General features: G+C 42.1%; 2 protein-coding genes across 2 annotated transcripts in view; both read right to left on the bottom strand.

Annotated features, from left to right (window-relative positions):
* LOC111953948 (inactive dipeptidyl peptidase 10) overlaps positions 1-19,841 on the bottom strand; it is a 49,780-nt gene extending 29,939 nt beyond the window's left edge. The window contains exons 1-7 of the mRNA XM_023973434.2: positions 19,452-19,841; positions 13,340-13,454; positions 12,958-13,053; positions 8,020-8,114; positions 3,333-3,407; positions 2,301-2,353; positions 2,039-2,120 (exon numbers count right to left, since the gene is read on the bottom strand). Coding sequence (XP_023829202.1) covers positions 2,039-2,120; positions 2,301-2,353; positions 3,333-3,407; positions 8,020-8,114; positions 12,958-13,053; positions 13,340-13,454; positions 19,452-19,478 — 543 coding nt within the window. The 5' untranslated portion in view covers positions 19,479-19,841. The remainder of the gene's footprint in view (positions 1-2,038; positions 2,121-2,300; positions 2,354-3,332; positions 3,408-8,019; positions 8,115-12,957; positions 13,054-13,339; positions 13,455-19,451) is intronic.
* Positions 19,842-52,987: 33,146 nt separating this feature from the next.
* LOC111953817 (actin-related protein 3) lies at positions 52,988-66,984 on the bottom strand. Its single transcript, XM_023973326.2, has 12 exons — positions 66,789-66,984; positions 66,148-66,203; positions 59,236-59,360; positions 58,684-58,794; positions 58,503-58,598; positions 58,038-58,145; positions 57,603-57,746; positions 57,197-57,370; positions 54,269-54,361; positions 53,890-54,015; positions 53,634-53,717; positions 52,988-53,438 (listed from the first exon to the last, which is right to left on the bottom strand). The coding sequence occupies exons 1-12, from the start codon at positions 66,830-66,832 to the stop codon at positions 53,343-53,345; spliced, it is 1,257 nt and encodes a 418-aa protein (XP_023829094.1). The 5' UTR covers positions 66,833-66,984; the 3' UTR covers positions 52,988-53,342.
* Between the last annotated feature and the right edge of the window lie 5,105 nt (positions 66,985-72,089).

The raw sequence follows: 72,089 nt of genomic DNA, 5'->3' as shown, positions 1-72,089 counted from the left end.
CTCTCTATAAGCGATCACATGACTATTCTGTCCTGAAGATCTGAGTTCCAATGGATCGTCTTACTCTGTCTTCTCAATAGGAATCTACTTTGGTGCATTTCGTCGTTCTTCGTATAGTCCCCTGGACGATTCTGTCTTATAGTCCCTCGGGATCATCTGCTCGTCTCTATAGCCCTGGAATCTGTCTCTATCACGGTCTGGCTACCCATCTCTTGTCTCTATAGTCCTGGACATCTTCTTGCTCGTCTCATAAGCCTGGAACATTCTGTCTCTATAGTCTGGACGCAGTCTCATACGTCTCTATAGTCCGTCGAGACTCATTCTGTCTCTATAGTCGGACGCATTCTGTCTCTATCTCGCTCTGCTGGTAGCATTTCATGTGTCTGAGCTAATGGGTGAGTATTGACTATTTATGCTCTTATATACGCAATCGCCTGGCAACTCAATCTTCTTAAGTCTTATAGCGCCTGGAACGCTTCTGTCTCTCATAGGTCCCTGGACATTTCTAGTCGTCGCTCAGCTACATTGATCTTCGTCACTCGCGGACCAGCGCGTCCTCTATAGTCCTGGACATTTCTGTCTTATAGTGGCCCTTCTGTCTCTATCACCGCCCTTGTAAGTACATATATTTCGGTTCTCTATTATTGTCTTTTACGATCTTGGTCGTGCTTCTCTATGTTACTGCCTGACTATTTACTGCCTTTCTTATTAATCGTGTTACTTGTGATCTATTGCATAGAATAACTCGTACGGCACCGTGTCTTATTGTTAGGTTGGCTCGCTTATGTCAAGCATTGTCACTGTAAGGTCCGTACAGCACACAATGTTTCGTGATCTTAGGGGCACCTTGGGGTGGACTATCATTACATTATGTGTACTATATTTCCACCTAGTTAGATTTACTTGTGTACTTCATCTATTATTTTAGTTCCGGCTGTCTGAGAACTATTCACTGGTTCATTTATTAGTCTTTGTTGGAGATAGCACTCTTCGTTACACTTATAGTCCTGGGACCATTCTTGTCTCTTTATAGTTCCATGGACCATTTCTGTCTCTATAGTCCCTGGACCATTTCTGTCTTTCTATTAGTACACGTGTTCAGCCATTTTGTCTCTATATATTTGTACGTTCTCTGGATCTAATACATCATTTGCTAAGCTTAGTAGCTTACTTTGTTAGGCAATCTGTTCTCTATTAGTCCCTTGGATTTGTCTGCTATTAGTCCCTTGGACCATTTCTGTCTCTATAGTCCTGGACAATTCTGTTCTATTGGCGCTGGACCATTCTGTTCTCTGTAGTCGCTGGACATTCTGTCTCTATAGTTCCTGGACCATTCTGTTCTTATAGCCTGGACCACTTCTGTCTCTATAGTCCTGGACATTCTGTCTCTATAGTGGACATTCTGTCTCTAAATAGTCTGGTCCATTCTGTCTCTATAGTGCCTGACCATTTTGTCTATATAGTCCTGGCCATTCTGTCCTCTATAGTCCCTGGTCCATTTTGTTTATTCTTGGAGATGGGACAAGGCCGCGTTGCGGCTGCCGCAGATGTTCGGCCAGAAAAATCACATGCTGGGTTTTGTTTGTTGACCAAACAAACTCTGAACAGAGTACAGAAGCTCAAGTATGTCTGGTCGGATAAGTGTAGTCTGCATCCCCATCTGTAACAGGACCCCCTGCTGTCAAAATGTCCGCCTGATATACAACAAATGGTGCTTTCTACATCTTCACATGAGAAACTGTACCACAACTGGCCATCATATAAATACGGCAAATTTGATACCAATCCCTAGTGTTGACGACTGGGTTTGAAACCGGGTCTCCTGGCATGCCAGAAAAGCAACATTCAACACATCTAATGGAACCCTGTACAAAAAGCCGTCGATAATGCTCACACCTATCAATTTCTTTCATATTTGTGACGAGGCATCTATGACAGTCTAAGAGCTGTGCCCATAGGTTGATTTCCGATTGGGTGAGAGAGAGAGAGTGAAAAGAGGAAGTCTATGGCATCATAGAAGAGGAGAGGAGAGACTCACCAGCTGCTGTCCCTTCACACCCCACGCTGCATGCTGGAGCACTGCATTCTGGACCTCCGGAGGATTCAATTCCCACACCTCCCTGAAACGCAAGCACACACACTAAAGTACACAAAGACAGGCAGACAGGCATGAACAAACCCCATCTGTTGTTGAACTAGAGGTGTCAAAGATTGGGTGTATCATACATAATACAGTATGTTCTTCAGTATGCATGTCAATACAAGACATAAAGCATCAACCAGTCCATTCAGTCTCTTACCTTGTGTGGATGTTGTAAACAATGTACGATGCCGTATAGGAATGTCTGTACACCTGAGATTAAAAGTACGGACAATTAATGTTATAATAAATAATAGACAACACTAAAGCATATATGATGCGAATGAATCATGTTAGAAATCACATGTTGGGATTCCACAATGTAATTGTTTCCAAAAGGAATTCAAGACTGTGTTAGCCCGCACAGCTCAGGGAGCCAACGCAAGTCTTCAGTTGCCAGGCAAGGTTAATCATCACGCAAACTTGGTTGCACACCACCTTTGATACTGCATAATAATAATGCATAACACAACTAAACAACATTTGCATCAGTCCATGGAATCCCATTCTGGTGCAATGTTTCCAAACCTTGGTTGCCAGCGATCCAGCCATTAAACAAAGAGGAAATCAATGAGAGATCCTTGGTTAGGGCCTAAATATTACAACGGAAAACCACATGAAGGATGAATAAAGAATAAAGAAAGAGAAAGAAGATAAAACTCAATGAGGTTAGTACACCTGCCATTAACCCCGGTGGTGCAATCTGATTTCTGATCAGAGCCTATTTGCTGTTTGGTCTCCTTCCCGGTCAGACTATGGGTGAATCTCAATTGTAATTTCCTTCAATCCTTGAGTCCTCTCTCCTCAACTCCTTCTCAAAACGCATTGAAACAGAAGATCGGAGATTTCTTTCGGACCATCTCCTCCTATGCATTCTGAGAAGGAGGCGAGGGGAGAGGAGGCGAGGAATCAAGGAATTACAATTGAAACTATGCTTAGGGTCATGGGAAACACTGATTCATTCTGTAGCTGTTTGGTTATTTATATAATCATTTGTTTGGCTGAAAGGTGATCCAAATTTCATACTGCTCTGGTGGAAGACAATTGTACTCAGTTGACATTTGGTGTACTAACAACGCCCTGTGACGTTGTACTGTATGTGTGTACATGTTTATCTCTCGTAACTGTTATTTAAAAGTGTAAGGGTAATCAACAAACAACAGTCATTTATTAACGACTATTCATATCCTACCTGTTTCACTTCGTAAGCAAATAGCACGTATTTCATGTCTGGAGAGAGAGAATATTTGGCTACTTTGAAAGACACCTAGGACAAGGGAAAGACAGAAGTCACAAATAAAACATCTAAAAGGTTAATACATCTTGTACATAGATCTAGGAAGTATCTTGTGCACACAGTACATTCGGAAAGTATTCAGACCCCTTGACTTTTCCCATGTTTTGTTACGTTACACCCTTATTCTTAATCTACACACAATACCCCATAAGCAAAAACAGTGTGTGTCAAGCTTGTTTTCTTAAGGTCGTTGTACAAGCTTGACACAGCTGTATTTGGGGGGTTTCTTCCATTTTTCTCTGCAGATCCTCTCAAGCTCTGTAAGGTTGGATCGGGAGCGTTGCTGTAAAGCTATTTTCAGGTCTCAGACACGTTCGATCGGGTTCAAGTCCGGGCTCTGGCTGGGCCACTCAAAGACATTCAGAGACTTGTCCCGAAGCCACTCCTGTGTTGCCTTGGCTGTGTGCTTAAGGTCGTTGTCCTCTTGGAAGGGGAACCTTTGCCCCAGTCGGAGGTTCTGAGTGCTATGGAGCAGGTTTTCATCAAGGAACTCTCTGCACTTTGCTTCGTTCATCTTTCCCTCGATCCTGACTAGTCTCCCCGTCCCTGCCACTGAAAAATATCCCCACAGCATGATGCTGCCACCACCATGATTCACCGCAGGGATGGTGCCAGTTTTCCTCCAGGCTTGGCATTCAGGCCAAATAGTTCAATCTTGGTTTCATCAGATCAGAGAATCTTGTTTCTCATGGTCTGAGAGTATTTAGGTGCCTTTTGGCAAACTCTAAGCGGGCTGTCATGTTACTTTTACTGAGGAGTGTTTTCCGTCTGGCCACTCTACCATAAAGACCTAATTGGTGGAGTGCAGAAGAGATGGTTTTCCTTCGGGATGGTTCTCCCTTCTCCATAGAGGAACTCTGGAGCTCTGTCTGAGTGACCATCGGGTTATTGGTCACCTCCCTGACCAAGGCCATTCTCCCCCGATTGCTCAGTTTGACCGGGTGGCCAGCTCTAGGAAGAGTCTTGCTGGTTCCAAACTTCTTCCATTTAAGAATGATGAAGGCCACTGTGTTATTGGGGACCTGCAATGCTGCAGACATTTTTTGGTACCCTTCCCCAGATCTGTGCCTCGACACTTTCCTGTCTCGGAGCTCTACGGACAATTTCTTCGACCTCATGGCTTGTTTTTTTTCTCTGACATGCACTGTCAACTGTGGGTCCTTATATAGACAGGTGTTTGCCTTTCCAAATCATGTCCAATCAATTAAATTGACCACAGGTGGACTCCAATCAAGTTGTAGAAACATCTTAAGGATGTTCAATGGAAACAGGATGCACCTGAGCTCAATTTCGAGTCACAAAGAAAAGGGTCTTAATACTTAAATAAAATTATGTAAATAAGGTATTTCTGTTTTTATTTTTGGTTAATAATCCATTTTAGAATAAGGCTGTAACGTAACAAAATCTGGAAAAAGGGAAGGGGTCTGAATACTTTCCAAATGCACTGTAGATCGAAGAATTAATTCAGATGATGGTAAACCAATACACAGCCTGTATACTGTACTTTGCCCCTTAGGGCCACCGTACTATTACAATCACAGGCATATGACCATTCCACCCAAAATTGTAGCTAGCATATCTAAACTTTAAACAGGGATTAATGGTGCCCTGCCTTCCGCCCAGTTAGATTATTAAATGTCAAAAAGCAAGCCTGCCAATGACAGTCCAAAGCCACTTAGCCTTATGCAACACATAAAACATGACCTGTCAGATGTTGTTTTTACGATTATTATATATATTTTTTTGACTATTTTGTATGTATGGTTAACTAATATTAACCATACATAAACAAAATACAATAAACAGACAGACACAAATTTCAAAAAACATCAATGACATCACACCTGCTCAGACGCACGTTCCCACCGCAATGTCTCACAACCACACACCCCCTCATCCTTCATCCCGTAGCCCACACCTTTTCAATATTTAAATTGATTTATCACAATGCTACAGGAGGCAAATAATGACAATGTGCTCAGCTTTGATATTTGTATGCAATATGGTACTGTGTTATGAATGCTGATGGGCCAATATGGTACTGGGTAATTAATGCTGATGGGTCAATATGGTACTGTGTTATGAAGGATAATGGGTCAATATGGTACTGGGTAATTAATGCTGATGGGTCAATATGGTACTGGGTAATTAATGCTGATGGGTCAATATAGTATTGTGTTATGAATGCTGATCATTAAATATGGTACTGTGTTATGAATGCTGATGGGTCAATATGCTACTGGGTAATTAATGCTGATGGGTCAATATGGTACTGTGTTATGAATGGTGATGGGTCAACAAGGTACTGTGTTGTAAATACTGATGGATCAATATGGTATTGTGTTATGAATGCTGATGGGTCAGTATGGTACTTTGTTATGAATGCTGATGGGTCAATATGGTACTGTGTTATGAATGCTGATGGTTCAGTTGGTATTGTTATTAATGCTGATGGGTCAATATGGTATTGTGTTATGAAGGCTGATGGGTCAGTATAGTACTTTGTTTATTAATGCTGATGGGTTCAATATGGTACTGTGTATTATGAATGACTTGATGTGGGTTCAATATGGTACTGTGTTATGAATGCTTGATGGGTCAGTATGTACTATTGTTATTGATGCTGATGGGTCAATATGGTACGTGTTTAAGTGATGTCTGTGTATGTGGATCAGTATGGTACTTTGTTATGAATGCTGATGGGTCAGATATAGGTTACTGTGTTATGAATGCTGATGGGTTCCATATGGTATTGTGTTATGAATGCTGCATGGGTCAGTATTGCGACTTTGTTATAATGCTGATGGTCATAGGTACTGTGTGATGATGCTGATGGTTCAGTTAGGGTACTTTATGAATGCTGATGGGTCAATATGTAGTCTGTGTTATGAATGCTGATCATTAGCATATGGTACTGTGTTATGAATGATGATCATTAAATATGGGTATGTGTTGTGAAATGAATGAGTGCATTGTAAATATGGTATTGTGTTATGAATGCTGATGATCAATATGGTACTGTTGTTATGAATGCTGATCATTAATATGGTACTGTGTTATGAATGATGATCATAAATATGTATTGTTTATGAATGCTGATCATTAAATATGGTACTGTGTTATGAATGCTGATGGTTCAATACATGGTACTGTGTTATAGATGTGATCATTAATATGTACTGTGTATGAATGCTGATGGTTCAATATGGTATGTGTTATGATGTGATCATTAAATGGTAGTGTTATGAATGATGATCATAAATATGGTATTGTGTTATGAATGATGATCATTAAATATGGTTTGTGTTATAAATTGCTGATCATTAAATATGGTATTGTTTATGAATGCTGATCATAATATGGTACTTGTATGAATGCTGATGGGTCATAGTACTGTGTTATGAATGCTGATGGGTCAATATGGTACTGTGTTATGGATGCTGACGTGTCAGTATGGTACTTTGTTTGAATGCTGATCGGTCAATATTGGTTCTGTGTTATGAATGCTGAATGGTAAATATGGTACTTTGTTATGAATGCTGATGGTCAATAGGTACTGTGTAGATATGCTGAAGCAAGGGTCAAATATGGTATTGTGTTATGAATGCTGATTGGTAGTATGGTACTTTGTTATGAATGCTGATGGGTCAATATGGTACTGTGTTATGAATGATGATCATAAATATGGTATTTGTGTTATGGATGATAACATTAAATCATGGTATGTGTTATTGAATGCTGATGGATCAATATTACTGTTTTATTGATGATGATCATTAAATATGGTTTGTTTATGAATGCTGATCATTAAATATTACTGTGTTATGAATGCTGATGGTTCAATATGGTACTGTGTTATGAATGCTGATCATTAAATATTGTACTGTGTTATGAATGATGATCTTAAATATGTGAGTTTATGAATGATGATCATTAAATATGGTATTGTTTATGAATGCTGATCATTAAATATGGTATTGTGTTATGAATGCTGATCATTAAATATGGTACTTTGTTATGAATGCTGAGGGTCAATATGGTACTGTGGTTATGAATGCTGATCATTAAATATGTACTGTTTATGAATGCTGATGGTTCAATATGGTACTGTGTTATGAATGCTGGTCATTAAATATGTGTACTGGTGTTATGAATGAGTTATCATAAATATGGTATTGTGTTTTTGAATGATATGATCATTAAATATGGTATTGTGTTATGAATGATGATGATGAATTAATGGACTTGTGTATGAATGCTGATGGTTCGAGTATGGTACTGATGTTATGAATGACTGATCATTAAATAGTAGGTACTGTGTTATGAATGATGATCATTAAATATGGTACTGTGTTATGAATGATGCTCATTAAATATGATATTGTGTTTATGAATGCTGATCATTAAATATGGTATTGTGTTATGATGTCTGAGCATTAAATATGGTACTTTGTTATGAATGCTGATGGGTCAATATGGTACTGTGTTATGAATGCTGATCATTAAATATGGTACTGTGTTATGAATGCTGATCGGTCAATTGAGGTTAGAGAGGGGGACCCATAGGTGGCAAGCTACTTACAAATGTGCTATTTCTCAGGATCATTTCTGTTTCATTTAAAGCAAAGTTGAACTTGATGACGTGGCCGTCTCGGTTCCTGTACAAAACCTCTGAATCTGTAAAATGATACAAGAAAAATGTTGTCAAATGCTCATTGATAACCATATTTTAGATAAGAAGAAAATAGGCCTACACATTCTGACACTGTATATCCACTTATCAATATCCATGTCAGACCCCAAAGAGAGAGAGGGAGAAGGAGATGGAGAGAGGGGGGAGAGGGTTCTCTTAGTCCCCCATCGCTAGACTGACTGGCACTTCATTTTCCAGCAGTTCATTTCAAGAGTGCCTCTCCTCATTTCTACTGAGCAAAACCTTTTTGACCTGCAGTCAGCCAGCCAGCCAGCCACATTACTGCAATGGCTTCCTTTTATTTGGCATTACAAATCTCACTATCTATCTTTAGGAATATGGCTCCCAATTCACTGTTGTTGGCTCGGTCAGTTGCTCTGAGTAAAAATGTGGTCTTAAATGCAGCTACGTAACTGGTATGATAAATCATGCAGAACGAGTGTAAAACACTTGGTCAGCATTATATTATATATTATAGAACTGAATTCCTCAAATCAATACAAAATAACAATAGAACATTTAATAAAAATCGACAAAGCCACCTAGCAATGCTCAAATGTGTTAAATGGCAAGGACATTGCGGGGTCTGGAACGTTAGCTTACTGCTTGTAAATACACCTTTGTGTTTTCACTCAAAACATCTTACAAAAACATGCCAAAGCATGAATTATTTTGGAGGGGCGGATCCTCAGATGGTTCCTAAAACGTGGAGGATGTCTAACTGATCCATTGGGAGGTTAACGGAGAGGAGTAGGAAGCTACATGCTTCACTGGTCCAACACAATTGTAATATTTCAATGACACCTCAACTTGTACTTTTGACATGACAATACAGGTAAACTATGATGATATTCCAGCAACTATGGTGGATGTGTAACCAGGCCAGTGCAGTACAGCTAAGCTCAGACTGTGAAAAGGGTAGCCTACTACAGCGTTTCTCAAACTCGGTCCTGGGGCCCTCCGTGAGTGCACGTTTTGGTTTTTGCCCTAGCACCACACAGCTGATTCAAATAATCAAAGTTTGATGATAAGTTGGCTATTTGAATAAGCTGTGTTGAAAAAAACAAAACGTGCGCCCAGGGAGGGCCCCAGGACCGAGTTTGAGAAACCCTGATCTACTATAGACCATTTAGCAATACTTTCATATCAGGAAAACTAGGAATAAGACAACCAACAAGCCAGGTTTCGAAGCCTGTAGCCTATGTGGTGAGTCACACTATCTAGCTGGAGCTCATGTGGCACTATAATCTTTAAACAGCCCGTTCCCTTAGCCACTGCCGTCTCTGCCTCGGTGACGTCGCTAGAAATATATTTTTATTCAGTTAATGAAAATTCCTCCTATGTCCACAAGGCTAGGCAATTATAATATTTAAATAGCCTTCCTCACATGACATTCAACCACTATCTATGTAGACCATAATCAGGTAAAAGGTGTGTGTTCCTGTGAGGCTCAAATGATGGAGTATGGCACTAGCAAGGTCAGAATTACGAGTTAGATTCCTGCTGGGGCCACCCATGCGAAAATGTATGCACTTTGGATAAAAGCTTCTGCTAAAAATATGTCTTCCAGTTTGAGATACTACTACGGTATTAATGATTAACAGAAATATTGTTTCAGTCACTAAAACATGGACATGAAAATATATATGAATACAGAGGTGAACATGAATAATGAATTATTACCGAGACATGTCAGAGGTTATGGAATCACATATGTTGGTAGTAATGATCATGCTGGGCACGTGTATGGACAAGCTAATAGGGTAAGAGTGTGGTGATGAAGTTGATGCTATATTGAATCACTCATCATATCCCCCTGGGTATACCTACCACCGCTTCCAATCTAATGTCTCAAATTATAGTATAATTTACACTTCATATTCTATATTTATGGACAACCACTTCATATTCTATATGTTTGGACAACCACATTTTACCGGGGCAAACAGAGTGTGTATGGTGTTCACATTTCCGAGGCTATAATTGGCATGAACATTGTGTCCTCTTCGCTGATTAAAATACATGAAGACGTGTTCTGACTACTATGCTGTGTGAACATTTTGGGTTAGTTCTCATTTACATAAGTCACATATACAGTACATCCCACTGGCCAGAACAAACAGTTCTTTATCCTTCCCCAGACTGTTGAGAATAATATACACCATGTACAATATATCCAGGAAATCGATAAATAGGGTATATAGTTTGCGTTGTTACACAAATTACTTCTATGAGATTTAAATAAATTGTTGGGATGCAGGCTGTTTGGAATTTCATGTAGTGTACACACGAGAAAATAACAAAGGCCATACTAAATATCATAATCAGCAAGAGTACGTTTACTATTACAACACTACTTACAACATGTGAAATGAACACTACATGTGATACACAGTCAGTGCTGATAATTTCAAACAAGGTGTTAAAAAAATCTAATTCAGTTCAAATGTATGCGATTGTGAACACTAGTTTTATAATGGTAATAGCCTAAACCTGAGCAGCTTTTCTAAGGGGTTCTGTCTACTTAGAAACAGTCTGATCGTGCTGTAGCATAGCACGCTAGCAGCAGGCAGATAGGGAGCACTCACCAAGATAATCCCCCCAAATGTAATGAGGTCCTAGCAGGAACAGTCTCTGCAGCTGTGCCATGGCAGACCACCGCCTTTCACCCTGACATCACTGTCTGTCTGTCTGTCTTTCTGTCTTTATGTCTGTCTTCATACCACCTGTTAGCTTGGCTCTAATCTCACCAATATTTACCACTATAACGTAATGTCAGCTAACATGAGAGAGGTGGTGATGAAATCACCAGTCATTATATTTCTCACAGTGTTTTATGGGGGGGTAGCAAAGTTTTATCGATGTGTCCTACAGAAGGAGAAACGTCAGCATGAGTGGACGAGGGGGCGGACGATATGGCTTGATCCATCATGGAAGGCGTTGTGAAAAACGACAGGAAGCCCATAAGAGTTAATGCAGTCCATCAGGTCAACACAGTGTGCGAGAAGGCATCACACTCCAATCCCCATAATGAGAATCAACAGGCGACTGAAAAAGTCATTTGTATTTGCTACCCTTGGATGGAAAAGCTCTCCGCAGGCTTCCAGGCCTCCATTTCATACACAGGCTGGAAGACAGCCCGCTCGCTGTGGCCAAGAAGATCGAAAAGGAACCACACTAGCTCAGGCAACAGAACAGACACCAGCGCTGCCACCCCAAATTATTCTCTCACACTATTATGAAACCTGCTAGGTTTTGGAGAAAGGGGTGTTGTTCTGGATATGGGGCAGGGAGATTTGACCTGAGAGTATATCCCAGAGGGGCTCCCAGTGATGGCTTGAGATAGAGTCCACCCTGTTTTGGCAAACCGGCCAGAGTTGAGGCATGACTGGGAGGCCATCTGTTTTACTGAGACAGGTCAGGAGGTGTTGCTCCCATGCCATGCTAAACTCTCAGCTGTCATTATAGCTCAAGATGAGATGAGAGCTTGCAGGAATACTCCCATGCTTGACTTGAGAGGTTCAGAATGCTCTGCTTCCGAGTGAAACAACGTTTAAAATGTAAAACAACAACAAACTAAAATCTATGATTTAATCGTTTCTTTATGATTCTAGGATCATGTCAAGAGAATAGAATCTCTGTCACCCTCATCCAACTATCAGATAGACTGTAGCCTAATATCTTCCAAAAACTAGCCAACCTGGCCACACCCTTTCTCTCATAATAGTAGCCTCCTGGACAGACCCTTTCTCTTATAATAGTAGCCTCCTGGGAAGACCCTTTCTCTTATAATAGTTTAGCCTCACTGGACAGACCCTTTCTCTTATAATAGTAGCCTCCTGGAAGACCCCTTCTTCTCTATAATAGTAGCCTCCGGACAGACCCTTTCTATATAATATTAGCCTCCTGGCGAGACCCTTTCTCTTATAATAGTAGCCTCTTGGACAGATTCCTTTCTCTTATAATAGTAGCCTCCTGGACAGACCCTTTTCTCTTATAATAGTAGCCTCTTGGACAGACCCTTTCTCTCATAATAAGTAGCTCCTGGACAGACCCTTTCTCTTATAATAGTAGCCTCCTGGAAGACCCTTCTCTTATAATAGTAGCCTCCTGGACAGACCCTTTCTCTTATAATAGTACCTCCTGGACAGACCCTTTCCTCATAATAGTAGCCTCCTGGACAGACCCTTTCTCTTATATAGTAGCCTCCTGGAAGACCTTTCTCTTATAATAGTAGCCTCTTGGACAGACCCTTTCTCTTATAATAGTAGCCTCCTGGGCAGGCCCCTTTCTCTTATAATAGTAGCCTCCTGGACAGACCCTTTCTCTTATAATAGTAGCCTCCTGGGAAGACCCTTTCTCTTATAATAGTAGCCTCTGGACAGACCTTTCTCTTATAATAGTAGCCTCCTGGACAGACCCTTTCTCTTATAATAGTAAGCGCTCTCCCTGGACAGACCATTTCTCTTAATAGATAGTAGCCTCCTGGGCAGGCCCTTTCTCTTATAATAGTAGTCTCCTGGCAGGCCCTTTCTCTTATAATTAGTAGCCTCCTGACAGAGGCTTTCTCTTATAATAGTAGCCTCCTGGACAGACCCTTTCTCTTATAATAGTAGCCTCCTGGACAGACCCTTTCTCTTATAATAGTAGCCTCCTGGACAGACCCTTTGTGGCACTGCTGAGGGCTTATAAACTGTTGCTTTTGGGGGTGCATTTGAATGAAATCCAACCTTTTCACGTGAGACTCAATCAGATTGAGAGGATAGGGATCAGTCTAAAGGCTTCGTTACAACAGGAATGTTAGACGGTTATCCTGAAAGTACTTACCACTTATCCACCTGGCCTCAGGATCGTGCACCGAGAACTCTGGTTTAAACAGGTCCAGCACAGTAAGTCTGGAGTTAGCCGCACCAGGAAGTTCCACTGAAAATAGGATAACAGTGTCAGGGCAGTTATCAAAATACAGATATTACAGCCTGATGAGGATAAAAATCACACAGGAAAATAATTGATATTCATACACACATAACAACAGTCAATATTACACTGATCATGAAACTGTTTAGAAAAACTCAGGGCTCTGACTACATAACCTGACCAGGAAAAATTCTGATTCTTATATTCTGTTAGTTAGAATACAGGCCTACAGTAACTATGACCCTAAAAATAAACCCCATGAGGTCTCTTGGTCCCCTGGTGGGTACAGTACCTGGCGTGAGAACAAAGACAGACATGGTGATGAGGGAGCAAACTGCCACTATGACCAGCAGGGAGATGGCTATTCCTTTGTAGTTCCTCGATTCAGGGCTCACTTGCACAAAGTCCTGGAAAAAACACACGAAGCAAACTGAGAACACTCTTCAACTAAAAAATGTAATGATTACTATCAGACATAAACATGTTTGGTATTAGAGGTTCCTATGAAACATAGAGGCTCTTATGGAACGGGGAAATACTGTGTTCCTTATGCACTTGTGGATTGTTAATAAAACAATGTTGTAAGATTCTAATTCTAAATTGGGATCCAACCCCACCACTTCCTACAATATAATCCCTATTATAATTACAGTACCAGTCAGTCACTGCAAGCTTATGGTTAAATTAAATGCGATCAACGGACATGACTTGGTCTCAAAGCAGTAGGTGTCCACCTTTTCATGATGAACATTCTGAATATGTCAAAGGGAATAGGTGTGTGTCTCGCAAATGTTTTGACTGACCAGAGCTGAAATGATTAGAGCTGAGAGGTGTATAGATGGGTGTTACAGTACACCACCTAGCCTTCCTTTCGCAGTACATAAGGGACGTAGGGAGGGCAGTGAGTGGTGGAAACACAAACTATTGATTGCTCTCAAGAAGCTCTCTCCAGAGAGAACACTCCCTGAGACCTTCAAATGTCCCTTTCTTTTCTCCTCTAAACACACTGAGTCATAGCCACTGAGTCATAGAGGGAGACAGTTTTAACCTGGCTTGTTGCATCGATTTTTGGGTATGTCTATATTCTATACATAAATAAATGATGTCCATTTAATCTAATGTTGGTAAGCATATAGAATTACAGCTGCACATGGTTGGTTGAATTGATTTGGGTAAGAATGCAGAATTACTGCAAAAGCATACCGGATTTATGTGATTGGTTCACAGCCTGTAACCTATGACCAGTTAACGTAATATGTATCACAACTATAAAACCAAACAGATTCTAGGTGTTTTTTCATCCTTTGCTAGTTTGTCATGAGGTGGTTATAACAATTCAATAAAGAAAACATTTGGGGCGGCACCATCCGGACAATCGTGTTTCCTGCTTGTTACATTTAGGAAACAGAACCATCCATCAGAACAATGCAAATAGACAAGCAAGGATGCAAAACAGACAGGCAGTCCAGCGCAAGGTAATCAACATCGTAAGAATCACCTGTAATGTGAGACACTGCTGGGCAGACAAACAAACTAACGAGGTCATGTTGCAGGCAATTGTGGCGTTCCATTAATCTATTGATTAGCACCTGAGAAGCATGAGTCATGGCTCTCTGAGTCGGAGCCTGTTCGTCTAGCCTACTATGGAGAACCTACTGTGCTTTCCCAAGAAACCAGTTAAGGAGAACATTGTGTTCCCCGGAAGCAGAACCTTACTAGCCTGGATTTAAAGTGAATTCACAAAATGTAAATAGAACAATTCAGTTTGGATCCAGGCTAGAACGTACAGCTGTAGATATACAGTCCTATATAATTCTGTGCTTGACGTGAGAAATCTAGTGTACAAAAAAAAAACTAGTTTGTACACATCATCCAGTAGAATAGTGATTTTTTTGACAGACCATCTTCTCAAGGCACTGGGATTTAGGAGAGCAGCGAGGATTCCCCATGCAGTCACTGAGTCTCATTAACTTCCTGACTATGTGCCAGCCACTACAAACAAGTGCAATTAGGGCGAGTGGGGCCTTGCCAAGTCCTTACAGAACACATCTCCCCTCCACTTTGCTGTCAGACTCTTCTTGTTTGTGACCACAGGGCCACCTGTCACTGTCTGGCCCCTAAGGACCCCTTTTATGAGTCCCAATTCATAACAGATATTCATGTAAAGCTAGCTCTGGTCCAGGGTGTTAGTGGGACTTGCTAATGCTGAGCCTGTGAAGGAAAACACACTCACACCCAGGACTAGAGCTAATATGAATCTAATATTTACAGATACGTGCCAAGAAAATAGATGGATTTGATCTCCCAAGGCCCCCAACTCAGCCTTAACTCAGTCTAACCTGTCATGAATGTATTGAATCAAACCGGTATGTGGAGTTACCCCTGGGCCGTATACAGAACATACCCATAAACTCCCTACTGGGCATCTTTCAGTGAATTTTTAATTATTTAGAGGTGAGCTGTACTGTTGTAGTGGTTTCATTATGAGATCTGTTGGCAGTACATTCAGCTAGCCAGCCTCGTCATACATCAGAGCGGAGCTGTAGACAGGTATAGACTAGTAATGTCTCACTCTCTCCCTGTAGTTCACTGTATTCAACCCATTGAAAAGAGAACCATGATGTGAGTGCAAAATAGGCAGCCTATAGGGAAGTCAGAGACCTGGCAGTGTGGTGCAAGGACAACAACCTCTCCCTCAATGTCAGCAAGACAAAGGAGCTGATCGTGAACTACAAGAAACGGAGGGGCGAGCATGCCCCTATTTGCATCGATGGGGCTGTAATGGAGCAGGTCGGCAGCTTCAAGTTCCTCAGTGTCCACATCACTAAGGAATTAACATGGTCCACACACACCAATACAGTTGGGAAGAGGGCACGTCAGCGCCTCTTTCCCCTCAGGATGCTGAAAAGATTTGCCATGGGTCCTCAGATCTTTCAAATGTTCTACAGCTTCACCATTGAGAGCATCTTGACTGGCTGCCTCGCCGATTGGTACGGCAACGGCAAGGCACCCGACCGCAAGGCGCTACAGAGGGTAGTGAGTACAGCCCAGTACATCACTAGGACCGAGCTCCCTGTCATCCAAGACACATTTCAAAAGACTCCAGCCATCAAGCCGTAGACTGTTCTCTCTGTTACCGCATAGCAAGCGGTACCAGTGCACCAAATCTGTAACCAACAGGAGCCTGAACAGCTTCTACTTCCCAAGCCATAAGACTGATAAAACAAATGGCTACCCAGACTACCTGCATTGACCCTTTTTTTGCTCTCTTGCACTGACTCTATGCACACACCCTGGACTTTACCCACACACTCACACATACTTACACTGACATCCCAACACACACATACACACACATAGCACACGCACGCACGCATAGAGACACCACACACCCACAATCACACACACATTCACACTCACCATACGTTGCTGCTACTGTCTATTATCCTGTTGCCTAGTCACTTTACCCCTACCTAACTGTACATAGAAACTAGTGTGTTTTTTAAAACAAAATCTAAGTCTTATTTTACATACGGTGAGCAATATGTTTGGAACATCGAATCACAATAAAATCACAGTATCGATTTGTAATATATAGAAACGTATCATATATCATACATATCACATATCATATCGGCACCTAAGTATCGTGATAATATCGTATGGTGAGGTCCCTGGCAATTCCCAGCCCTAATAGCTACCTAAAGTACCTCGTACCCCTGCACATCGACCCGGTACTGGTACTCCCACGTTACTTGTACCTGTTACCGTTATTCATTATTCACAGTGTATTTATTCCTCATGTCACTATGTACATTTTTCATTACATTTTGTATCATTATCTTAACTATACATTGTTGGAAAAGGACCCGTAAGCGAGCATTTCACTGTTAGACTACACCTGTAGAAACATGTGACAAATAACACGTTTATTTGATTTGAAAATAGGTTACTACACTATGACCTCCAGTCATTAGGGGCATTCTCCTTTGTTTATGTCGGGACAACCTTCAGAGTTCAAATATGCATATAGGCCACACACGTATGAGGACGGTTCTATCAATGTCAGAGTATTCACACAAACAAGGTTGGTGTAGTGTAAGGGAAAGGCTGAGCATGTCACACACACACACACACACGCATACACACACACACGTCACACACACAGACACACAGAGGGCCAGATTTGTATTCTACTCCTAATCCAGAGAAGATTTATAATAAATCATGTTCTTTCCTACTGAGACTACATGTCTGTCAATAGGATTTCCGCTGTACTCACCAGCTGCCTGAGCAGTCACTGCAGAGCACTGGGCTTTAAAAGTCCCAGAGTATTTGTTAAACACGTATCGGAGCTATCCTTCTACTTAACAAAGCCAGATAAAGCCCAAGCAGAGATCTGGCCAGATTCTCCTGAAACCGCCTAAAACTGTGTTTGAAAACTGGAATCATTCCTGAAAACCAGAGAATAAGGCCGGTAAGAACTGCAGTCCAGTGGTTTTACATAACATTAAACAATCTAAATGAAAACAGCAAGGGTTGGCTGAGGAACTGTACTCGTCGCAATGTGTTCGGCTAATGAAAGGATTTGTACAACAAACATACAATGATTGTCAGTTGTGTAAGAGATCTCAGAGATTCCCTGACATCGAATGACCATTTGGGGAGCGTTTTTCAGCTTGCTGCTAAGCATTTTAAACAGCATGCCTACATTTGTATACAAACTTGACTATAGTTACTTCCAAAATGTGCAATGGGTCAAATCATTTCCTTTGTCCCTGTATATGAAGTTTACCATCTTCATGGATCCCAGAGAGCTGGAGTTACCACATGGCAGGGTTGGTCAGACACACACGCACGCACGCACGCACGCACGCACGCACACACACACAACACACACACACACAACACACACACACACACACACACACACACACACACACACACACACACACACACACACACACACACACACACACACACACACACACACACACACACACACACACACACACACACACACACACACAACAACAACACCAGATTAAGAAATCTCCCTCTACTCAATAGCACTTCCTACTCAGACAACTGCAATAGCGGTTAGCGCTTTGGGCCTAGAGCTGGGCGATATGGACAAAAATCCGTATTGCAATAAATAATTATTATTCATTTGTGTGATAATGATAAATAGGTTACATTTATAACATTATTTCGCAGCATCCTTTAAACTAATACTACTAGTTTGATGGTTGTAGCCATTCATTGTCCCATTAACATCACACATATTAGCAAACGCATTTCACTTCAAACTTCATATTCCTCTGGTATAGGCCACTAATCATAATGAATGATATCAGTATGGTCCGTGTCGATCATTTTCGGGTTGATCATCCCAGCTCTAGTTCAGCCAGTAACCAAAAGGTCGCTGGGTTCAAATCCCAGAGAAGACAAGGTGAAAGATATGCCGATGTGCCCTTGAACAAGGCACTTAACCCTAATTGCTCCAGGGTCATCGTTGATAACGGTAGACCCTGGCCGCGACCCAGCTCTCCAATGATGTCTCAGAGGAAGTTAGCCAGGGCGGGAATGCAAAAAAAATTGATTTTCTATTCACACATGCGTATAATGCACACTTGTACATGTGTGAAATAGGACAAATATAAGCACCCACCAAATTATTACTATTATTATTGTTATTAATAGGAATCACTTTCAAGTAATAAGATCTCACCTTGAAATAAGTGAATTGCCTAGGAGAATGATCAGTGTGTCTTGGTCTTGAATCCATGAGATGTAGATATTTAATGTGAATATCAACTACACTTATGTTCGATTGAAGCTATACATAACTGAATAGGGGTTTACTAACTGAGGTTGATACATCTGTAACGAGACTAAGTATATGTGGCTCCTATGCATGCATGCTATACTTCTCTGGGAGTTGGCTTAACAGCGTTCATATTGGTTTGAGCATGTGCTGAACTCGAATGTTCAGGACATATTGTTATTGCTGTAAGTTGTGATAACGTAAGGCAACTTCAGAAACCTACGAAACAGTTCATCTTAGGAGTTATGGTGTAGTAGCCAGGGTCGTGACGGAAAGATGTCAATACAATACGCATCATTGGGAGTCAATGAATGAAACTAACATGAATGGTAGGCTATATCTTAATTTAAAAAAAGAGTGGATTAAAAAGAGAGTGCCTATCCGAAGAGATCAATACATCTCACGTCTTTTCCGACTAAACGGATCCCTTGCATTATGACATCCGTTCAGTTTCGCATGATAACGGATCTGTTGCATCCATCACGCAGTTGACACAGACTCAACTGAAAATAAGCACTCCATCTCTACACAAATGCAATGCCTCAATCAAAATCAGTATTAGCTTGTACCATCCTACCTCCTCTCCTTCCTTTGAAGCAGTCATTGTGGGATCTTGATTTTCCCGACCTCCTCGGTCAGATGGACTCGATAATGTGTGCAATGTATGCACAGACCTTTCGGAGTAGCTGATATATCTACGTATCAACCCAGAGAATGGCGAGGGGCTTGACGCACAACACAATACAGAAATTCTAACCCTAGTCAAGCAGGGGGCATCACGATTTCAAGAAATCTACCGCAGCTCGCATTTCAAAGAAGCATATATGGAGAAAAGGTAAAACCCCCAGTGTATCAAATATCCCCTATCTCTTACAAGCAGAGGAAAGCACGCAATATCCCGAGAAAGAAAGTGTGTGATGTGTGTTGCTGACGCTGTAAACATCCACGACCACGAGTAGAAATATCCCCCCCCCCCCTCACTACAATAAAAGAGACACACACTCGGCAAAGGGGGCGGGAAAATAATACACTTCGTGTTCATGACAAGAGTTTTCAGAGTACTGGATAAAATTAGACTGGCAAGGGGTTCTATCAATAGTGTGATGTGTCTTTTCTTTGTATCATAATCCCGTTTAGTGTGAGTGTTAGATTGAATAAATTCGTCTCGCACTTTGAAGGATACAGCGCTCAATGTGAGCTGTCCATGGTGCTGAAGTTCCAAACTACACTACGGCATTGTGCTTTGAAAGAATGGACACTCGTTCACTGAAACAAAATATATCTAACAAACCAGAAATATTACAAGGAAAATTAGATATCACCTACATGGACATTGAGTAAATAATCTTGCCAGCCTTAAACTAGCGGCCTGTAGTGCCTTTCACGCAGAGTCGTCATGTCCATATGGGGCACGTGGCCCCTCAGATTATTTTTGTAAAAAAATATATATATTATAGAAAAATATTGTACCTTTTATTTTTTTACATTGTTATTGTTTCTCTGTAGTACTACTAGTTCCTAGCAATTTTATGAAGCTAGCCCAGGTAGGCTCCCAATCTCCAAACCTCATAACTAGGTACAGTACCAAGAAGCCATTTCAGGCTATCAATCAAGTTAGAGTAGCTAGCTTGTCTAACTAACTATCTTAGGCGGCATCCCTGCTAGCAAGGTTGGTAGACTTTAGAAAACAAGCAATTACTAAATGTACTAAATAAGACTGACATTCCTGTCAATTTTTTACCCAGATATTATATTTTGGACATATAATTAAGCATAATGATTATGGCTCTAGATTACAGGAAGAAGCTGTTTCAGGTGTTTGAAAAATCTCCAGCCTGAATTAATGATGCAGATTGCAGGGTTCCTTTATCTGCTGCACTGCCAAGCAATCAAGGTCCACATAGCGGCTCTCAGAATAGCCATCCATCCCCAGTCCTGTTGAATGACTCTGTGAGTCATATGCGGGCCTGCATATTCTTCACAACATCATTACTCTTCCAAATGAGCGCCATGTCCTGCAAGATTCTATTTGTGATTTACAAATTGGTACAAATTCCCTGCTGCTCACAAAAAAAGGGCTGATATTTGCCCGTTATGATTGTTTGAAGTGTAGCTATGGTGGGTGTGTGTGGTGGGGAATTGTGGGGCGTGCTACGCAGAGAGAGAGAGAGGAAAGGATGAGAGAGAGGAGAGAGAGATGAAGACGTGAAGAGAGAGAGAGAGAGAGATGAGAGAAAAGAGAGAGAGAAGAGAGAGAGAGAGAGAGAGAGTTAGAAGAGAGAGAGCGAGAGTTAGAGAGAGAGAGAGAGAGGAGAGAGAGAGATGAGAGAGAGAAGAGAGAGAGAGAGAGAGAGAGAGAAGAGAGACGAGAGAGAGAGAGAGAGAGAGAGAGAGAGAGAGAAATACAGTACCTTCAGAAAGTATTCAGACCCCTGACTTTTTCCACATTTTGTTACGTTACAGCCTTATTCTAAAATGGATTAAATAATCAGCAATCCACACAATATCCCGTAATGACAACACAAAAAAATATTTTTAGCAATTTAGCAACCTGTTTGGAAAGGCACACACCTGTCTATATAAGGTCCCACAGTTGACAGTGCATGTCAGAGCAAAAACCAAGCTATGAGGTCGAAGAAATTGTCCGTAGAGCCCCGAGACAGGATTGTGTCGAGGTGGGGAGTTTGGGGATCTTGGTCAGGGAGGTGACCAAGAACCCGATGGCCAATCTGACAGAGCACTAGAGTTCCTCTGTGGAGATGGGAGAATCTTCCAGAAGGAAAACCATCTCTGCAGCACTCCACCAATAAGGCCTTTATGGTAGAGTGGCCAGATGGAAGCCACTCCTCAGTAAAAGGCACATGACAGCCCACATGGTGTTTGCCAAAAGGTGCCTAACATCTCTCAGACCATTATGAACAAGATTCTCTGGTCTGATGAAACCAAGAAATAACTTTTTGGCCTGAATGCCAAGTGTCACATCTACAGGAAACCTGGCACCATCCATGCGGTGAAGCGTGGTGGTGGAAGCATCATGCCGTGGGGGTATTTTTCAGCGACAGGAACTGGGAGACTAGTTAGGATCGAGGGAAAGATGAACGGAGCAAAGTACAGAGAGATCCTCGATGAAAACCTCCTCCAGAGCTCTCAAGACATCAGACTGGGGCAAAGGTTCACCTTCCAACAAGACAACGACCCTAAGCACACAGCCAAGACAATGCAGGAGTGGCTTCGAGACAAGTCTCTGAATGTCCTTGAGTGGCCCAGACAGAGCCCGGACTTGAACCCGATCTAACATCTCTGGAGAGACCTGAAAATAGCTGTGCCGCAACGCTCCCCATCCAACCTGACAGAGCTTGAGACGATCTGCAGAGAAGAATGGCAGAAACTCCCCAAATACAGGTGTGCCAAGCTTGTAGCATCATACCCAAGAAGACTTGAGGTTGTCGTCGCTACCAAAGGTGCTTCAACAAAGTACTGAGTAAAGGGTCTGAATACTTACAGTTGAAGTCAGAAGTTTACATACACGTTAACCAATTACATTTAAACTCAGTTTTTCACAATTCCTGACATTTAATACAAGTAAAAATTCCCTGTCTTAGGTCAGTTAGGATCACCACTTTATTTTAAGAATGTGAAATGACAGAATAATAGTCGAGAGAATTATTTATTTAAGCTTTTATTTCTTTCATCACATTCCCAGTGGGTCAGAAGTTTATGAAAACTCAATTAGTATTTGGTAGTAATGCCTTTAAATTGTTTAACTTGGGTCAAACATTTCGGGTAGCCTTCCACAAGCTTCCCACAGTAAGTTGGGTGAATTTTGGCCCATTACTCCTGACAGAGCTGGTGTAACTGAGTCAGGTTTGTAGGACTCCTTGCTCACACACGCTTTTTCAGTTCTGCCCACAAATTTTCTATAGGAATGAGGTCAGAGCTCTGTTATGGCCACTCCAACACCTTGACTTTGTTGTCCTTAAGCCATTTTGCCATAACTTTGGAAGTATGCTTGGGATCATTGTACATTTGGAAGACCCATTTGCGACCAAGCTTTAACTTCCTGACTGATGTCTTGAGATGTTGCTTCAATATATCCACATCATTTTCCTACCTCATGATGCCATCTATTTTGTGAAGTGCACCAGTCCCTTCTGCAGCAAAGCACACCCTCAACATGATGCTGCCACCCCCGTGCTTCACGTTTGGGATGGTGTTCTTCGGCTTGCAAGCCTCCCCCTTTTTCCTCCAAACATAACGATGGTCATTATGGCCAAACAGTTCTATTTTTGTCTCATTTTTGTCTCATCTGACATTTCTCCAAAAACTACTCTCTTTGTCCCCATGTGCAGTTGCAAACCGTAGTCTGGATTTTTTATGGAGGTTTTGGAGCAGTGGCTTCCTCCTTGCTGAGCGGCCTTTCAGGTTATGTTGATATAGGACTCGTTTAACTGTGGATATAGATTATTTTGTACCTGTTACCTCCAGCATCTTCACAAGGTCCTTTGCTGTTGTTCTGGGATTGATTTGCACTTTTCGCACCAAAGTACGTTCATCTCTAGGAGACAGAATGCGTCTCCTTCCTGAGCGGTATGATGGCTGCGTGGTCCCATGGTGTTGATACTTGCGTACTGTTGTTTGTACAGATGAACGTGGTACCTTCAGGCGTTTGGAAATTGCTCCCAAGGATGAACCAGACTTGTGGAGGTCTACAATGTTTTTTTCTGAGGTCTTGGCTGATTTCTTCTGATTTTCCCATGATGTCAAGCAAAGAGGCACTGAGTTTGAAGGTAGGCCTTGAAATACATCCACAAGTACACCTCCAATAGACTCAAATGATGTCAATTAGCCTATCAGAAGTCTGAAAACTGTTCGTAGGCACTTTAGAAGTGTGAGAGAGCGAGAGCGAGAGCGAGAGCGAGAGCGAGAGAGAGAGAGAGAGAGAGAGAGAGAGAGAGAGAGAGAGAGAGAGAGCGAGAGCGAGAGCGACTCAGTGAGCATAGCCTTGCTATTGAGAAAGGCCGCCGTAGGCAGACATGGCTCTCAAGAGAAGACAGGCTATGTGCACACTGCCCACAAAATGAGGTGGAAACTGAGCTGCACTTCCTAACCTCCTGCCCAATGTATGACCATATTAGAGAGACATATTTCCCTCAGATTACACAGATCCACAAAGAATTTGAAAACAAATCCATTTTTGATAAACTCCCATATCTACTGGGAGAAATTCCACAGTGTGCCATCACAGCAGCAAGATTTGTGACCTGTTGCCACAAGAAAAGGGCAACCAGTGAAGAACAAACACCATTGTAAATACAACCCATATTTATGCTTATTTATTTTAACTTGTGTGCTTTAACCATTTGTACATTGTTACAACACTGTTTATATATATAATATAACATTTGTAATGTCTTTATTGTTTTGAAACTTCTGTATGTGTAATGTTTACTGTTAATTTGTATTGTTTATTTCACTTTTGTATAATATCTACCTCACTTGCTTTGGCAATGTTAACACGTTTCCCATGCCAATAAAGCCCCTTGAATTGAATTGAGAGCGAGAGCGAGAGCGAGAGCGAGAGCGAGAGCGAGAGAGAGAGAGAGAGAGAGAGAGCGAGAGCGAGAGCGAGAGCGAGAGCGAGAGCGAGAGCGACCGAGCCAATACTACTATGACAAGACATCTCAAGACACCACTATGTGGAAAGTGATCCAACCCGCCAAATCTGCGTTAAAGTCCTCTAGCTTACAAATATCAGAATATCAGAATAACAGCCGTGTTGCATCAGTGATAGAACAGCAGCAGGTGTGACTGAGATTGACCTTTCCATATTATTCAAGCCAGCTCCTGAGCTCCTCTCTAAAAAATAAAAGGAGAAAGGAAAGGTAATCAACAGCCCAGGGATATTTTTCTAAATTGGCTTTTTTTGGAGTTGGGAGATACTGTATAAGTGACATTTTTGTTTTATTATTTAACTTTCAGGGAAGCCCATTTGAGACCAGGGTCTCATTCTCAATGGTGTCTTGAGAGCAAACAATTCCCAAATCAACATGATAATTCAATAAAACAGCAGGAAAGGAACTACAAAATACAGCAGTTACAGATACACTACGTTTCAACAACGCAAATACATTATTACAATCAAGCAAAACACTCGCAGACCTCAGTGAATCCATTCCTCCCTTGTGCCAAGACGTAATGTAATGAGGTTTGTAAATTCTTCCAAAGAAGGGAGGCATTAAAGCTAAAGGCTGATTTTCCTTGGATGGTAGAGACACCAGGAACCTCAAGAGTTAACCAACCCTGCGAGCGGATTTGGTGCCTCCTATTTGTCTACTTGAACAGAGAAGTGAAATATGTTGGACGCTGGTGCGGCAGAGCTTTGCAAACAAAAAGAGAGAAATAAATTGATCGACGTGATTTTATAGAAGTCCAGCCGACTTTCTGGTAAAGGATGCAGTGATGAGTATTAAAACCTGTCGCCTGTGATAAAGCGAAGCGCGCTGTGGTACACAGTATCCAAGGGTTTTAGAGTAGAGGCTGCTGCATTCTGATAAATGGTGTCGCCATAATCAAGAGCAGGCAGGAAGGTGTCCTGTACAATCTGCTGCCTGCTGTTTAGGAAGAGGCATGATCTATTTATATAAAAGAACCCTACTTTAGCTTCAGCTTCCTAATTAGTTCATCTGTGTGTTTTTTAAATGTCCATTTTTTTGTCATTTCAAACGCCCAGTTATTTATAGGCGGGAATGAGAGAACCATCCAATCCATGAACGTGTAAATTATCTGAAATACTTCTATGAGAATTAGAAAACAACGTAAATGTGTTTTTTCCCCTGCATTAAGTATACATTTCAAATCAACAAGGTCTTTCTGCAAGGCAACAAAATCAGATTGCAGCTCTAACAAAGCCTAGTCAGCAGTAGGGGCAATCGTGTACATAACAGTTTCATCTGCATACAGATGAATGTTACAGGTTTTTTGCAGACAGACCAATATTGTTTAAATAAATAGTCAAGAGGACATGTCCCAAAATAGACCCCAGCGGGACACCTTTAGTGATATCGAGGTAACTTGACTTACAGCTCCCTGGTCGAGGCCCATTTCAGACAACCTCTGAATGAGTAGGGGATGTTCGACAGTATCAAAGGCCTTGGATAGGTCTATGAATAGGGCAATGTAACACATCATTTAGGACGTAGCTGCTGAAACGGTGCTGTGTCCAGGTCTATAACCAGATTGGTGCTCGTTAAGAACATCATTTGGAATGAGCAGGAGAAGAGAGAGAGAAATCAAAACCACTCTCCCATTAAATATTTAAACAGAGAAATCAGAGACTGTGTGTGTGTGTGTGTGTGTGTGTGTGTGTGTGTGTGTGTGTGTGTGTGTGTGTGCGCTGTCTCTTATACACATCTAGATGTGTATAAGAGACAGGTGCGTGCGTGAGTGCGTGCGTGCGTGCGTGCGCATGTTTAAATGCTCTTCGCTCGGACTCAAGGAGAGGTGTTACCTCCACTAGAGTGTTGAAGTTCAGTCATATCCTCTAGACTGGACAGAGTCCACCTTGTGTCGTTCTATTCCAAATGAACATGTATAGGGAGCCTTCCTCCCTTCTCTCCTTACTCATGCCCTGACTAATTGGGGCAATTTACATGGCAAACATCCGGAGAATACAACGCAAAACAATCACGTGTGAATATCTTGCTGTGGCAATTTGAAACACCGTAATCATTGTAGCTCAATTAGAATTGACCTTCATGTGTAGGCTACACCATTTATAGATAGTTGATGAATAGGGTTCGTCTACAGCTCCGGGTGGTTTTCTAAGTGTGATATCCTGGTATTTTTAGCCTGGTATGCTCTCCCAGTGGGGGAGAGGCTGAGGTAGGGCAGGAGTCTCGTCTGTCTATTAGGATTGTAGGTCATTGGAAACGACTCAAACGACTCTCTCTTTCCTAAGAGGTGTCGTCACTTAGTCTCTACTTTTTTTTTGTGCCAAGAATCTTCACACTGATCTTTGGTTGGGCAATGTCAAAGACATATTATCGGCGTGGAGAGACAAGCAGACTATAATCTTCATTTTCATTCCTCTCTTGTGCAAGGAGAAGACACATGCTTCATGTGTTACCCACGGCCCAGAGCTCCGCTGATGTCAGTAATCAAATATTCTCATCTGAAATACTCTCAAACGGCCGACCTCCAGGGACGTGTTCCAAATCTCACCCTATTCCCTATGTAGTGCGCTACTTTTGACTAGGGCTGCATAGGGTTCTGGTCAAAAGTAGTGCACTATATAAGGAATCGGGTACCATTTGGGATGCAGCCCAGGAGCTCCTAACCGCCAGGGCCCAAATGAGAGCCTGCAAGACCGTGTTCCGGAAGACAATGCACAGACAATATTATCCCGCAGGAGGCTGTCGATCTCTCAATCTCAATTACGGCTGCAGATCATAGTCTCATAACTTAATCATGCATTAAACAGACTAGGCCCTACGCATTGGCCTACTTCGCCACTCTGCATCAACGACATTTACTTATTAAACAGACGCCTACAGTAGGGATGGAAACAGCAACGCACGCAGACAACAGGACGGCAGAGCAACATGACCTCTGAAACAGGTTACGTTGCCTCCTATCCAGAGGTAGACACTAGAGAGGAGGAACAAGACAAGAGTCCTCATCAAGTCGTCTGTTATTATGGCAATAGACTGACCTAGCCAAAGAGCATTTCCTCGGAATACTTAAACAGGCAGTCGACATGTACTGGAAGACAATGAGCATGGCTGAGTTGGGATGTGCTGCCCACGGGCTAGCCTAGGCCTTTGAAAACCAACCCCAAATACACCAGTGTAGAGAGTTGGCGCTCGACAACAAACTGAACACACAGTGCCTCAGTTACCCTGGGTGCGTCCCAATAATATCTCCTTTCTCCTGAAGTGTGCACTCGTTCACTACTTTCCAAAAATCGAAAACCATAAAATGAGGTGGAGGCACGTGCTAGTGGGAGTTTCCACCATATTTCTTATGCCAGCCATTTCCCATTCAAATCAGTGAAGGGAAGTGAAGTGCACACTTCGGGAGGGAGGAGAGATAATTGGGACATAGCCCCATTTCCTCACATAAGCACTATAGTCAGTGAACCAGCTCAGAAGGAGATTGTCGGAGCGCCAGCTACACCGACTATATCCCTGACTATATCTACCTTGTGCGGTTAATGATAAGGTGTAGTGGTATACAGATAGTTACACTGAAAATCACAGACAGATAGAAATATGAGGTTTCAACAACTCTAACCCACTCCTGTTGGCACTAATAATGCACAGGTCAAATGTTTTTTTGACCCGCGCTGCCCTGACCATTTTAACAAATAGCCCACCTCCACCAAACACGAGTAAAGCACAGCTAACATTTAAATCAGTAATGCATACCATTAAAAAGGTTAACGTTGATGTGGTGATGATCTGCTGTGATTAGAGAAATCGAATGAAACAAATGAGAAAAAAATGGAAGAAGATAAACATGCCACTATGATTCATCTTCGCCCAGAGCCAGTTGACATAAGGATGCATTATAACAGGGAACTGAATTAAGGCTATCTGACATCAAAATGAACGCCCAAAGCAGCTAAAGTACACAACTGGCAAAAGTAAAAGCACAACTATCAACAGCATAGTGATAATCGCTTCAAACATTACATTTACATTGCAGTCATTTAGCAGACACTCTTATCCAGAGCGACTTACAGTAGGGAGTGCATACATTTCCATACTGGTCCCCTATGGGACATTGACGTCTACATAGAATATAAAAATATATTGCCGTTCAACAGCTGTCTATGTATGTCAGTGCAGGGAGACAATTATCTCTGGGATAGAACAAGTACAGCACTGACACACTTCAGATCCCTCAGGGTCTGTGTACATATTTCACATGGCCCTCTCTCCCAGGGATCCATACCAGCCACAGGGTCTGTGTATATATTTCACATGGCCCTCTCTCCCAGGGATCCATACCAGCCACAGGGYCTGTGTATATATTTCACATGGCCCTCTCTCCCAGGGATCCMTACCAGCCACAGGGCCTGKGTCTATGTTTCTCATGGCCCTCTCTCTTCCAGGGATCCATACCAGCCAGGCACTGGATTCTTACTCTTCACATCCCTTTCCCCTGTCCACCTCTTCCTCTGTCCTGCTCTTAATCCAGCAGTCCTCCAGGGACTTCAGCCTGTCTGGTAGAAATCCAGAGGCTGTTTCTCAAAAGCAATCACTCTCTAAACTCCCTTCTGACATACTGGGGAAGAGGGGATGGGAGAGGGGGTAAGTGGGGTGTTGAGATCCGCCAAAACACACTTCACCTCTGTAATGTCCTCCTCAGTCGTCTTTGGAAGCGTTGTCGAAATATTTCCCCCATTCAAATCATCCTATCAGAGCATTATTTTTCTTAGATCCCGTGACTCAGGACAGGACAGGATATATGCTGATTTCCTCTCCCCTGTCCGGTGTAGATTTACTTCTAGCACTGAGCTGTTTCGCCATAACGGTTGAGTAATTTGTCCAGAGGTAAACACAGCCAGTAATGCAGTGTAATTTGTTTCAGTGGGTTTCCAAACATTGCATCAGCGCCACTAATCTAGCCTGCAGATGCCACAGGGAGGAGCCCTGGCCTGGCCTCTTAATTTGTATTTACATACACAGAAATAATCCAGTACCTCAATATACATTATGACAAGACAACCAACCATCAAATCTCCCTTCTATTCTGTTTATAGACATACAGTACAAGTAAGATTGATTATAATTCCATTGTGTTCTTCCACATCAAATTATTGAAATGTTCCATATCAGAATGTCCTGGTCTGTACACTGGTCCTCCTCTCCACCCCTCCCTCCCCTTTCACAGTAAAACAAACGAGAACAAGAATGGCTAATAGCAGCATCTCAAAAGATGAGGCCGATGGGGAAGGTCTTTGCCCTCACTGACTCCGCCCTTGTTCAAGCTCCAAAAATAGCCTCCCTTCTCTGTCTGCTCCTGGAGTGACATCACGGATCATGGAGGGCTCTACTTGTTTGGGCAAATCTTTACTAATAAGGAATACACAGCAAAGGCAGCCAGGCAACATTGTATGTCCTATAGTGATGCACTGGGGCTGGTTGCACCAGTCGGGCTTACACCTGTTTCCTGTTTATACTGACCTGACAGAATTTGGGGAACAGAGTGGGGAAAGCTATGGGCAACTACTAAACATATAATGTCCCCAATATTCACATAACACTTATTCCTATACTGTAAACTGCAATGCTATGGATGGAACAAAATAGGGATTACTGATTAATTGACATAACACCAACAAATCGATTTCAAGATTTACTCGATTTCAAGTTTACAATTCAAGGAATCATCTTCTGTTTGCCCACAGTATCTCAACTCCCTTTAATGTCTCTCTTGGAACAGAGTCATCCTGAACACCCCAAACCCTTTGCGAAGATTACAGTAGGTAACCTTGTACATTCATTAAATCCAGTTGAATTTTAATAGACGTGATGAGGCACATTCTGAGTCAGGGCAACATCTACCGACAACGACAAAAACACAAACAAACAGGAAGTACAGGTCAATCTAAGGTGAAGATTTACATACTCCTACATATAGTCTATTACAGCCTATGTTTACACAGAGTTCTAGGTTTATTCCTGCCAGAGAATTGGTACTGTTAATGAAGTTTAAGGTTGATATAACAGTCTGGTACTCCAGTCTATCCGTACACTATCCACATAGAATTCCTTCCTGTTCCAGAACATCTTGTAGAGCTGATGGATACAGCCTACTGTCATAACTCAGTGGAAAAACTGTATAACAACTCGCAAAGATGCCCATTTATCCAACAAGAGCACCTAGCTGAGAGCTTTACATTTTTTCACAGATTGCTGTGAAATTGTCAATTTCTTACTTCAGCCTTTGATGTTCTCCACAGTGATTTCATGAGCAGGGATGTTGGGTAGCCATAGGACGTTTCATGTTTTTGTTAACCCTAAAGGGTACTCTTAAACCAAAAGAGTACTCTTAACCCATCGGTCCCCTGTCCCCGGCCTGTACACTGTGAAATGACATAATTATAATCCTCAATGTTGGGTTACATTAATTTACTTCAGCCATAAAGATGTAGTTCACTTTGATGGAAGTATAAATAAGATAGCGTTGCCCTCTAGTGGTCAAGCATGAGATGTGCATGTATGTGATTCATACAGCAAGGATGACTTCAATATAATGCGTTACCACTATGCGACAGTATTACCTGCCTTAGTTCTTTCTCTCTACGTTTTCACTCTGTCTGATCGAAACGACATGGTCTGTGGATCTACAGTGTGTCGACTGGTGGGGTGTGAAGCACGCTATGATACTCAGATACTTAATGGGCTCCCAAATGGTGCAGCGGTCTAAGGCACTGCATCTCAATGCAAGAGATGTCACTACAGTTCCTGGTTCGATTCCAGGCTGTATCACATCTGGCTGTGATTAGCCCAGCATCTTCTGGGTTTGTTTGGGGTAGGCCGTCATAGTAAATAAGAATTTGTTCTTAACGGACTTGCCTAGTACAAATAAAAAAGTATCTTTCCGTAAAGACAAGAGATACTGACAGCTTTTGTTGAGCTTCTGACAGTCTTTTGATCCTGCTTTGTGCTTATTCCCAATGCATATACACTGAGTGTAAAAAACATTAGGAACACCTGCTCTTTCCATGATATAGACTGACCAGGTGAATCCAGGTGACAGCTATGATCCCTTATTGATGTCACCTGTTAAATCCACTTCAATCAATGTAGATGAAGGGGAGGAGACAGGTTAAAGAAGGATTTTTAAGCCTTGAGGTAATTGAGACATGGATTGTGTATGTGTGCCATTCAGAGGGTGAATGGGCAAGACAAAATATTGAAGTACCTTTGAACAGGGTATGGTAGTAGGTGCCAGGCGCACCGGTTTGTGTCAAGAACTGCAACGCTGCTGTGTTTTTCACTCTCAACAGTTTCCTGTGTGTATCATGAGTGGTCCACCACCCAAAGGAGATCCAGCCAACTTGACACAACTGTAAGAAGTATTGGAGTCAACATGGGCAAGCATCCCTGTGGAACGCCTTCAACACCTTGTAGAGTCCATGCCCCGATGAATTTAGGCTGTTCTGAGGGCTAAAGGGGGTGCAACTCAATGTTCTGTACACTCAGAGTACATACTGAGTAGATGAAACAAACTCGTGAGCAGGGTGTTAATCTGTGAACTTGAAATCATGTTACAAGTAAATAACCGAATTACATCATTTCTCATCATTTTGAGAAATGTCTTTGTTACCGAAGTGTCAACACTAAAACAAACACAAATGAGTTGCCGACAATCTTGCAGTAGTCAAGCCGCAATAATACAATTATTTGGTCACATCTACCCTCCAAAACCTGCTGTAGTCCACATTAGCATTTCTAGAGCAGAATTCTTCACAAGAATTCACACTATAAATCATGCATTTAAATGAGGGGATTAAAACCTGCCTGTCACACTCAGAGACAGCTTCACTGCATAGAGTTAAACACTTCCTTGGGCAAATCCTAAACCACAGCTCTTATGAGGATCATAGTTTTCCTTCTAGTTTTATTTGTCACATGCACAAGTACAGTGAAATGCCTAACTTGAAAGCTCTACCCCACAGTGCAGTATTCACTATAACAAATAATATATATTATATACTATATATATATATATATATAAAATGAAAAACACAAGAGAAATAAGAAATAAGAGAGGAAGCTATATGCGGGGTCAGTGCCAGTACCATATGTACAATGTGCAGAGATACTGGAGTACTGAGGTAAATATGTATTATTTGTGGAACAATCTTCAAAATGTTCTTTAATTTGTTGTTTGGAGGGCACTATGGTGTAGTCGATGAACAGCATTCTCACATAGGTATCCCTCTTTTCCAGGTGCGAGGGGACAGAGTGGAGTGCAAATTCTGGCGGTACGCAAATTGGAGTGGGCCCAGGATGTCTGGGATGATGGGGTCGATGTGTAATGATCAGCCGTTCAAGGCACTTACAGATGTGAGTGCCTCAGGGTCAGTGTGGCAGGATGCCTCAATGTTTTTGGGAACAGAAATGATGGTCGTCAGCTTGAAACATGTGGGGATTCCAGACTTGGAAAAGGAGAGGTTGGAAATGTCCGTGATGTCGTCTGCCAGCTGGTCTGCACATGCCCTGAGGACACGCCCTGGAATACCGTCTGGCTCTGCGACCTTACGACCTCTGCGACCTGTTTAAAAACCTTACTCACGTCAGCCTCGGAGAGAAAGCTCTTATGTCCCTATCCCCCTTCCAATATCACAGATTTAAATGTATCTGTGCCAAATATACTCTATATCATTCAGAGGTGAAGATAAACCAATGCAAAAAAATATATATTATCTTTGGTTAAGCCAATGCAATGTGTGTATTACTTGCTAAAAACATAACACTTGCCTTGAATACATGATGCAGCCTTCTATGTCTAGCAGTGGAGGCTCCTCCTCAGAGGAAGGGGAGGAGAATCCTCCTCAGTGAATTTCAGAAACATATAAATAGTGAAACATTTAAAAAAGTTATCCCTTTTAGATAAAACTATACTAAACATATCAACGTCACCAAATAATTGATTAAAACACACTGTTTTACAATGGAGGTCTACAATAGCCTCAACAGCACTGTAGGGTAGCACAATTGTGTAGCTGGAGGACAGCTAGTTTCCGTCCTCCTCTGGGTACATTGACTTCAATACAAAACCTAGGAGGTTCGTGGTTCTCACCCCCTTCCATAAACTTACACAGTAATTATGACAACTTCCGGAGGACGCCCTCCAACCTATCAGATCTCTTGCAGCATGAACTGACATGTTATCCACCCAATCAAAGTGACATGTTATCCACCCAATTGCCCGCCGGTGTAACTGCTAAACTGTTAGCTAACTGTACTGCATGATTGTAGCGGTTTTACTAATGCGTTAGTTCAAGTAGCTATGTTGACTTGACGTTAGCTAATATGGTGACAACCATGTTGGCTGTGTGTAGTGGTTAGCGGTTATGATATGAAGGTTTGACTTGGAAAGGTTTTTTTGCCTGGTCACAAACAGCTGATGTGTTGTGCACTGAAGTCCACAAGCGAAGGGAAAAGGTGAGAGGAGGAAGGCGCGTAGATGCGAGAAGGAATTATCCAACGATTAAAGGGATCATGCTGTTTGTATGTTGCTGCTATGAACATGAACTGTGTTTGCGTGTGATCAGGGGTGTATTCATTCCGTCAATTCTTTCTTAAATGGAAGCAAACGTAACAAAACGGGGATAAACAAACCTGTAGTTGTCTAATAGAAAGTCTTGTTTGCAACTGTTGGATTAATAGGTGATTTTTATCAATTTATTCTGCTCTATTTAATCTTAGATTCGAAAATGCTAATTAGCATCAGTAGACATCATGCAAGACTACAAATCTCTGCAAGCTCCTGCACGTCATCTCTAGCTGACGTAAGAAGTATTGTGTCAATCTAAAACTTGCACAAGACAGTTCACAGTATTGTCTATTTAAAGTAATTTTGCCAATTTATTCATTACTACATTTAGCTAACATTTGATCAGTCTTGTCCAGATCATCATCTGTAGTTCTTTATGATAGCCACATTAGCAGCTAATTAGCATTTCATTTTGGGGGGGTAAATACAGGCAAACATATTGATAAAAGTCACCTTGTCCTAGAGAGATTTACACAGTTATCAAAACATCACACCAAGGTAAGCCTACACGAAACACAGCCCTTATTTTAAGTGTTTCTAAAATCCCCTATGAGAAAAATGAATGGTGGAAAAATGATTTGAACTATTTCATATCAAATCAAATAAAAGTGTATTTGTCACATGCGCCGAATACAACAAACCTTGAAATGCTTACTTACAGGCTCTAACCAATAGTGCAAAAAAGGTATTAGGTGAACAATAGGTAAGTAAAGAAATAAAACAGTAAAAAGACAGGCTATATACAGTAGCGAGGCTATAAAAGTAGCGAGGCTACATACAGACACTGGTTAGTCAGGCTGATTGAGGTAGTATGTACATGTAGATATGGTTAAAGTGACTATGCATATATGATGAACAGAGAGTAGCAGTAGCGTAAAAGAGGGGTAGGCGGGTGGTTGGTGGCGGGACACAATGCAGATAGCCCGGTTAGCCAATGTGATAGCCCGGTTAGCCAATTGAGGTAGTATGTACATGAATGTATAGTTAAAGTGACTATGCATATGCATATATGATAAACAGAGAGTAGCAGCACCGTAAAAAGAGGGGTTGGGGGGGGCACACAATGCAAATACTCTGGGTATTTGTTCGGGAGTCTTATGGCTTGGGGGTAAAAACTGTTGAGGAGCCTTTTGTCCTAGACTTGGGACTCCGGTACCAATTGCCATGCGGTAGTAGAGAGAACAGTCTATGACTGGGGTGGCTGGGGCCTTTGACAATTTTTAGGGCCTTCCTCTGACACTGCCTGGTGTAGAGGTCCTGGATGGCAGGCAGCTTAACCCCAGTGATGTACTGGGCCGTACGCAATACCCTCTGTAGTGCCTTGAGGTCAGAGGCCGAGCAATTGCCGTACCAAGCAGTGATGCAACCAGTCAGGATGCTCTCGATGTTGCAGCTGTAGAACCTTTTGAGGATCTCAGGACCCATGCCAAATCTTTTTAGTTTCCTGAGGGGGAATAGGCTTTGTCGTGCCCTCTTTACGACTGTCTTGGTGTGTTTGGACCATTCTAGTATGTTGTTGATGTGGACACCAAGGAACTTGAAGCTCTCAACCTACTCCACTACAGCCCCGTCGATGAGAATGGGGGCGTGCTCGGTCCTCCTTTTCCTGTAGTCCATAATCATCTCCTTAGTCTTGGTTACGTTGAGGGATAGGTTGTTATTCTGGCACCACCCGGCCAGGTCTCTGACCTCCTCCCTATAGGCTGTCTCGTCGTTGTCGGTGATCAGGCCTTCCACTGTTGTGTCGTATGCAAACTTAATGATGGTGTTGGAGTCGTGCCTGGCCATGCAGTCGTGGGTGAACAGGGAGTAAAGGAGGGGACTGAGCACGCACCCCTGGGGAGCTCCAGTGTTGAGGAGCAGCGTGGCAGACGTGTTGCTACCTACCCTGACCACCTGGGGTCAGCCCGTCAGGAAGTTCAGGATCCAGTTGCAGAGGGAGGTGTTTAGTCCCAGGATCCTTAGCTTAGTGATGAGCTTTGAGGGTACTATGGTGTTGAACGCTGAGCTTTAGTCAATGAATAGCATTCTCACCTAATTGTTCCTTTTGTCCAGGTGGGAAAGGGTAGTGTGGAGTGCAATAGAGATTGCATCATCTGTGGATCTGTTTGGGCTGTATGCAAATTGGAGTGGGTCTAGGGTTTCTGGGATAATGGTGTTGATGTGAGCCATTACCAACCTTTCAAAGCACTTCATGGCTACGGACGTGAGTGCTATGGGTCTGTAGTCATTTAGGCAGGTTGCCTTTGTGTTCTTGGGCACAGGGACTATGGTGGTCTGCTTGAAACATGTTGGTATTACAGACTCAATCAGGGAAATGTTGAAAATGTCAGTGAAGACACCTGCCAGCTGGTCAGCACATGCCCGGAGCACACGTCCTGGTAATCCGTCTGGCCCCGCAGCCTTGGGAATGTTGACCTGTTTAAAGGTCTTACTCACGTCGGCTACGAAGAGCGTGATCACACAGTCATCTGGAACAGCTGATGCTCTCATGCATGCCTCAGTGTTGCTTGCCTCGAAACGAGCATAGAAGTGACTTAGCTCGTCTGGTAGGCTCGTGTCACTGGGCAGCTCGCGGCTGTACTTCCTTTTGTAGTCTGTAATAGTTTGCAAGCCCTGCCACATAAGACAAGCGTCAGCGTAGTATGATTCAATCTTAGCCCTGTATTGACGCTTTGCCTGTTTGATGGTTTGTCGCAGGGCATAGCAGGATTTCTTGTAAGCTTCCGGGTTAGAGTCCCGCACCTTGAAAGCGGCAGCTCTACCCTTTAGCTCAGTGCCAATGTTGCCTGTATTCCATGGCTTCTGGTTGGGGTATGTACGTACAGTCACTGTGGGGACGCGGTCCTCGATGCACTTATTGATAAAGCCAGTGACTGATGTGGTTTACTCCTCAATGCCATAGGAAGAATCCCGGAACATGTTCCAGTCTGTGAAAGCAAAACAGTCCTGTAGTTTAGCATCTGCTTCATCTGACCACTTTTTTTTATAGACTGAGTCACTGGTGCTTCCTGCTTAAATTTTTGCTTGGAAGCAGGAATCAGGAGGATAGAGTTGTGGTCGGATTTACCAAATGGAGGGCGAGGGAGAGCTTTGTACGTGTCTCTGTGTGTGGAGCACAGGTGATCTTGAATTTTTTTCCCTCTGGTTGCACATTTTACATGTTAATAGAAATTTGGTAGAACTGATTTAAGTTTCCCTGCATTAAAGTCTCCGGCCACTAGGAGCGCTGCCTCTGGGTGAGTGGTTTCCTGTTTGCTTATTTCCTTATATAGCTGATTGAGTGCGGTTTTAGTGCCAGAATCTGTCTGTGGTGGTAAATAAACAGCCACGAAAAGTATAGTTGAAAACTCTCTTAGCAAGTAGTGTGGCCTGCAATTTATCACAATATACTCTACTTCAGGTGAGCAAAATCTAGAGACTTCCTTAGATTTCGTGCACCAGCTGTTGTTTACAAATATGCACAGACCGCCCCCCCCCCCCTCATCTTATTGGAGTGTGCTGTTCTATCTTGCTGGTGCAGCGTATATCCCGCTAGCTGAATATCCATGTCGTCATTCAGCCACGATTCCGTGAAACATAGGATATTACAGCTTTTGATGTCCTGTTGGTAGGATATTCGTGATCGTACCTCGTCTAATTTATTGTCCAATGATTGCACGTTGGCGAATAGTATTGACGGTAACGGCAGCTTTCCCACTCGCCTTTTCCAGGTCCTGACCAGGCATCCGGCTCTTTGTCCTCTGTTCCTGCGTCGCTTCCTCTTGCAAATAACGGGGATGACGGCCCTGTGGGGTGTTTGGAGAATGTCTTGTGCGTCCTCCTTGTTGTAGAAAAAATCTTTGTCTAATCCAAGGTGAGTGATCGCTGTCCTGATATCCAGAAGCTCTTTTTTGCCGTTGCGGAAACATTATGTACAAAACAAGTTACAAATAACGCAAAACAAACCACATAATACACACAATTGGTTGGGAGCCCGTAAAACTGCTGCCATTTCTTCCGGCGCCATTTTAACCATTTGTTTTACCACTAGATTTTATGGGTATCATGACTGTGGTACTCTATGATTACATCCTAGATCAGCTAGATGCAGGCAAGATTGTGCAAGGCGACATTGAATGTGTCAATGTCTGTCATCTTGATTACTCAAATTTCTCTCGACCTGTGCATCTACATTGTAAACTTTCTTTCACAGGGTAGGTGGTAGCAACCTCATGATGGGTATAGGGAAAATTTGATTATCACGTATGTTACGTTGAGCTGGGTGAATGGAATATGAATGACAGTCATCCAATATGCTGTCATAGAAAAAAGGCCATGCTCATTAAAAGAAAATCATCGTCCTCCCTGATCTTAAACAGCACCGACCGCCACTCGTCTCTAGAGAGACTACATTTGCAGACATAGAAATAGAATCCATTGGATTGTATTTCTATGTTGCAGACCATGCAATCACCGTTGTTGCTAAGAGACCAGTTGTGGTCACTTTATTTTTGGTATTTCGGATGTTGATGAATATAATATCCATTTAATATGCAGCCACTATAATCATTTCATATGACAGGGTTTAATTGTTTGCATAGAGTCTCGTGACAGATTTATAAATTACACACATAAGATTGGGTTCTGGGTGATTAGATTGTTTGAATAACTATTTTCTATAAAAGGCAGAAGCTGTGCAGATACTCATTCATCTTTCAAGTCCAGAAGAGACAACTTTTAGCCTGAGCAACCCACCATTGTGATTGACAGTGATGGATAAACGGAGCTATGAAGACGATTGTTTGTACACACCTGTTCAAACCATTGATCACAATGCCTTTCTTATACAGGCAACATTGTAAGCTACAGGTCGTGATTAGGCTACTGTAGACTTTAGGTATAGGAAGAATATGACATATATCGGAATTTGTAAGTAGGTTGTCCACATCGTGCATTATAAAATAAACACACTTACCATATCTTTGGATGACTGGCATGGTATTTGATGAGAGACGCAGGCTGTTTGATTCATCTTGGACTCAGTTTCCTTTGACGAAGATAAAGACAAATTGATAAAGACAAATGAAATGTGGTCTAGAGTTTTCCAAGCTCAGGGTGCATGTTGCTATCAAATGTGTTCGGTGTCTAGAATACTTGGCAGTTACTGCATTCGATTTTTGTTGCCTCCTGGTGATGAGTTTTTCCAGTCGCTGCTCCTCTCGCTCTCCCTCTGTGAAAAATGTATCTGGCACATCTCCTCCAAAGCAGACTCTGAATATGTTACTTGTTTTACTGGGGTTGCTTCACGTGGAGAAGGGATAGTAAAAAAGAAATAGCTACAGCTGATTCTTCAAAAAAATATTAAAGCTAAGGAAAAGGGTTATTCAATTGTTTTGTCAAGTGTTTGTCTTTTTTGGTTCCTCTGAATTTTAGAAGTAAGACTTGAAATGAAATGTTTTGCTATGATGTATTTCTTGGTTCAGACTAAAATACTGTTATGCACCTCTGAAAAATTGTTCCGTTGCCTTCACTGATCTGCTTCGAGGACCACAATCTGTTGAACACTGCAGTAGCCTAATACATTTCTCACAACATTTCACTCACATTCCTTGAAGAGCTACCCTTAGATTAAGTCCCACTGGAGAAAATTGTAAAACACGCGGACTGAAGGATTTCTGGCGTGCCTACACACTGCATGAATATGTACACGGGGAGCTATCTTCAAGATCCTCAGGCTGTTCCTAAAGGCATGTTGAGCCCACTCACTTATGCCCTCTCTTTCCAAATACATGTTGCATTTACTGAATGGGTGTCATCTACAAGTGGAAATGATGTTACTGTAAAATAAATCAACAGAGTGCATTATCTGTTAGGTTATCACATTCATGGGATGTGCATTGCACTTGCTGAGGTGATCCATGACTGCTGTACATTAAGTATACAGTGATTGTACAAAACATTAAGAACACCTTCCTAATATTGAGTTGCAGCCCCTTTTGCCCTCAGAACAGTGCCAATTTGTTGGGGCATGGACTCTTACAAAGTGTCGAAAGCGTTCCACAGGGACGCTGGCCCATGTTGTCTCCAACGACTCCCACAGTTGTAACAAGGCTGGATGTCCTTTGGGTGGGGGACATATTCTTGATACTCACGGGAAACTGTTGAGTGTGAAAACCCCAGCAGCGTTGCAGTTCTTGACACACACTGATTGAAGTGGTTTTAACAGGTGACATAAATAAGGGCTTTCACCTGGATTAACCTGGTATGTCTATGTCATAGGAAGAGCAGGTGTTCCTAATGCTTTGTACACTTAGTTGAACAGTACATTTTTAAGGACAACCCATTGGGCATCAGTTCAATGTCTAGTTTTGATTTACATTTGGCTGAGTTGTCAACTAATGTGAATTCAACGTGAGTTAGGTTAAAAGTTGGGTGAAAAAAAATCCAAAATTCACTTACGTTGATGGCTTTTTGCAAATGCAATCAGTTTTCCATGTATATTCGAACTCATCACAATTTTTGGTTTATAGTTGAAATGACGTGGAAACAGCGTTGATTCAACCAGTTTTTGCCCAGTGGGAAATGAATCATTGCCAGCTTCTTCACATTCTTACATAACTAACAATACTGCTGCTTTATCAATGAGCTATTATGCATATCGTCATGATGAAAAATAACCAATACCTGAAAGTCATGAAGCTGGCAGAGGTAATATTAATGCACGTAAATACTTTTCATATGACTATTATTCACAGTTCAGACAGCACAATTATTTAAAAACTATAAGTATACAAGTAGGTTTTCACTTTGTAGCACTTCCATTTAGGCTTTCATTCATCGGCAACATTAATAATTGCAACATTGATCCTAATAGTTCCCTTTTTTCATTTCACACTGAGGTGATTTTTTATTATGAAGAGACACACATGTAGAGGAGGCAGTGTGTCAACAGAGTGGGCTGAAGCTGAGAGAGGACTCAGAGGATGAATACTGGCATAATTATAGAGAATACATGTTGGTCTCCAAATAGCAGCAGTGCAAAAACCACTCTCCTCAAACCAACACCGACACTTACATTACAGGACCAAAAGTATGTGGACACCTGCTCGTCGAACATCTCCTTTCAAAACCATAGCCATTAATATGGAGTTGGTCCCCGTTTGCTTTTATAACATCCTCAACTCCTATTGGAAGGCTTTCCACTAGATGTTGAAACATTGCTGCAGGGACTTGCTTCCATTCAGCCACAAGAGCATTGGTGAGGTTGGGCACTGATGTTGGGCGATTAGGCCTGGCTCGCAGTCTGCGTTCCAATTCATCCCAAAGGGGTTCGATGGGGTTGAGGTCAGGGCTCTGTGCAGGCCAGTCAAGTTCTTCCACACTGATCTCAACAAACCATTTCTGTATGGACCTCGCTTTGTGCACGGGGGCATTGTCATGCTGCTGAAACAGGAAAGGGCCTTTCCCAAACTGTTAGCACAATGTTGGAAGCACAGAATTGTCTAGAATGTCATTGTTTGCTGTAGCGTTACGATTTCCCTTCACTGGAACTAGCCCAAACCGTAAAAAAACAGCCCCAGACCATTATTCCTCTTCCCCAAAACTTTACAGTTGGCACAGTGCATTCTGGCGGATAGCGTTCTCCTGGCGTCCGCCAAATCCAAATTCATCCGTCGGACTGCCAGATGGTGAAACGTGATTCATTACTCCAGAGAACGCTTGGCATTGCGCAGGGTGGTCTTAGGCTTGCTCGGCCATGGAAACCCATTTCAAGAAGCTACCGCCGAACAGTTTTTGTGCTGAAGTTGCTTCCAGAGGCAGTTTGGAACTCGGTAGTAAGTGTTGCAACCAAGGACAGACAATTTTTACGTGAGCGGCCCCGTTCTGTGAGCTTGTGTGGCCTACCACTTCGCGGCTGAGCCGATGTTGCTCTTAGATGTTTCCACTTCTCAATAACAGCACTTACAGTTGACTGGCACAGCTCTAGCAGGGCAGACATTTGACGAACTGACTTGTTGGAAAGGTGGCATCCTATGACGATGCCACATTGAAAGTCACTGTGCTTTTCAGTAAGACTATTCTACTGCCAATGTTTTCGGATGGAGATTGCATGGCTGTGTCCTCGATTTTATACACCTGTCAGCAACGAGTGTGGCTGAAATAGCCGAATCCACTAATTTGAAGGGGTGTCCTCATACCTTTGTGTATATATAATGTAGCACAACGCAAGCAAGATTGTAACATCAAATATACCTTGACATCATACCTCAGAATGATGGAGACACAGACATTTCCCCAAAAATATAAAGGTCTGTAATGCATACAAACTGACTAGCTAAAATCCTTGCCAGCTAATATTAGCTAGCTACAGTTACCTCATTTCAACTCTGATTTGCAAGCTGAGTAGCTAGCTAGCATTTGTGTTCTTCATCTGCTAACCCCAAACAGCACACCTGACACTGTTTTCATAAACGTGTATTATGTGTAGGGCAAAAATGTATTAAGAATCAAACTATGGTAATAGCTCATGTCAAACTACTACTAACATCGTCCAAGACACAAAGGGACCATTATGACTGACCCTTGCTGACATTTTTTAACTCTAATACCTCACATGAAGCAGTACTACCCTCGCTCTTACCAAGCATACAATAGGACAGAGTAGGTGCACAGCTGACCTCAGCTAAATGTACATCTAAATGCCTTTTAAAGTGGTCAGTAAGCTAAATCAGGGTCACACAGTGATTCTTGGTAGTCTTAAACAAATCTGCTTTGAAACAAAAGTATACAACTCACACACAAGGTTATGGGCTTAAAAAAAGACACATGTACCATGTGATATATAGAGTTGAAATGTATTCAATTTTGAGTTTGCATCCAAATATTACCATAGCCAAGGGAAGTAGGGGTGCTGAAAAATCTGAATAAATAATATATACTGAACTTGCAACCATTTCAGTGATTTTACTGAGTTAGAGTTCATATGAGGAAATCAGTCAATTGAAATTAATTCATTAGGCCATAATCTATGGATTTCACATGACTGGCAATACAGATATGCATCTGTTGATCACAAATACCTTTAAAAGAAATTGCCTCACAATGGGCCTCAGGATCTCATCACGCTATTTTTGTGCATTCAAATTACCATCGATAAAACGCAATTGCGTTCATTGTCCCTAGCTTATGCTTGCCCATACCATAACCCCACTGCCACCATGGGGCACTCTGTTCACAACGTTGACATCATCAAACCGCTCGCCCACACAATGCCATACACTTGGTCTGCAGTTGTGAGGCCGGTTGGACGTATTGCAAACTTTTCTAAAACAATGTTGGAGGCGGCTTATGGTAGAGAAATTAACATAACATTTTCTGGCAACAGCTCTAGTGGACATTCCTGTAGTCAGCATGCACTGGGCCTTTCCTAGTCCTGTATTAGCAGACCGATATAACCTGTCTCAAACCCCCCCCCCCCCCAAACTACTTCTTGCAGCTATGAATATTACACTTTATATACATCACAGAAGACTGAAATATAACAAAACTGTTTGACATAGGAACACTGGATTTTTGTTGTTTTATTTTTATTTATAATCCTTATTAGTTATGAAATTATGAAATATATTAATAACATTCCACCCATGAGGCCAAAGAGTGCGCTTTTTGGTCATTGAATTCAGTAAAGGGCTACTCATAGCAGTCTAACACTCTAAATCCCAGCACCTAAATCTTCGAAGACATGGTACGGTTATAGTAATATTTGAGAAGGCAGAGTTTTTGACAAATACACTATGGGAGTTTACATTACATGAAAACGTTTCAGGAAATACATTTTGCATGCATCTATCACAGGGAAAATACGCTTTTTCGATGTATAGAGGCATACACACTACACCCTTTTTGCTTTAGAAGGCTGCTCAGGAAGATATGAGTGTCTGTGTGGGTGGGTGGGAAATCACAAGTCCATCCAATTGGAAAGGACTGGTAACTAAGACAAATTAGTGGCATAAATTCTTCACAGGTTTTGTGATTTGAATGATACATTTCAGTTGAAATTACAAAGTACACAGAATGTCAGTAGGTGTTTGATAAATACATTTCAGTCTGCTTTCAGATTAATATAGGATCATGTACCTTCTATTTTGTTTAATCAGTTGCATGTAAGGCCTGCAGTATTTACTGTATGCTGCAATTCAGCTTTTAGCTCCAAATGTGTACTATTCAAATAAAACCTGTATATATAATTCACTCAAGACAGTCATGTTAAATACATTGATTAACTTTGTCACAGATCACGATACAGTATTAAAACAAAAACCAATGAACCCTTCAGTAATGTTCAAAAGAAAATATGTCTCCAATCATTTAACCAACAGGTCAAGTTGTGATTCTCACCTGATGACTTCAGGACATGCCGGACAGTCTGATGGTGGTCTGATCTTTCAGTGACCTGGCATCGGGAATTATGTCAGACGTCTGGTCATGGGCCTTTGAAGGGGAAAATGTTAAATACACATCTAATTTAGCTTTGTGGAACTGTTAATGACAGCACAGAATTCAAATCGTTTTTTTGATGAGTTAAAAACGCACTTACCACTTACTTAGTCTTCAGTTGGCAATTGCAAGGAGCGAAATTTCACGATGCCACTTCGGAACAAGCGAAACGCAAAGCAATTGTTCACCTGCCTGAGCCATACTAATGTTATGAAGAACTGTTAAATGAGCCATGTGCCGCCTACCATCTTCACCCAACATCTAACGAGCGCAAAACTTCTTCATTCCAGCATAAATAAATATAACCCAGGCCCTACGTGGATTTGAGTCCTACTCAGTTCACCATTACTTGAAGACCTAAACATTTGACATTGGCAATATTAGTACAATCTATTCCTCCAAAAGGGAATAAGATACTTTTTGATAAATCACATTAATACAAAAATGATAACTTTACCAGTGCATGCTAACAAAGTAAAGAAACTTTGACAAACCTAAAGGTATGTTAAATCATGGTAGTCAGATGTGTCAGTCATGCTTGGGGAGTGGCATCATCCCTTCTGGTGTCCTCGGCTAAACCCAGGACCAGTAATAAAACACAAGCATCAATTACAATTAGTTCATGTGGCCAATGTCCTTGGCGTAATTTGGATACACTGACATAACACGCACTCATTGTGTCATATTTAAGCAATAAGGCATGAGAACCCAGGGATTATCGTGTGACAGCCCTTAGGAGGGTGTTATTCACGATAATTACCCGGTTCGAGGGTCTTATTGCTTTTTTATAAAACAGGTTGTTTGGATCCTGATTGGTTGATAGCAGGGAGTTATTCACAACAATTACATTATTTAGCAGATGCTCTTATCCAAAGCGATTTACAGGATAAATTAAGGTTAATTGCCTTGCTCACGGGCACATCGATAGATGTTTTTACCTAGACAGCTCAGGGATTCGAACCAGTGACATTTTTGTTACTGGCCAAATGCTCTTAACTTCTAGGCTACCTGCCACCCTTTCTCCGGGTAATGCCTGTTAACAATCCCGGGGTAATGCCTGTTACCAGTTCCATTTGAATTATCAATGTGCGTCTACTGTTCCACAGCCCAGCTAGACAATTCATGAACTTAATCTCCCCTGGAAAAAAGCATCTAGATATTATTTCCCCATGCTACTAGCCTAGCATTTGATTTGCAAAAGTTTGTCTAAACCTTGCTGCCTGCCTCTCCACCGTGCCATAGAGCAGGGGTTTTCAAACTTGTCTTGCCCAGGGACCCCCGCCCAGGCAAACCGGCAACCCAGAGACCCCATCGTCTGTTAGCAAAAAAAGATCTAATCACGTCTTGTCTTATCATCAGGTGAATGCAGGGGAGAACGACTGCCGGTTCTCATTGAATCCACAGAAGTTCAAGGCCAACCGAGCTACTGCAGGCATTGTTAAAAGAAAAAAGGATCCCCATTATAGTGAATGGGAAAATGGTCATTATTGTGGTCAATATTCTTGTAAATAAGACAATCCAAGAAAATTGTGTGTAGTTTGATGAGAAAAAATAAATTTAATCAATTTTAGAATACGGCTGTAAAATAACAAAATATTGAAAAAGTCAAGGGGTCTGAATACTTCCCGAATGCACTGTAGGTATTCCTCTTATCTAGGTGGGTGAGGGCAGTGTGGAGTGCAATTGAGATTGCATCATTTATGGATCTGTTGGGGGCGGTATGCAAATTGGAGTGGGTCTAGGGTGTCTGGGATGGTGGAGTTAATCTGTGCCATAACCAGCCTCTCAAAGCACTTCATGATTACAGAAGTGAGTGCTACAGGGTGGTAGTCCTTGTGGCATGAAGCCTTAGAGTTCTTGGGGACAGGAATAATGGTGTTCATCTTAAAACATGTGGGGATTACAGACTGGGACAAGGAGAGGTTGAAAATGACTGTGAATATGCCTGCCAGCTATTCTGCGCATGCTCCGAGAATGCACCCTGGAATACTGTCGGGCCCCGCGGGTGTTGACCTGATTAAAGACTTTTCTCACGTCGGCCTCAGATAGCAAGATCACCCAATCCACACGGTCGGTGAGGGCCCTCACACCTGGCACGATGTTGTTGCTGTCAAAACATGCATAAAAAACATGGAGTTTGTCTGGTAAAGAGGCATCGTTGGGCAGATCACGGTTGGGTCTTCCTTTGTCATCCGTAATGGACTGTAGTCCCTGCCATACGTGGCGGGCGTCGGAGCCTGGGTAGTATGATTACACCTTATTCCTATATTGCCCTTTTGCTCATTTGATGACTCCGCGGAGGTCATAGCGGGACTTCTTGTACTTATTCCTGTCCTCTGCCATGGCCTCAGAGTTGTCTACGATAGCTCTGTGTGCGGTAGCCCTGTCCTTTAGTTTAGCGCCAAACTCTGTGTTACTCCAGGGCTTTTGATTGGGGAAGAGGCGAACCCTCACCATGGGGACAACATCGCCGATATATTTTCTAATGATGCCGGTGACAGAGTCGGTTAGTGGAGTCTCAAAACATATTCAAATCAGTGCTAGCAAAGCAGTCCTGTAGCATAATCTCTGATTCAACAGAGCGAGTCACAGTACTTCCTGTTTGAGTTCTGCTTGTAAACAGGAAACAGAAGTATGGAGTCATGATCTCATTTGCCAAAAGGCGGACGAGGGAAGGCCTTGTATGCTGACTTGTGGGTAGAATAACAGAGGTAGGACTTTATCGCCCGTAGTGGCATTGGAGACGTATTGATGGAAGTTGGGCATCCCGTGTATTAGTGACGCGGAATTAAAATCGCCGGCAACCAGAAAAGCAGCCTCTGGATGTAGGGTTTCTTGCTTGTTTATAGCCTTGTACAGCTCGTTAAGTGCCAGCTTGTTATTTGTCTTGTACTGAGGTGGAATGTATACAACAGTCACGATGACAGCTGAAATCTCCCTCGGGAGGTAAAAGGGTCGGCATTTGGCCATCAGGTATTCCAAGACAGGTGAACAGTGGGTCAACACTTCCACCGCGCTGGAGTTAGCATACCAGTTGGTGTTCATGTCTCCCCCCCTAGATGTCCCTGACTCCACTGTCCAGTCCATCTGGTGAATGGAGAATCAATCGAGTTGGATAGCCATGGGGGGTATCTTGTCCGAGAACCATGTTTCAGAAAAGAAGAGACCTGTCCGTCTGTCCATTTATGTTGACATACTCATGTTCCAGGAGCCATGTTGAATTGCATTTACCCATGACTCCCACCTAGGTAAATCAACCATCATTCTAAGACAAGCTTAAAATTGACTCAATGGTAAAGTTTTTTTTTTTTTACTTATGCTGCGGTCTAAACCAAGTGTGAAGGTGGTATTACCACATACGACTGGGAAGAATCCACTTGAACACCCCTCCAATTCGTAATTACAAGTGGGAAACACATCTATGATGCCGCGTTCAAAACAACTGGCTACTCGGATCTTGGAACTCGGAAACCTCTGACTACCGACTTCAGTGTGTTCAAGACAACTGGGAACTTGGGGAAAAAATTAGCTCCGACTGGGAAAAATAGTTTTGAGCAGTCATCAACGGAATTCCAGCTCCTTTATCTTGAGTGGTCAACTCGGGAAATTCCAGCCGGACACTCGGGCATCTTGCTAGAGCTCTGACTCTAAAACCGGAAGATCACTGATGTCATGATTTGACCATATTTTTGGGGGGTAGTTTCCAGTTGTCTTGAAACCACCATCATTCCTGAACACCAACTTCTCCCACATGCTGACCTCAGACGTCAACTACTGAGAAAATGACCTCGATAACAGCATTTTCGGCAGTTAAATGTAACAACAAAACATTATTTATAAAAAGCAATCTATTATTATGGTTTTTGAACACTACAATTTCTTTACAAGCACGACACTGTAGCTGTACTTTTTTATTTATTTATAAAAATAAAAAAATCTTATAAGGGGTGTAGCTGTACTTTTAGTTTATGGTTAACACAGCTGGTTGGCCATTAGCCAATCAACGTTTCTCAACTAGTTCAAGCATGTGAATGCATCCAACCGGTATTTACGGCTAATTACCATATCCAGTTGGTTATGAATGCAGCATTATTGGTGCTTTTTTTGATAGTTGCGGGCAAAAATGATTGATTTGCTCAGGCAATTCTGACATTTTGCAGTGATTCCTGTCCAATGTGTCACAAAAATGCACTGGTGAGGGAAAAGTATGGCTTGATTGAACCATTTTCGGCTGTAAAAGTGCGGCGATTGGTTAAAATTGAGAGCCCTCTTTTTGAAATGCGGTGATCAGACAGTAACATTGCAGTTATTTAAATGTTATTGGGCAGTTTTCCATTGAAAAAAGTCCTGCCTGTGTAAGTGGGAGTTCCCGCTCTTGCATGAGCAAGCCAGAGATTGGGCATTCCTCTGCCCAGGCGTTGCTGACACATACTAGATCTAAAAACAACTGGATAGTTAATTTAAGTATCAGCTAAGAGCTAAACACATATGTTATCCCAATCTGTTAGTCGATGACACAGTCTATGAGCGGCACACAACCATTGGTTGATGCATGCAATGTCTGAGCAGGGGAACACGACCTATATGGAGGAACCGTGAGCTCATGCGGGAAAGCATGCTCACACGAGAGGAAACAACCACCTACAGACAGGAACCTTGGTTTTAAATGGTAAACAGCCATATTAAACATCTCTATCCACCATCTTTGGTATATACAACTCATGTCTATTTTATGTTAATTCCTGATGAAGACACTCCCTGAAATATGTTGGGGGGGGGGGGGGATTCTGAAGAAATATTCCATTGTCCTACTAAGATTGCTGAATATCATTTACTCTTCATGTTAACTGCATTGTTCATTCACCTTGGTTTGAAAGTAATGTAGCGAAAGCACTTTCTAGACTTAATACACTTACTGTACCATTAAAATAGTCCTTTCAGGTCATAACCATCGAGACACATTTATAGAAATATCTGTCTGCCTTTATTGGAATGTGGGTAGGCGTTGAAATCCACAGATTTGGTACATGGTCAAATACACGAGACCCTCGACAGCAATGATGGTTTAACAGTCATTTCAATTTAACGGATAATAAATGTAACTTATTTTGTAAAGATATTGTATGATTCAGGGATTCATGGATTATTTCAAACCAATTCACGAAGCGACCACACAACAAAACAAAAAAACTGTGGATGGTAAGACTATGTATTAGTTTGAGAGAATAAAACTACTGTCAATATTACATGGGTAGTTATGGGTTCAGGCCCCCAAAAAAGGATTCATATATATACACACACACACGTTCACAAGTTTGGGGTCACGTAGAAATGTCCTTGTTTTTGAAAGAAAAGCTCATTTTTTGTCCATTAAAAAAGCATCAAATTGATCAGAAATAGAGTGTAGACATTGTGAATGTTGTAAATGACTATCGTAGCTGGAAACGGCTGACTTTGAATGGAATATCTACATAGGCCCATTATCAGCAACCATCACTCCTGTGTTCCAATGGCACGTTGTGTCAGTTAATCCAAGTTTATAATTTTAAAAAGGCTAATTGATCATTAGAAAACCCTTTTGCAATTATGTTAATACAGCTCAAAACTGTTGTTCTGATTAAAGAAACATCTTTCACCCTTCACAGAACAGCGCAAACTGGCTCTAACCAGAATAGAAAGAGTGGGAGGCCCCGGTGCACAGCTGAGCAAGAGGACAAGTACATTAGAGCGTCTAGTTTGAGAAACAAACACCAGTCTCAATGTCAACAGTGAAGAGGAGACACCGAGATGGGGTTTGCAAAAAAAAAGCCATATCTCAGACTGGCCAATAAAAAGATTAAGATGGGCAAAAGAACACAGACACTGGACAGAGGAACTCTGCCTAGAAGGCTAGCATCCCGGAGTCGCCTCTTCACTGTTGATGTTGAGACTGGTGTTTTGCGGGTACTATTTAATGAAGCTGCCAGTTGAGGACTTGTGAGGCGTCTGTTTCTCAAACTAGACACTCTAGTGTACTTGTCCTCTTGCTCAGTTGTGCACCGGGGCCTCCCACTCTTTCTATTCTGGTTAGAGCCAGTTTACGCTGTTCTGTGAAGGGAGTAGTACACAGCGTTGTACAAGATCTTCAGTTTCTTAGCAATTCTCGCATGGAATAGCCTTAATTTCTCAGAACAAGAATAGACTGGCGAGTTTCAGAAGAAAGTTATTTGTTTCTGGCCATTTTAAACCTGTAATCGAACCCACAAATGCTGATGCTCCAGATACTCAACTAGTCTAAGGCCAGTTTTATTGCTTCTTTAATCAGAACAACAGTTTTCAGCTGTGCTAACATAATTACAAAAGGGTTTTCTAAATGATCAATTAGCCTTTTATGATAAACTTGGATTAGCTAACACAACGTGCCATTGAAACACAGGAGTGATGGATGCTGATAATGGGCCTCTGTATGCCTATGTAGATATTCCATTCAAAATCTGCCGTTTCCAGCTACAATAGCCATTTACAACATTAACAATGTCTACACTGTATTTATGATCAATTTGATGTTATTTTAATGCACAAAAAAAAACGTGCTTTTCTTTCAAAACAAGAACATTTCTAAGTGACCCCAAACTTTTGAACGGTAGTGTGTACACATGCACAGTCGTGGCAAAAAGTTGAGAATGACATATATACATTTTCACAAAGTCTGCTGCCTCAGTGTCTTTAGATATTTTTGTCAGATGTTACTATGGAATACTGATGTATAATTACAAGCATTTCATAAGTGTCAAAGGCTTTTATTGACAATTACATGAAGTTGATGCAAAGAGTCAATATTTGCAGTGTTGCCCCTTCTTTTTCAAGACCTCTGCAATCCGCCCTGGCATGCTGTCAATTAGCTTATGGGCCACATCCTGACTGATGGCAGCCCATTCTTGCATAATCAATGCTTGGAGTTTGTGGGTTTTTGTTTGTGCACCCGCCTCTTGAGGTTTGACCACAAGTTCTCAATGGGATTAAGGTCTGGGGAGTTTCCTGGCCATGGACCCAAAATATCGATGATTTGTTCCCTGAGCCACTTAGTTATCACTTTTGCCTTATGGCAAGGTGCTCCATCATGCTGGAAAATGCATTGTTCGTCACCAAACTGTTCCTGGATGGTTGGGAGAAGTTGCTCTCGGTGGATGTGTTGGTACCATTCTTTATTCATGGCTGTGTTCTTAGGCAAAATTGTGAGTGAGCGGACTCCCTTGGCTGAGAAGCAACCCCACACATGAATGGTCTCAGGATGCTTTACTGTTGGCATGAACCAGGACTGATGGTAGCGCTCACCTCGTCTTCTCCGGACAAGCTTTTTTCCAGATGCCCCAAACAATCGGAAAGGGGATTCAGAGAAAATGACTTTACCCCAGTCCTCAGCAGTCCAATCCCTGTACCTTTTGCAGAATATCAGTCTGTCCCTGATGTTTTTCCTGGAGAGAAGTGGCTTCTTTGCTGCCCTTCTTGACACCAGGACATCCTCCAAAAGTCTTCGCCTCACTGTGCGTGCAGATGCACTCACACATGACTGCTGCCATTCCTGAGCAAGCTCTGTACTGGTGGTGCCCCGATCCCGCAGCTGAATCAACTTTAGGAGACGGTCCTGGCGGCTTGCTGGACTTTCTTGGGTGCCCTGAAGCCTTCTTCACTACAATTGAACCGCTCTCCCTGAAGTTCTTGATGATCCGATAAATGGTTGATTTAGGTGCAATCTTACTGGCAGCAATATCCTTGCCTGTGAAGCCCTTTTTGTGCAAAGCAATGATGACGGCACGTGTTTCCTTGCAGGTAACCATGGGTGACAGAGGAAGAACAATGATTCCAAGCACCACCCTCCTTTTGAAGCTTCCAGTCTGTTATTTGAACTCAATCAGCATGCCAGAGTGAACTCCAGCCTTGTCCTCGTCAACACTCACACCTGTGTTAACGAGAGAATCACTGACATGATGTCGGCTGGTCCTTTTGTGGCGGGGCTGAAATGCAGTGGAAATGTTTTTGGGGGATTCAGTTCATTTGCATGGCAAAGAGGGACTTTGCAATTCATCTGATCACTCTTCATAACATTCTGGAGTATATGCAAATTGCCATCATACAAACTGAGGCAGCAGACTTTGTGAAAATTAATACTTGTGTCATTCTCAAAACTTTTGGCCATGACTGTATATATATATATATATATATAACTCAATAATATGAAATATCAACGAGCTCTAACCTTGAACACTCAGAGAAGTGCATCTGAAAAAAAGAGCTATTGACTAAATATAATCCAACTGTACGTGTGGATACCATAATAATAACATACGTCGGGCACATACATAACCATACATGAGTTGACTTTATTATCTTGCACATTATTTTGTGTCCACACAATTGCTCTGAAAATTCTTTTGGCTTTAAGACACCATTTCCTTATCTTTTACATAGATATTCACCCCCCGTTTGTCAGCCTGATAGTTGGTCTGCAGTTGATGAATGAGTCATTCTCCATAGGAATAGAATCTAGTCATTCTATTTCTATGTCATTCTCTTCCTGTATTTTGTCTTTAACCGTAGCCCTGGAAATAGGCTGGATTAAGCAGCGACCGTAGTGCAGTAATGCAACTCTGCCTCTGTCCGTCCACTCCATTCTGCTCCAACTGCAAGCTCCAGTGATAACCGAGGGAAGTCCTTTTTAAGACATGACCCCGAAGACAGGGTTATGGCGGCAGATGCTCGGTCCGATCTCCTCATAGTCTTTTTTGGTGTGGCACACTTGGTAAAACTCCGGCTGAGGAAAGAGTAGATATGACCGTTATTATTTGTTGGTGTACACTTTTCCTTTCAAGTTTCCTATTATATATTCTAACCAAGGCTAACAAAGCCTCCAAGTGTGTCTTCAGCTTTTACATCAGTAGAATATATATACATCTCTGATAGAGGGATCTTTGTCTGTTAACTCATGTTACTAAGTTCTAGAACTCACAGTTGATGCCAACATAGACCCGCCAAACCAAACAGCATATCTCTGCATGTGGTGAGTGATAACTTGCACGTCGATGGGTTTGGGCTGGCAAGAAAACATGAAACATGTTATTATTGAGCCAATAACACCTATGATTATGCTGGAAATGCAAAATATGACATCATTTTGAACATTTTAGGAGCCACAACACCCATAAAGCTGTAGCATTCCTATAGAGTACATCAGCTGACTAGGTCAAATGTAAATCGGTTCTCACCTTCAGCTTGCCACCGCTCAGTTCCTCACTGAGTTTTAGTCTGCCATCCACTGTCCTTTTCAGGTCCCTCTGCAGACGTCGGCCAAAATCTCTGAACATAGTGGAGCCTCCAGAGAGCACGATGTTCTGCATAGCAACAGACAAGGTAAATAGACACTTGGAACCTCGACATACTCCTGAATAGATCATTTAGAAAGTAAAACACATTTCATCCTCCTACTTAAATCTCATAACTTCTGGATGGAGACAAGTCTCAGTATCTGGCAGAAGTTTATCGTTTCAGTACATCATGAGGACCGCTTTTCTATTGTCAAACACAATGTTCTTGTCGCCTGTCATGTGAATGAAATAAAACAAAACTTGAACTCCCCAGACGTACCTTGTAGAGGGGACGTCTGACGTCAATAGGGCAGTTCTGAATGACCTCGTCAACAACCTCGGAGATGGGTTGGGTGAAGTCAGGGTTGGCAAACTGGGGGAGGAGAAAACACATACAGTACAACCAATGTTATTATGATACAATTAGAGCTAAGTGATTAACAGAAATGTCAGTTCAATTATTTGAATTCGTTCAGTTTTTTTCCCTGTGAGCTCAATGCCACTCACAGTTTCTCTAGAGATAAATCAGATCCAGCCTGAACTGTGCAATGTAGTTGTAGTTTCCAACAGGCCAATATTCTACATAGTTTAGTGCATAAAAAAGTGGTAATTAACTACAATGACCATAATCCATTGTGCATCTACTTGTCCAGTCTTTCTTTTATGCCTGCTACTGAACAGAGACGAAAGAGTGGTCGTGAGGTGACAGAGAGCAGCTGTTACTTTGCGAGGTACATCATATGACACCTGCGCGTCGAACATCTCATTCCAAAATCATAGGCATTAATATGGAATTGGTCCCCCCTTTGCTGCTATAACAGTCTCCACTCAAGGCTTTCCACTAGATGTTGGAACATTGCTGCAGGGTCTTGCTTCCATTCATCAACAAGAGCGTTAGTGAGGTCGGGCACTAATGTTGGGTGATTAGGCATGGCTCGTAGTCACCGTTCCAATTCATCCCTAAGGTGTTTGATGGGGTTGAGGTCAGGCCAGTCAAGTTCTTCCACACCGATTTCGAAAAACCATTTCTGTATGCACCTCGCTTTGTGCACGGGGCTATTGTCATGCTGAAACAGGAAAGGGCCTTCCCCAAACTGTTGCCACAAAGTTGGAAGCACAGAATCGTCTAGAATGTCATTGTATGCTGTAGCGTTACGATTTCCCTTCACTGGACCTATGGGGCCTAGCCCGAACCATGAAAAACAGCCCCAGACCTTTGCATTCGGGCACATAGCGTTCTCCTGGCATCCGCCAAACACAGATTCGTCTGTCGGACTGCCAGATAGTGAAGCCTGGTTCATCACTCCAGAGAACACATTTCCACTGCTCCAGAGTCCAAGGGCGGCGAGCTAGACACTACTCCAGCCAACGCTTGGCATTACGCATGGTGATCTTAGGCTTGTGTGCGGCTGCTCAGCCATCAAAACCCATTTCATGAAGCCCCCGACACAGTTATTGTGCTGACGTTGCTTCCAGAGGCAGTTTGGAACTCGGTAGTGAGTGTTGCAACCGAGGACAGATGATTTTTACGCGCTATACGCTTCAGCACTTGGCGGTCCCATTCTGTGAGCTTGTGTGGCCTACCACTTCGCGGCTGAGCCGTTGTTGCTCTTAGATGTTTCCACTTCTCAATAACAGCACTTACAGTTGACCGGCAGAGCTCTAGCAGGGCAGACATTTGACAAACTGACTAGTTGAAAAGGTGGCATCCTATGAGGGTGCCACGTTGAAAGTCCCTGAGCTCTGCAGTAAGGTCATTCTACTGCCAATGTTTGTCTACGGAGATTGCATGGGTGCGCGCTCAATTTTATACACCTCAGCAACGGGTGTGGCTGAAATAGCCGAACCCACTAATTTCAAAGGATCCACATACCTTTGTATATATAGTGTATCTCTACCTGAATATACATGATCTAAATGTTTGACAGTTGGTATTCAGCAGTCATAAAAGTATGCCTTATTCAATTTGAAGAACTACAAAATTGTGATTTTGTCAGACAGCAGCTCTATAGAGATGAGATGATGACTTGGAATGAAATAATAAAGTCATCAAATAAAACAAATGTAATATACACAACAACTGAAATATTTTATTAAAGTAAAGTCACTAAATAAATGGTTATAAGTGATAAGCAGTGACGGGCAGTCACTACCATCATGAGACTTTTATTAATTGTTTTATTCTGTGTTGTTACAGTATTCGACCCACATAACGCACAACGCATTTCATGTTTTCAAAAAAATTATATTAAAACCGAAATCTGTGATGTTTTAATAAATCGAACCAAAAAGCACTAATCGCTCAGCACTAGATACAATACATTACATAACACAAGCACAACAATATACACTGCTCAAAAAAATAAAGGGAACACTTAAACAACACAATGTAACTCCAAGTCAATCACACTTCTGTGAAATCAAACTGTCCACTTAGGAAGCAACACTGCTTGACAATAAATTTCACATGCTGTTGTGCAAATGGAATAGACAACAGGTGGAAATTATAGGCAATTAGCAAGACACCCCCAATAAAGGAGTGGTTCTGCAGGTGGTGACCACAGACCACTTCTCAGTCCCTATGCTTCCTGGCTGATGTTTTGGTCACTTTTGAATGCTGGCGGTGCTTTCACTCTAGTGGTAGCATGGAACGGAGTCTCAACCCACAAAAGTGGCTCAGGTAGTGCGGCTCATCCAGGATGGCACATCAATGCGAGCTGTGACCTGAATCCAATTGAGCACATCTGGGACATCATGTCTCGCTCCATCCACCAACGCCACGTTGCACCACAGACTGTCCAGGAGTTGGCGGATGCTTTAGTCCAGGTCTGGGAGGAGATCCCTCAGGAGACCATCCCCCACCTCATCAGGAGCATGCCCAGGTGTTGTAGGGAGGTCATACAGGCACGTGGAGGCCACACACACTACTGAGCCTCATTTTGACTTGTTTAAGGACATTACATCAAAGTTGGATCAGCCTGTAGTGTGGTTTTCCACTTTCATTTTGAGTGTGACTCCAAATCCAGACCTCCATGGGTTGATAATTTGATTTCCATTGATCATTTTTGTGTGATTTTGTTGTCGCACATTCAACTTGTAAAGAAAAAAGTATTTAATAAGAATATTTCATTCATTCAGATCTAGGATGTGTTTATTTTAGTGTTCCCTTTATTTTTTTGAGCAGTGTATATTGAAAATGGGATCATACCTCTGGGTGGAAGAAGATCTCAGGGCCAAGGAAGCGCTCATAGCCCACGTCGATGGTGAACTCCTTCTTGCTGATGGAGTTGATGCCCGTGTACTGCTTGATCCACTTAGAGCCGTCCACATCGTACTTGTTGAACTCTTTCACCAGGTCAGGGCAGACATAACTGAACCTTTCCTGGAACACAATATGGAATCATTATCAATTGTAAATCATAACAGAGTGTACATAAGACACTGGGTAGATGCCAAAGAGTTAACAAGGAGTCATGATCTGTGACTGTACATCTCTATTCAATGATGCAGCAATACTGACCTCTGCTGTTGAACCTGAGAAATGCTCACAAATAGTACAGGTAATACTTCCTTTGGTTTGTGTAGGGAACAAAAAGTTATAAATGTGCAGGTACCTTGATGGCTTTTGGTGTTTCCAATGACTGCTCTGGTGGGATGCCCACCTCCCGCTCTCTCAGCAGCTGCTGGGTGAAGTAGGTGATGTCTCGACCAGCGATGGGGATGTGCTTTATACAGCTACCGATGACGTAGCCTTCCGCCTGGAAGAAAACACAACACCGATTGACAACACAATCTATTATCGCTCGTACAGGAATGTAATGTTACCATGTATGTGTTAGCAATAGTATATAGTTAGAATACATCCGAGTAGTGTTCAGTAGGGCACACTGTTCCAAACTTTTGCAGCAGATTAAGAAAATGTATTCTTGTTGGACAAGTTCAGGAAGTACCTTCCCGCTTCACTTTGTTTCAAAACGTTTGCTACCTACTAAACATGACCCAGTTCTAGTAAAGACTATATGGAATGATGATCGAACGAATGTACCCACCACTGGGATGACGTGGGTGACCCCATCACCGCTGTCAATCACCGTCCCCGTCAGGGTCCTCTCGCCCAATTGTCTGGAGGTCCATGAGGCTGCCAGCGCCAGGACCGCCTGAGGAGGAAAACACAGACCTTGTCACTTTCCACTAATGACGACAACCCGTATTTGCAAAGCGTCTTAGATCAGGAGTGCTAAATCTAGGATCAGTTTAGACTTTTAGATCACAATCAATAAAATTATATATATAGTCAGGGGAGTGAACCTAGATCAGCACTCCTACTCCTGTTTTGAAAAGGGACCCAGAATTGAGATCCACCCAGGGGTTTCACAGACACCCTCATTTCCTCTGTGAAGTGTGTTGAGAGTTGTGATAATGCACTCAAAATCAAGTTTGACTTGACCCTTGAACATGAAGAGGTGCAGGGAAGAGATGATATAGAACCAACCAAGAACATAGAGAGGATTTACCTGTACAGCGATGTAAAGACCTGGAACGTTGAAGGACTCAAACATAATCTCTGCTGTGTACTCTCGGTTTTCAGGGGTATTCAGAGGAGGCTCTGTCTGTGGAAAAGAAAAGTACAAATCCCATAGGTTCCTGCTACTAAATAGCATACTTTCCACACTAACGTGCATGTTATGAACGTACCAAGAGGAAGTAGTGGTCTTCGGGCTCTGCACGCAGATACTTGAAGATGACCTGTTCCATGAACCTCTCCATGAGATCCCAGTCATCCACGATCCCATGACGAATGGGCCACTGTTACAAGGGGAACAACCACACCCAAAATTATTTTTTCCATTAGGCTACTCAGTTCTAACAGGCATTCAGCATGACTTTACATTTCAACTTTAAAAAAGGGGCAATGACAAAGCGAACTCCCCGACACGGTTGTTTCGGGGGAAAAAAGCTGACTAATGGGCTGAAGAAATTGAACCGCTCTAAAATGCATAGATAGAGATATAGTTGCAAAGACTGACCATCCAACATCGTAGTTTTCACCATGTTTTGTTTACAAACATTGGAGTAAAACAAGAGTTATATTTTCGGTTCTGATGGGATATGCCAGTTGAACTAAGCACATGAGGCATTTTGAAGTTATATTCTTTAAGAACTAATATCATTAAAGTYCAAAAAAGTATGTAGCAACTGCAGACTTCCCCTTTAAGTAAACCTCCATCACTGGAAAATGCAATGTACCTTTGTTGCATAATTTGGTTTGTCTATTGCCTCGTCACCGATGTAAAAGTCCAGGTCGTCCACCCCCTTCGTCATCCTGCGCTGGGCTTGGTCTCCAACCTTGGCCGACTCTTTGATGGCAATACCTGAAGTTTAGGAAGATTCAACGCCATTAATCCTTAGTACCAGCCTACATATGGTTAGGACATTGTTGATTGAAACATGACTTGAGGGTGCTGATAGGCAACGTTACACAGGTGAGCAACGTTACACAAATCAAGCATAGGGAAAGCAGACTGCTGATGCTAAACACAAGAGAGGAAACTCAATGAGCGGCAGGCCTATTACTTYGATTCGTCTTGTAAAATCAGTACATAAATAGCCACATTTTTATTAAAGAGATACTGAACGCACTGACTCTGCATGGGTTTTTCGGTTGCTCATTACGAAAAAACAAGATTTCAGTCATGGGGGTGTGGTTCGATGTGGCGGTTACTTATGTTTGTCCCTCATGAGACACCGTAGGAATAAAGCCAGTACCACTTTCTCAAAATAGTCAGAATGAATTCAATTAAATTCAAATCAATTCAAAGGGCTTTATTGGCATGGGAAACATGTTTACATTGCCAAAGCATGTGAAATAGTTAAACAATTAAAAATGAACAGTGAACATTACACGCACAAAAGTCAAAGGAATATAGACATTTCAAATGTCATAATATGGCTATGTACAGTGTTACATTGATGTGCAAATAATTAAAGTACAGAAGGGAAAATAAATAAACATAAATATGGGTTGTATTTACAACGGTGTTTGTTCTTCAGTGGTTGCCCTTTTCTTGTGGCAACAGGTCACATATGTTGCTGCTGTGATGGCACACTGTGGTATTTCACCAAATAGATATGGGAGTTTATCAAAATGGAATTTGTTTTCTAATATGGTCATACATTTGGCAGGAGGTTAGGAAGTGCAGCTCAGTTTCCATCTCATTTCGTGGGCAGAGTGCACATAGCCTGGCTTCTCTTGAGAGCCAGGTCTGCGTACAGTGGCCTCACTCAATAGCAAGGCTATGCTCACTGAGTCTCTACATAGTCAAAGCTTTCCTTATATTTTGGGTGAGTCACAGTGGTCAGGTATTCTGCCACTGTGTACTCTCTGTTTAGGGCCAAATAGCATTCCAGTTTGCTCAGTTTTTTTTGTAATTTCCTTCCAATGTATAAAGTAATTATCGTTTTTTTTTTTCTTCATGATTTGGTTGAGTCCAATTGTGTTGCTGTCCTGGGGCTCTGTAGGGTCTGTTTGTGTTTGTGAACAGAGCCCCAGGACCAGCTTGTTTAGGGGACTCTTCTCTAGGTTAATCTCTCTGTAAGTGACAGCTTTGTTATGGAAGGTTTGGGAATCACTTCCTTTTAGGTGGWTGTAGAATTGTAGAACAGCTCTTTTCTGGATTTTGATCATTAGCGGGGTATCCAATGCTGAATCCCAAACCCCCCCCCCCCTTCCATAGTCCCTACATTGGCGCATTCACGAGTCCCTCGCCACATACACAAGTGTCTCAAAGCTGAGGGAGTGAAAATTAGAGGGTTAGGAGCTTACTTAGACCCTCTGATAGCCATTTTGACCAAGCCAGCAAGGCTGCATGCTCCAGAGTGAAGTGGTATCCCACACGCAGCGATATGCTTGGAGTTTGCGCAATTTCATACAAAAGAATGGAGAGGCGTGCCTAATTACATGCCACATGCATTGTTTTTATCTGATTTAAAACTTGACATGTAACAAATGGAATACCTCCCAAATTAAATGAGGTTTATATCTTGTAAAATCGGCAGGGGTTGTTATTTGGAATTTCATGTTCGTTTTATTATTTGAATGTGGAACATGAATTGCATCCTTTAAGTCACGAGTGTGTCCTAAAGTTGATGGGTTCATTGATCCCCTTGCCACTCTTGGCCAGGTCGCAATTGTAAATGAGAACTTGTTCTCAACTTGCCTACCTGGTTAAATAAAGGTGAAATAAATAAATAAATCTCTGAAAGTCTCCCTTGTTGTCAGCAACAAATGACAACGGAACGCTTTCTGTGCGAATTGGTAGGGGCGAGGGAGTGGTTTGGAATTCACCGTAAAATAACTCAAGAAATCTGTCATTTTGTTGACGTTTCTGCCGAGGAGCTTTTAGTCGCTCAGTTTTACATCTAGCTAAGGTGTTTGGTGCAGTATTTCTCAAGTAAAACATTTTTGTGACGAGTTGTTTTATGTAAACAAAGTCCGATCCTCTGTGCTGCTGGGCAAGTCTGTCTCGCTGTCTGTGTTCTGCCATACGACTGGATATCCATCCGTGGTAATGGGCATTGTTGAAATCAAAACCAAACCCTTAAGTAAGTCATTACGAACTCATGAACACAAATCTCACAAAACTCTGTTTTGGACGATACTGACTTAATGACCAAATTTAACCTACTTGTCCTTTTTAGTCAATTTTATCACTGGAATAAATGTTTGACTAATATCAATGTCACATATGCCATTTTCAACAAGATCAGTTATTTTATGTTTTTAATTATTTTCCCAACATTGAATAAATGAGGTAAGCTTTATCCAACAACTGAGTGCGAACCCATTACACTCCTTTGTTTTGTCTGAATTGACGTGTTTTACGCACCAGCTAAGCTTCTGGGAGAGCCAATCATTCTCTTTTGATTTGAAAATACATTCGATACAGGACCTTCTAATCAGGTTTTACATGGGTGGAGTTTTGGCTTGCCTGGTGACATCACAAGACGGTAAATAAGTAATACCAATAACAAAAGAGAGTTCCAAACCGCTTTGCCAATAACAGCTATTTTTTCCATCCCCACTCAGACTACTCCCAAACAGTCCTAGCAAAATTATTGCTTGAGAATTATAATATTTTACTTAAAAGCCATTTTTGTTTCTTTTCAACCATTTTAATGGAAAACTATTACAGTAAGCTACATAAATGATTTGATGATGATATAAATACAGCTGCATTGGGCCTTTAACTAACTGAATAATGTGACAAAGTTGAGAGATTTACGAAGAGCACTTTGGTTTCCCGGGCCCACACGTACATAAAATGTATGCACGGATGACTAAGTTGACTCAATTTTGATAAAAGTGTCTGCTAAATGGCATACATTATATATTATTATAATGTCGGACTATGAACATTGCTCCTTCAACTACTTCCTCGTAGCCTCTAAATGTTTAGGCCTACTCGTCATCCATCCAGGCTTCTAAAAGTRCGCATGTCATCTATCTACTGGCTACTTCAAGTCCACAGTCAGGTGGCCTTGGCAAGCTTGTCCGTTATTCTAGTCAGCAAGGGCACAAGGGGACTTCTGCTATGGAGCCATATCACTGAATATAGGCTGGACTAGCTTCTTTTCAAGCTGTGTCTGTACAGCTTTCAAATACTGAAAACAAGTGGAATAGGCTAAGATTATTGAAAATAGCCAAAAATGGTTTGGATTTGTCACTGAAAAGCTAGTCTACGGTCCTCTAACAAGCTAGCATTGCCATTTAGCGTCCACTGGATGACTCAATGCTAGAGGAAGGCGGCCAACTTCAAACTTTGTGGTTTTACATTTGTTGAATTAGGCGTGCTCGCCTACTTCCTTTGAGCACTCCAATCAGATAAGAAAAACAGGAAGGACCGATACCAAAATGCTTTCAGCAGATTCATTTAACTAATGACCATACAGTATGTCCGCCTTATGAGTTAGCCAAATAATGGACTAAAGGAGCCTAACGTTACTCCTAATAGACCAAGGATTTTCTATTTAAAGGGTAAATTGGCTCTGGAAGCCAAAACAAACAAATACTCCATCTAAACGTGAATCGAATCTCAATTGCGGTATGGTTCTAAAAACTTAAATCCCTCTACTTTCATATCAYGTCAAAATAATTTCACAAATGCAAGATGCGTATTAACACAGTTGCAGCAGACAGTAATTTTCAGTGACAACACATTTGTGGCATCCATCTTTCCGTTTAGAACAGAATAAAACTTTGTCCATCCAGGATGGACATTTTTCTTTGGCATCACCTTACATTAAAATAATCACATACACATACAGTTGAAGTCGGAAGTTTACATACACTTAGGTTGCAGTTATTAAAGCTAGTTTTTCAACCACTCCACAAATTTCTTGTTAACAAACTATAGTTTTGGCAAGTCGGTTGGGACATCTACTTTGTGCATGACAAGTCATTTTTCCAACAATTGTTTACAGACAGATTATTTCACTGTATCACAATTCCAGTGGTTTAGACGTTTACATACACTAAGTTGACTGTGCCTTTAAACAGCTTGAAATATTCCAGAAAATGATGTCATTAGAAGCTTCTGATAGACTCAAATGATGTCAATTAGCCTATTGGAGGTGTACCAGTGGATGTATTTCAAAGCCTACCTTCAAACTCAGTGCCTCTTTGCTTGACATCATGGGAAAATCAGCCAAGACCTCAGATATAAAATTGTAGACCTCCACAAGTCTGGTTCATCCTTGGGAGCAATTTCCAAAGGCCTGAAGGTACCACGTTCATCTGTACAAACAATAGTACGCAGTATCAACACCATGGGACCACGCAGCCATCATACCGCTCAGGAATGAGACGCATTCTGTCTCCTAGAGATGAACGTACATTGGTGCGAAAAGTGCAAATCAATTCCAGAACAACAGCAAAGGACGTTGTGAAGATGCTGGAGGAACCAGGTACAAAGGTATCTATATCCACAGTAAAATAAGTCCTATATCGACATAACCTGAAAGGCCGCTCAGCAAGGAAGAAGCCACTGCTCCAAAACCGCCATAAAAAAAAAGCCAGACTACGGTTTGCAACTGCACATGGGGACAAAGATCATACTTTTTGGAGAAATGTCCTCTGGTCTGATGAAACAATAATATAACTGTTTGGCCATAATGACCATTATTATGTTTGGAGCAAAAAGGGGGAGGCTTGCAAGCCGAAGAACACCATCCCAACCGTGAAGCACGGGGGTGGCAGCATCATGTTGTGGGGGTGCTTTGCTGCAGGAGGGACTGGTGCACTTCACAAAATAGATGGCATCATGAGGGAGGAATATTATATGGATATATTGAAGAAACATATCACGACATCAGTCAGGAAGTTAAAGCTTGGTCGCAAATGGGTCTTCCAAATGGACAATGACCCCAAGCATACTTACAAAGTTGTGGCAAAATGGCTTAAGGACAACAAAGTCAAGGTATTGGAGTGGCCATCACAAAGCCCTGACCTCAACCCTATAGAAAATTTGTTGGCAGAACTGAAAAAGCAAGGAGGCCTACAAACCTGGCTCAGTTACACCAGCTCTGTCAGGAGGAATGGGCCAAAATTCACCCAACTTATTGTGGGAAGCTTGTCGAAGTCTATCCGAAACGTTTGACCCAAGTTAAACAATTTAAAGGCAATGCTACCAAATACTAATTGAGTGAATGTAAACTTCTGACACACTGGGAATGTGATGAAAGAAATAAAAGCTGAAATACATCACTCTACTATTATTCTGACATTTCATATTCTTAAAAAAAGTGGTGATCCTAACTGACTTAAGACAGGGATTTTTTACTAGGATTAAATGTCAGGAATTGTGAAAAACTGAGTTTAAATGTATTTGGCTAAGGTGTATGTAAACTTCCGACTTCAACTGTACATTCTCACATCATACACATTTAAACGAGTCAGTCCATCATGCTGCATACACTAACATAGAGGACATTAATAGATTCACTCACAAACGACCACTTTCTCAACTGCACTAGATAGATAAGTACATAAACCGATACAATTTACTTTGCATTTAGTATTCCAACAGCACAAGGAACAAATGAATGTTTGAATGCCATCTTTATGTAATACATGTATCACTAGCCACTTTAAACTATGCCACTTTTATGTTTACATACCCTACATTACTCATCTCATATGTATATACTGTACTCGATACCATCTACTGCATCTTGCCTATGCCGTTCTGTACCATCACTTATTCATATAACTTTATGTACATATTCTTTATCCCTTTACAATTGTGTGTATACGGTAGTAGTTGTGGAATTGTTAAGTTAGATTACTCGTTGGTTATTACTGCATTATCAGAACTAGAAGCTAACCATGTGTATGTGACAAATAAAATTTGATTTGATTCTTGGCCATGGGCATTCTGAAGCGCCAGACAGAGGGAAGCCTCTCGAACTGAGGGTGTAGAGGGGAGAAAGCCAGTGCCTTCTTTTTGGCTGCCTTACAGAACAGAATGCTCAAATGTGCCTGTGGTCGACAAATTACTTTGCTGGCTGTGTTGACTATTCTGGTTAGTTTACTTTTTCTCCTCACTCTCAGATTCCCATACCAGGCTGTCATACTGAACKTAAGGATGCAGGTGTTTGGAGACGCAGATAGCTATTTAGAACTTATTCTGTCCGTTTTCCATAAATAAGCGCTGTAACATGGACATATGGCCGTGTGGGAACGCTAACCCTATTTTTTAAAATATTATTTCTCGCTGATATGAAAGATAAGGTCCTTATGCTTCCAAAATCATACTGCAAGCGATGCGTGTTAATGTTCAGACCGAGCGTCGCGGCTCTTAACAAAACTCCTCAGTACAGTCCAATGACTCACGTGTAATGGAAAGGAACTGATTCTCATGATCAAGGACTACATATGAATGAACATGGTACATTATCATTAGAAGACTGTATGACAGTGTTTCCCAAACTCGGTCCTTGGGACCACAGGGGGTGGTTTTTGCCCTAACACTACACAGGTGATTCAAATTATCAAAGCTTGATGATTAGTTGATTATTTGAATCAGCTGTTTAATGCTAGGGCAAAAAACTATGTGCACCGAGTTTGGGGAACCAGCTGCTGTACGATACCGAAATACTTACATGAAGGAACAATAAACTGTGGCTCTGTGTTTCCAGCATATCCAATCTTTGTGTACCTACAACAAAAGCATTGCATGAGAATGTTCAGTGGGTTATATAGATCCTAATGATGCATGATCTAAAGCAGTGGTTCACAACCTGGGGGTACTTAGCCATCCACAGGGGGTGTATATGGTCATGAGACCATAGGGCTAATGGTAAAATGCACATGAGGGGTGCTCAGTCCGAGCAGTGAAATGTCAGTTGGTGGTACAGTCACCGAAAAAGGTTGGAAACCACTAATCGAAAAGGTGGCATGACTGTCTGTGGACTAGGCCAGTTATACGCTTCCATAAATTGAAAGTCACGTAGACTCTTGTAAAAGATTAAAGTCAATGCATACTACTAATGTAACGTCTAACGAGTGGGGAACCCTGATTGAAATTAGCTACTAGCAAGCTATCTTCTAATGCCTAAAATGGTTAACTAGCCATCTTGCTGGCTGGATTAAACGAAATTAAGCAAATTAAGGTTGTTGCTGACTAACTAGCTATCTTGATTGGTTTACTTTGCACGCCCAACATTTCTGCCCTGTCTGGGTGCATCTAGCTAAAGCCAATGAATCAGTTAGCTAGCTATTAGCATTAACACTTGCTACTTACCCTGTGCCACAGTCAACTACACAAGCCGGTAGACGTCCAGCCATGTTTCCTTAAATATCTACTGCAGAGTGCAATAGTGAATTGCTGCTTTATTCCAATGGGTCTTATAAAAAGGAAAGTCGTTTGTTTTGGGTAGAGGGATAACCATTTATTTAGCTAGCTAGTTTAGAGGCGGAACCCTGAACCCGCAGAGTGAAGTTACCTTCGCAATCACCTGATGCGGAAGTTGAAAGCGGCTGACGCGACGCTGATCATAACGTTTGTTAAAGCATTTCTAATATCGCACCTTATCAGAAGGGTAAGGGAATGTACACTTTCTAATTGCAATGTAAACATATTAAACAATTATTCTCTATAATGTACCGGTAGTTTGTATAGTAGCAGCAGAATAACTGTGTTCAGTCAATTCACGGACAGGATTCTGTGACGACTGATATGAGGGCAGTAGACTATCTGAATATAATATCTTCTTTGAACATTGCATGACGCTATAGACATCAATGACATTAAAATGCATTGTATCAATGCGTTAGATTGACCTTTTGGGTGAACATGAAAACCAAGCTCTCTTCTCTCTATCCTAGAAGTAAACTGCATTAGTGATCAGTTTCACCCAATACCATCTCAAAAGTTTCCATCATTTTCAGAGACCGAGTTAAAATCAGTTTCAAGTTGGATAATCGACAATAGCTTTCAAACCGCTTGAGCCACAGACTCCAAATAAGTGTCATGATGTTGGAAAAATTGTGACCGTGACATGTTGGTACGTTCCTTTGAATGTCATCAAGTTGACATTCAGTGATCCGTGCCCAGTGGGAACCTAGGCTTCTTCCGTCTGTTTTATGGTTCCGCAGCAAAACAATGGGCGTGGATGGTACTACCCACATCAGATATAGGCCTCCCTCCCCAGACAATCTGGAGATACCGCTCCCCACTTCATAGGGCATGAGCCAGATCCATGCAATGCCAATGGGTTTAGTCTCTGCCTCAAGTCTAGTGAGCGTAGAGGAGACCTCCCCACCTGCAATGTGTGGGGCCGGCAAGCACCGTAGCTGGGGAGATCTACGAGGAGGGCCCGGCGCGCGTCCAGAGTTGCCGGACCCAACCCCCAACCGGTCCGCCTTCGGCCCGCTGACGGACAGCACCCCGACGAACCCCCGCACACAGCCCCTTGCGAGACCACGCACGGGAGACTACGAGATGGGCAGCACAATGACCTTCCAATGGTGGCGAGAGGAGGGTGGCGGAGCGACTGCTCCCCCAACCGCGGCTCGAGCCCCGCTTCGCACCCCAGCCAGACCGACCCAGCCCTTAGAGCCAATCCTTATCCCGCAGTTACAGATCTTTTTTGCCAACTTTCCTTACCTACATTGTTATCACATGCCAGAGGCTGTTCACCTTGGAGACCTGCTGCGGATATGGGTACTGCCCGGCGTGAGATTTACACCTTCTCTCCTGGATTTTCAAGGGCCAGGGAGAGCTCACCACATGCCACTGAAAAGGCAATGCTTTCCAGGGCTTGGGCCCCTCTCTTGGGGCGAACCCATTCCAGGGTGCACTGCCCTTTACAAAGAAAAGAGAACTCTCCCTGGGGCTCCCGCCAGCTTCTCCGGAATCGGTTGCGTTACTGCACTGGATGCCTCACGGCGCCCGTCTCCGCCAGTCCGTGGATATTCTGAAAGTAGTTTGAGTTCACTAGGTCACATTACCAAGGAGATATTGAAATGATAAAGTTTGAAAAATGTATGCAAAATCATGTGAGATGAAAATGGACAAACTAAAGGGTGTGCAATATAGAAGGGTAGTCAGTAGACATTCTGAACCTTGTTTGAAGTCAGTAGGTCACATGACCAAGGAGCTATTGACATTTTTTTTAATTCATGTAAAATCGTGTGAGATTAAAATTGACAAACAAAAGGGTGTGCAATATGTAGGCCCACAATTGTACTTTCTGAACCTTGTTTGAGTCCAGTAGGTCACATGACCAAGGAGCTATTGAAATTTTGAAAAATGCATGTAAAATCGTGTGAGATGAAAATGGACAAACTAAAGGGTGTGCAATATAGTAGGGTAGTCATTGGACATTCTCAACCTTGTTTGAATTCAGGAGGTTACATGACCAAGGAGCTATTGAAATTTAACATTTTTAAAAATTCATGTAAAATTGTGTGAGATGAAAATGGACAAACTAAAGGGTGTGCAATGTGTAGGGCCACTGAGTGCACAGTCGTGGCCAAAAGTTTTGAGAATGACACAAATATTAATTTTCACAAAGTCTGCTGCTTCTGTTTGTATGATGGCAATTTGCATATACTCCAGAATGTTATGAAGAGTGATCAGATGAATTGCAATTAATTGCAAAGTCCCTCTTTGCCATGCAAATGAACTGAATCCCCCCCCAAAATTCCACTGCATTTCAGCCCCGCCACAAAAGGACCAGCTGACATCACGTCAGTGATTCTCTCGTTAACACAGGTGTGCGTGTTGACGGGGACAAGGCTGGAGATCACTCTGTCATGCTGATTGAGTTCAAATAACAGACTGGAAGCTTCAAAAGGAGGGTGGTGCTTGGAGTCATTGTTCTTCCTCTGTCAACCATGGTTACCTGCAAGGAAACACGTGCCGTCATCATTGCTTTGCACAAAAAGGTCTTCACAGGCAAGGATATTGCTGCCAGTAAGATTGCACCTAAATCAACCATTTATCGGGTCATCAAGAACTTCAAGGAGACCGGTTCAATTGTTGTGAAGAAGGCTTCAAGGCGCCCAAGAAAGTCCAGCAAGCTCCAGGAAGTCTCCTAAAGTTGATTCAGCTGCGGGATCGGGGCACCACCAGTACAGAGCTTGCTCAGGAATGGCAGCAGGCAGGTGTGAGTGCGTCTGCACGCACAGTGAGGCGAAGACTTTTGGAGGATGGCCTGGTGTCAAGAAGGGCAGCAAAGAAGCAACTTMTCTCCAGGAAAAACATCAGGGAGAGACTGATATTCTGCAAAAGGTACAGGGATTGGACTGCTGAGGACTAGGGTAAAGTCATTTTCTCTGATGAATCCCTTTCTGATTGATTGGGGCATCTGGAAAAAAGCTTGTCTGGAGAAGACAAGGTGAGCGCTACCATCAGTCCTGTGTCATGCCAACAGTAAAGTACCCTGAGACCATTCACGTGTGGGGTTGCTTCTCAGCCAAGGGAGTCCGCTCACTCACAATTTTGCCTAAGAACACAGCCATGAATGAAGAATGGTACCAACACATCCTCCGAGAGCAACTTCTCCCAACCATCAAGGAACAGTTTGGTGACGGACAATGCCTTTTCCAGCATGATGGAGCACCTTGCCATTTTCCCCTAAGTGGCTAGGGGGAAAAAACATCTATATTTTGGGTCCATGGCCAGGAAACTCCCCAGACCTTAATCCCATTGAGAACTTGTGGTCAAACCTCAAGAGGCGGGTGCACAAACAAAAACCCACAAACTCCAAGCATTGATTATGCAAGAATGGACTGCCATCAGTCAGGATGTGGCCCATAAGCTAATTGACAGCATGCCAGGGCGGATTGCAGTGGTCTTGAAAAAGAAGGGTCAACACTGCAAATATTGACTCTTTGCATCAACTTCATGTAATTGTCAATAAAAGCCTTTGACACTTATGAAATGCTTGTAATTATACTTCAGTATTCCATAATAACATCTGACAAAAATATCTGAAGACACTGAAGCAGAAAACTTTGTGGAAATTAATATTTGTGTCATTCTCAAAACTTTTTGCCATGACTGTACATTCTGAACCTTGTTTGAAGTCAGTAGGTCACATGAACAAGGAGCTATTGAAATTCAAAAATGTTAATAAATAATTTTAAATTGTGTGAAATTTAAATCGACAAAAAGAAAGTGTGTGCAATGTGTGTCTATGCCATCAGGTTAGCTAGAATCAGTTTTGAAAGTTTTAGGAGTAGTGGTTAAAGAGTTATTGCAATTTAAAACATTTGATTTGTCACTATGTTTACGGTCCCTAACTGCTCTTGGTGGACGTAAGGAAAACTACAGGCGAATAGCCGTCGAATATCCAACCTGAATCTTTCTTTACTTCGGTTTTTCAGAGCTATGTGTCCCTCGAAGCTATAGGCTACTGCAGCCCCCACAAAAACCATCTCCACCAATCTGCTCTGTTTAAAGATGATATCATTGATTTACCTCCCATCAACCAGCCAAGGAGGATTGTATTCCCTTCCACCATGACCACATGGAATGGAAGGCCACTGATAAAGAAGATATATTAGCCGAGAGTGCTCTGGGGCTTAGAGCTGGATCCATCATGGAGGACCATCTAGCGGCTACTCTAGATCCAATCCTTGAGCTTTATAGAACATTGCCTTATGTCTCTCCAGGAAGAGTCATCCATCACTCACGTCGGTGGTCCCTCACTCCCTGTATCCTCCCAAAGCCCTCAGCTTTCTCTTCTTGTTCAAACGGTCCTCTCCAGTCTCCAGTCAGTGGGAGAAACCATTCCTTTATTGTGTCGACATTAGGATGGGATTAGGAAAAGCTGACAAATAAATGCAGTTTAGCTGAGAAAACTTTCAAATGTACATTTGATTCCAGTCCTCATTTAATATTAAATGTACAGTGCCAGAGTTACTGTATTTGAAGGGCTGCTATAAGAAAGAGGATGCATACAGTAAATTGTTATTATACTTTGGGGTATATTGCTATTTCACCAGTAGGTGGCAATATGCATTTGACAGTACAATGCACGGTCAGTGCCTATAGAAAGTACACCCCCTGTTTTCACATACGTTTTTGTGGGATTGAAATAGACTTAATTGTAAAAAAAGAAATTACGTTGATCTACACAACATACTCTATGTGAAAGTGAAAATATGTATGTATATGTATATATGTATATATATATATATATATATGTGTGTGTAGAAATATATATGTATATTGTATATTTCTATTTTTATTTTTTTCAAATGAATAACAATTAAATAACTAAAATATAGTCGTTGCATTAGTATTTGCCCCATTTGTTTAGGCAAGCCTAAATTATTTCAGAAGTAAATTTGGCTTAAGAAATCACATATGTTATCTTGACTCACCAGGTATGTGCCCGGGTAGGGGGGGTGGGGGGTCCTGTCACACCCTGATCTGTTTCACCTGTCTTGTGCTTGTCTCCACCCCCCACCAAGTGTCTCCTATTCTTCCCCATTATCCCCTGTGTATTTATACCTGCGTTTTCTGTTTGTCTCTTGCCAGTTCGTCTTGTTTTGTCAGGTCTTTTCAGTGTGTTTCCCGTTTCTCAAGTTC

This window comes from Salvelinus sp. IW2-2015, linkage group LG27 (genome assembly GCF_002910315.2).
Source record: "Salvelinus sp. IW2-2015 linkage group LG27, ASM291031v2, whole genome shotgun sequence".
In the NCBI taxonomy this organism is placed as follows: Eukaryota; Metazoa; Chordata; class Actinopteri; order Salmoniformes; family Salmonidae; genus Salvelinus; species Salvelinus sp. IW2-2015.
This window is presented reverse-complemented; position numbering and strand designations above follow the sequence as displayed.

Excerpts from the sequence above, each read along its gene's own strand:
- LOC111953817 (XM_023973326.2), bottom strand. The coding sequence starts at position 66,832 with ATGGCTGGACGTCTACCGGCTTGTGTAGTTGACTGTGGCACAGG. Across the intron at positions 57,371-57,602 it reads AAACACCAAAAGCCATCAAG|GAAAGGTTCAGTTATGTCTG; the intron begins GTACCTGCACAT and ends ATTGTGTTCCAG. Across the intron at positions 54,016-54,268 it reads TCAGACGTCCCCTCTACAAG|AACATCGTGCTCTCTGGAGG; the intron begins GTACGTCTGGGG and ends GTTGCTATGCAG.